This window comes from Rhinolophus hipposideros (assembly GCF_964194185.1).
Source record: "Rhinolophus hipposideros genome assembly, chromosome: 19".
NCBI classification, from domain to species: Eukaryota; Metazoa; Chordata; class Mammalia; order Chiroptera; family Rhinolophidae; genus Rhinolophus; species Rhinolophus hipposideros.
Window position 1 is genome coordinate 43,301,542 of NC_138065.1, and position 60,948 is coordinate 43,362,489.

Below are 60,948 nucleotides of genomic sequence, written 5' to 3' on the forward strand. Positions count from 1 at the left end.
AAGTTTTCCTCTCGACACAGCTTTCTCTTTCTTGCTCTCTCTCGCTTTTGTCTTCCCTGCCAAAGCTCCCCAGCCCAGGGCCCACGCCTCCAGCGCTTTCTTCCTTCCCTGCCCCCTTTCCCGGCTCAGGCTTGCTCTGTCCCTTCTGCCCGAGTCCTGAATGTCTCCACCTCAACCCGAGGCCCTGTGGCTCTCTATCTCAAGCTCCTCCTTCTCCTCAGTTCCAAAGAAAGCTGGCCAGAGAACTCTCTCTCCTCCCCCTCTTTCCCCACGCATACAAAAGGGCACAGAGGCACCAGATGGCCTGGTGCTAGCTGAGGGGTTCAGGGAGGCTGCCACCCCACAGAGGCCCCTGCTGGGCCTTCAAGCTAGTCCAAGCTGCTGCCAAGCCCAGCCGCCCAGCTGGCAGAGGAGTAGGGCACAGGGCCAGCCTCCTCAGAACGAGGCCAGCTCTCCCTGCCAGCTCCCCTTGCCCAGCCTGCCCCCGGCCAGCCTGGGGAGGGAGGCACGCTCGCCAGCTGAAAAGCAAAGCATCACTTCATGTCTAAGCCTCAAGCACTGGGGGCTGGGGCCCAAAAGGCCTGTGGGGACACTGGGCTTTCCCAGGAGGGAGGAAAAGTAGCTGGCAGTCTCCTTTTTCTGTGGGACATGCTGCGTCAAGGAAGGGCCTCAACAATGGGTGACAAAGAGCTAACTGTCCTCCAACTCCCCCCACAAACAGAAAGTTGGATGACGCAGCAAACGGTGTTCATCGCTTCCACTTATTCAGTGATGCGTGGGGCCAGGCATTCTGCTAAGTCGTTATGTAATATCCTTTATCCTTCAATAGTCCTGCAGGGTAAATATTTGGATCCCCATTTTACAGACAAGGAAACTGAGGCTCAGAGCAGTTCAGTGAGTCATGCCATCACAGCCAGAAAGCCAGCTAACACAGATTAAAGCTTCCTTCCCTGTTAGGATTCTGTAAGTCTTGCTAAGCTGATATTCCAAAAATGGGTGCCCACTCTCTTTTTGGTCTCCAAATGCCCCCACTAAGACATTCCAGGAAGCTGCACAATGCAGAGCAGAAGCCTCCTATCCTGCCTGGCACTGCAAGCGCCTGAGGGACTTGTTTCTATTAACAATCAGGATGCCACCACCCCTATTCTGGCGATTCTGGTGTACACCCCATCTCTCCTGGACAGCGGGGCCTGTGAAGCAGGCAGACTTGGGTTCCCAGGACCAGTCACATGACTTTAGGAAAAGATCCTTCTACCCCTCAGAGCCTCAGTTTCCTAGTATAAACAAAATGGAGATAATGTTTACTTCAGCAGCATGTCATGAGTATTGCACGGTGCTTGCCGTGCTACCGGGCACACCGTACGTAAACAAACAACATGAGTTCAACTTCACTTCCCTTCTGAGGTTCTAGAGTCCAGACTTCAGAGAGCTAAAGAGAAAGGGGTGTAGCCCATGCGTAGTGCTCACGTTACACTGACCTTTGATTCATGCCTTCATAAAAGCCATGCACCCTGCCCCAGAGTCAGCTGGCTTCCACAGGGCTGCAGGACGGACTTGACAAGCCAGCAGGGGCAGGTGATTTCCAGGGTGGGACCTCTGCTCAGAACTCCATGGAAAGATCTTGACAATGACCTACTCCACCCACAAAAGCTCAAAACCCAACCGCACTGAGAGTTTCTGGAAACCTGTGAGTCCATCAAAGTGTTCCCTGCTTTCCTTCCCTCATCCAGCAAAGCACACATGTCCAGAGCCATCGTTACCCGCTGCCCCTCTGGACGGTGACAGGCTCACTCCCAGGTCCAAGCCGTCGTCCATCAGCCCCTCGGGGCATTTCCAGTAGTGCTGGCATCTCCGAGGCCCTGGGCCAAACCCATTTCCCCGCTTTGCAAAGGGATGACCCCCAAACATATCCTTCACTGACTTGGCTTCGAATTCCCTAGTCCCAGCAGCCTGGGTGAGACTCTGTCTCTTTCACCTGTTAGGTGAGGAGAAGTGGGTGCCAGGAAACCCTCAGAACGTGGAGCCACCGCTCTAGCGTACAGTCAGCCATCATCACAACTTGAGGCTGGGTTCCCCAGGCATCCTGCTGGGCATAGGCAGCCTCCTCTCCCCACCTGAGAAAGGGCAGGGGCAGTGCCCTTATCCTCATTTTCTAGAGGAGAGGACTAGGAAGGAGGGTGGTCCTACAAACTGCCACAGCTGGTGGGCGGGGGAAGCAGGACTCAATCCCAGGACTGGGTCCCAGGGCATTTCCTGCCGTATGGGGGCTACCTCTCTACCCTGGATCTTGAATCTGTTTATGTCTCTCCCTCTCTGCTGCCCTCAACCAAATCCACCCTCACTGCTCCACCAGAGTCACTATACCAGACCCCGCAATTGGTCTCTTTGTTCTTATTCTTGGTCCCTAAAAGCTGTTTTCCACAATAGACAGAGTGGTCTTTTTCAAGAGCTGGTCCTGTGACTCCCCTGTTACTGTGTATAAAATAAAATGAACTCCTCACTATGGCGTATAAGACCCCACGCGACCCAGTCCCCACCTTGCTCTCTCCTCCCCGGGCACCTCAGTTCCCCTCAGCTACTACGTGTGGCCACGCCATCTCCTTTCCACTCCGCAAGCTTTTTCCTAGCCTGGGTTCTTTATACTGGATGTTTTTTCTCCTCTCCTCTTGTCACTTAGTGTATTCTCCAATTTTGTTTTCTTCTTAGCACTTATAACTATGTGAAAGTATATTATTTATATACAGCTTGGGGCTTTGGGGTTCTTGCTTTGGTTGTCTGTTTATGTTTGTCCAATCCCTCCCCACAATATAAGCTTCTCGAGAACTCTGTCACGTTTCCCAGAGCATTCCTCGTGACTGAAACAGCACCTGAGCAGAGCAGGTGCTCAATAATGATCTGTTGGGTGAACAAATGAATGCTAAGGAGACCTCAGAGATGATGGGCAGGCCACCAGATGAGAGGGCAGCTGGGGCAGGTTCCCCTACAGCCGAGAAATGGCCCTGCAGCATTTCCCAGCACGCCCCACGAGAAAGCACAGCAGGGCTGAGGCATAAAGAAGACAGGTAAGTGTTTGGTCAAGGAGGGAGAACTACTGGAAAATCGGGAGGTAAAGGAAGACTAGAAATGTTGGGTTTGTGCCAGTCACTGTGATTTTTTAAGGCCACTCAAGGGGGTTTCTGCAGTGGCTCAACATGAGCCAACATGAAAACTTCTGGAAAATAGACAAACTGGGGGGATGGGGAGATCTAAACATTGTAAGCTGACATAGAACAGGCTCTCAGGGCTGCCCTCATATGTGTGGGCTCACAAGACCTTCAGGGAGGACTCCTCTAGAAGAAAAAAGAAGAAGGAGGAGGAGGAAGAGCAGAAGAGGGGGGAGGGGGGCGCCAGGAGGAAGAGCAGCCACAAACAAGGCAGCCCGAGGACCTCAACGTGGGAGTAGCCAGTTTCCAGATGACTGTCATAGTGAAGGTCACGTGGGGAAGTCCCAGCATGCACCCTGAGTTGCCAGTGCAGACACGGTGAGAGGTGGAGGGTGGAACATGACGTAGCACCACTGTGAAATGCTCCTGTCCCGCCTGTGCAGCTCCTCCAGCTGGCCAAGCTCCTCCTGCTCTGAGACCTGCGCGTGGCTGTACCTCTCACCTCCCCATGATCCTGGGGGATACTCGCTGCCTTGGGATATATGGGCCATAAACAGCTCCAAGGGTATCTTCTTTCTCCTGCCATATGTACCTAATGCTGAGTCGCAGTGACCTTAGCCTTTAGGCCACTTTGTGACCATCCTACTATAGGAATTGTGCTTCAGGAGAGACATAGTGAGGTGTCATGAAAATACACCAGAAAAACCAGGAAGTTGAGGTGTGGCACCCTGGACATAACTGATCCTGTCATCCCTGGTCCCCTGTCCCTTAGCTCCTCCCTTGGGACAGTGCTGATAGGCCCCCCAAATGGCTGAAAGATAATCCCCACACTGGAAATGCTGCCTCCAAGTAGGAGAGGTCACAGGAGGCAGTGGAAGGAGCAGAGGATTTGCCCGGATTTGAACCCCAGGTGTGGCAGCTCACTGCTGAATGGCTGTGGTTGTGCTCTCGAGGCTCTGTGACACGGTCCCAGCATTACTGATTAGATGACATGACCTATCTGGCACAGTCCACAGCATACTTCAACAAAGGCTAACACGCTGTTCCTTTCGGTAAAGACCTATACAATTTAGCCATACAGCCTTGTCAAATTTCTTTTTGTAATTGGCATGTTGCAGTATCTCCCCCACTGAAAATAGAAAACTATTTTCTAAGGTTGTTCATTTGTCAAATCACCACTAGAGTTGTCAAGCACCAGATAATTCCACCTCTGGTCGGCAGAGACCCAGGCTCCACTCTGGGGGCAGGTAGGAGGGAAGGGCAACTCCACCCAGGACATCTGGAAACGCTAACACAAAGGGAGGAAGCCCGGGTTAGGTCAGAAGACATACATGCGAGCTGAGGCAATGAGTGGAGAGGGCTAAGATAAAAGTAGTCCAGAAAGAAAGACCACCCTGAGCAACATGGGGGGTGGTAAGGAAGGCCGCAAACAAGACCTGAGCCCGGGGGACAGGACAGTGTGTGAGAACGTGAGAGGAGACATGGCACACAAATAACCAAGGTCCAGTTCAAAAGGGCCTTTGATTTGAAATAACAGGTTTTCATTTACGCTAAAGGTCACAGAGCAGTATTCTCCAACAGCATGTTGGGTGGGAGAGGGTGGGGACGGCTCCAGGCAGAGGCCACTGGGCTGATGAGGCTGATAAATTACTGGAGCCTGGATTAGAGCAGTGGCCCAGAATGGAAAGAGGAAACAGACTCAAGAGATGTGTGCATGGTAAAAAAATAAAAATAAAAAAACCCACACAGAACGTAGGGATGAGAGACAGGGAGCCATCTAGGATAGCTTCCACATTTCCAGGAGCAAGACCAATGGCCATTTACTTAGGGAAGTGAGGAGTCAATAACAGTGAACTTGGTTTTAGATAAAATGGGTGTGACATTCTCGAGGGCCAGCGAAGTGGTGCCCGGTAGAACCTGCAAGCCGCGGAGCTCCGTTCTGAGTCTGTGACAGTCGCTGTGCACTCGGGCCCCCCAGGTTCTGTTTTCTCATCTGTACAGTGAGGCTGACACCCGCTTCACAGAATTATTGAGCGAATGGAGACGAAGCCAGACCGCCGTGGGAAAGCACCAAGCCCCAGAGCTGGCACACGGTGGGAACTCCATGAACATTTGTTGAACTGAAGGTGATCAGGACCATCGATATGTCTGAGTTTAAATCCCATGACCACGAGTGTGTGGGCCGCTGGTTCGTTTCATCATCATCCCCTCAGGGCCGTTCTGGAGCCTGGCTTACGGGGCCCTAGGTGGAGGGCACTGCGGTCAGGGCGGCCGGGAAGCCAGCCACTGAGAAGGCAGCGCTTGGCGTCCACCTCCTCAGCTCCCATGCCAGGTACGCGCCTTGCCTCTTCCCACTCCCCCACCGCCTCCCTGCCCAACGGGATTCCAGAGCCCAGCCTGACTCAGGCAAACTGAGAGCCTGTTCCTGACAAGCAGCCCCCAGGTAAGCCTTGCTCTGGGAACATAAACAGGTTTGTATTACCTCCTCCTTAGGACAAAGCCGCACACTCGGGGCTGTGGGAGGCTCCTTCCCAGCAAGGAAAATGGCCTCTGCTTGCTGTAGTGCAGGGCACCTCCCTGGCGAGGCTGTGAGCTCCTGGAGAGCAGGGACTGGGTCCCTTAGGCCCCCGTTTCCACCTGGCTCCTAGCACTGTGCCAAAGGCATGGTGAAGTACCTGATTCAGAAAGGTGTGTTGAATGCTGACTGTGTTTGGTGTCTGTTTCTGAGCGAGGGTATTCTACCAGGAAAGCAGAGTTAGACTCAAAACTCAACAGAGAAGTGTCACTCGTGCTGGGTCAAGGTTAACAATGTCCCAGGGCCAAAGGGCCTCCTCCTCCTTCCCAGCTCTGCATGTGCTCCAGCTTACGACGCTGAGGGTCTCGGGAATAGAGTCCCAAGTCATTCCTCAGACAGTGCATTGGGTTCTTTAATAGATAAAGTTCAGTTCGCCAGCCCCCAAATGACATCACTCTTGGCAAGACGGCAGCTCCCAGAGTTTTCTCCTCCCGCCATGGTCTCAAACACTGGTCTAGTGGAGCCAAAGACACTAGAACCTGCTCCCGAACACCGCCGTGGGGCTTGACACCAGAAACAAGCCAACTAGCACCAACCCACCTTCCTCCCCTCTGAATCTCTTGTTCTGCTGGGCCACCTGTGCGACTTCTCTGGCCAGTGCAAAGCAGACATCCCTGAGCTGCTTCTCACCCCAACCAGCTACAGCCATAAGACACACTAACTGAGCCCCGTGCCCTAAAGAGCCGCCATGGTATTTTAGCAAAACAGCTGCCCCCAGACCAGCCTTCCCACCCCCTCCCCCTCGGGCCCCTGGACTGCCTTGGCCCATCACTTGGTGACCAGCCCGGCCTCTCGTTGCACTTGGACCAGCCTCTGACCCTCCCAAGTGAGCTGTGTCCTCCAAGGTCTCCACTTACAGAACAATCAATTCAGGTTTCAGAGATTTGGGAGACCTGGGGAGATTTTCCTAAATGAGATCCCCACTTCCAGCACAAACTCCCAGTTGCCTAGCAACTGTAGGAAGAGATCTGGGCAATCCAGAGCTTACTCCACAGCCCCCTGTGCTGTGATGAGCTGGCTGGTGTGTCCCACCTAGGGGGTATTGTGCTGCAGATGGTAATTATCAGGGGGTGACAAGCACAATCCAGACCCGCTATTACGGTGTTTACAGAGGAGCAATTGCTACAGAAGCTCACACCACTGGCCTTTCCCAGGCCCTCACCCTTCCCGCCCTGTGCTGACTAAGGGAGTAGAAATAGCCTCTGGCTGTTCCCAGGAGTAGCAGCTATAGACTCAGAGTGCCCCAGGGCCCTGTGACACTGGTTCTGCCACTTAAACTGCTCCCCAAAACTGTGAGTGGCCCCCATAGAGGCAGAAGGAAGCATGAAAGCAGGGCTCAGGGAACATGCCCTTGACCTGGGTGGAGGCAGGGAGGGTCCAGGCCCAAGAGAAGCAGAGGTGCTAGTCCTATTGAGCGGATGCTATGTTCTTTTTCCTTCCCGAAGCCAATGACCTACTCTCTGCCTTGGGAGTGGCCCACTCAAGGTCAGGCTAAGGACGAGGAAGCCACGTGGAGCTGAGAAAGTTAAGCCCCACTCTCCACCCCCGGCCCCCAATCCCAGCCCCTTCTGATCTCTGTCTCTAGCTTTGTCAGTGTGACATTCCATCCAATGTTATAAAGCCAACAAGGAAAAAGGATAGAAGAAACTTATAAAGCCAGCCCACTTACTTCTCTCTTGGGAACTCCCTTCTTTATGAGCTGCCGCCCTAAGCTTCATGGGTGATTAAAAAAAAAAACAAAACACCCAGACTTTTAGCAAACTGTCTCTCTGAGAATGACTTGTCACCCTACCAGAAAGCCTTCCAGCTCTGCCTTCTGTCTGCAGCTTCCATGCCCTGGCTCCCGAATCCTGGCTCTAGCAACGATATCCTGATGTGCCCCATCTGTTTTCTTTGGTTTCCCTCCCTCCATGTGGCAAAGGCCAGACCATCATGGAGCGTACATGGGAATCCAGACCGTGAAGACCAACTTATCAAAGTCATGGACTCTTAGACTGTTAAATTTGAGCATGACATTAGTTATAATCTACTATAATGTTCCCATTTTACAGATGAGGAAACTGAGGCCCAGAGAAAGTGGCTGACCCACAACCACAGTGCTGGTTAATGGCAAAACTGAAACTGGGCCCAAGCTTCCTGACTTCGACAACTGTTTTTTTCTGACATACCACCAACCTGCCCTTTGATTCTCCTTGCACTTCCGGTTCAGATCACAGAAAAGCTTTAAAAAAAAAAAAACAAATTTGGCATTGCCGGGTTAGATACCAAACACTTTCAACTTTCTCAAAAATTTTTCACAAGGCTCTTATCCTAGCCTCAAAGCTTTGATTTCAGGTAAATGAGCTGATACTATACTCGTTATATAGGATGAGAAACTGAGGCCAGAAAGTTAACCTAAGTTACAACAAAGATGTGCCAAAAGTGGGAAGAAGAGTTCACGTTTCCTGACTCGTTGTCCAGTGCTCCTTCCACCGTACTCTATGCTTCCATAAATTAGACGTTGTCACCCAGAAGTACCCAACTAACTAAATGACACTGTCACTGGTGGTGCCCCTGCCCGGGAAGACAACCGGACACACAGCCAGAACCACAATGGCATTTTAATTCTGAGCGAACACGCTTCCTCAGGCAAGTGCTGGTTCCCTGAACTTCATCCGGAGGAGAAGCCCTCTCCCCTTCCTCACCGCACTGCCCCTATCTCCCAGCGTCTCTATGCACTTCTACTCCTGGGGAGCCCCACTTCTGGTGGGAGAAGAGTCCGTGAAAAGTGCCCACTGAGTGCTCCTGAACGTGTCTGGTGGGGGTGTCTGTGGTGGGGGCCTCCAGCACCTTTTGCGAGATACGGGGTGTTCACCAGGAGACATGGCTGGTTCTGGGCAAGGGTTCCTCTGCTCAGACTCTCGCAGATGCTCTGTTAAAACAGTAGTTCTCAAACTTCAGAGAACATCAAAACCACTTGGGTGGGGGGGCTTGATAAGCACAGACTGCTGAGCCCCCGAGTTTCTGATTCAGTAGGTCTGGGCAGCCTGTGAATCTGCATTTCAAATTCCCACCTGATAGCCATGTGGCTGGTCCGGGAACCACACTTTGAGAACCACTGTGATGGAGTCCCCAGTCCGCTACACGGGTCTGGAGTCCGGGAGGATCAGACAGTGTGGAGAGGAGGGCTGGGCTGGGCAGGAGTTTGACGGACGAGCAGCCACCTACACTGAAAGGAGGCTGCTCAAACGGTGTGCGCACGTGACTATTCACCCGCAGAAGGACGAGTGTGGCAATTTGGGAACTGGGATCCCAGAGATGAAAGGTCCTGACAACGTAGTCGATGATTCCCTCACTGTTTTCACTCTCCCTCTCCCCTGCACTCTCCATGACTTCCCTCCGGAGAATGTTCTCTGAGCTTTGGCTCCCCGGGCCGCAGGCGGTGGAGCGGCAGAGTGGGCTGAGCCACAGGTCTCCTAGCTCACCTGGCTGCAAGGCACAGAGACCTCAGGGAGGGCACAGTGAGGTGCTCAGAGGGCGCACACGCTGCGCTGGTGGGGCGCCGGCTGGGTGGGTGGGAGACGGATTGCTGAAAAGAGAGGCAGGAGGCGGGGGCTCTGCTGGCCCAGCTGCCGCTGTCTTCTGCTGGCAGCTGTCCCTCTCCCCTCCTGGGCTCCTTCAGAGGGCCCAGCCAGGCCAGATGTCTGCCAGATTTCCGGGAGGGCAGGAATCTAGCCCCTTTGGAGCTGGAGGGGAGTGGCTCTGAGAGAAGGGGCCACCTCTGTGGAGCGGGTGGTGTCCAGACATTTCACCCTGGCCCCAATATCCCCTCTGCTGGTCCCTTGGGGTCAGGAGGCCAAGAGGAGAGAGAAAAACAGACCCTCTGCAAATCAGTGAGCATGGGTCTTGGAAGTGCGACTGCCTGGGAGGGTGGGAAGCAGAGGCCTTCCAGCTCACAGAGATAATGACTTAATACCAAGAAAGCTGACCCAGCCCTCCTGAATCATTTCTCAAAGAGCTTCCCAGTGGCCAATGGGCTAATGTGCCCGGAACTCGCCTTACCTGTAGGCTGAGGAGGCGTACGGTGTGCACGGTAAGAGTAGCACCAGAAATGAGTTTTCATTGCTTTGGGAGTTAAGCTATTTTGGAGGGAAAGCATGATGGGAGGGAGGGAGGAGCATGAAAAACTCTGGGATTCTTCTCTGCAGCCAAAGGATGCCATCTGGGAGAGCAGGTGATGGTGAAAGGAAAGCAAGTGGGAGACAGAAAGAGAAGTTAAGAAGTCACTACCCCACGCGCCCAGTGAAGACGCCCGCACATGTGCCAGAGGGGTGTCTCAGACATGCTCCCCTGGCCCCCGAGGAACTTGCCCGGCCTCTTCCCTGCCTCCACCCCCTCACCTCTTTCTGCCGCCCACCTGTCAGGCATGTTGCAAGACTCCATTGACCCATGTTTACAGAACGCTCCAGAGAAGAATGCCTGAGTCATCTGGCCTAGTCACCCTTTGCTCCTCTGCTCGGACCTTCCCCCCAGAGCGGAGATCACGCTTGGCGACATTTCTTCACAAGGCCTCACCGGTTCGAAGGCAAAGCACAGTTCCTAGACCTGCCTTTTAACAGAAACCGGAGGGAGGGAAAGAAAGACACCCTAGCGAGTGCCTGACCTACGAGGGACTGAAACAGACACTCGCACACACTTTACATGAGGGCCTTAGGATACCCGATTTTCAGCGGAGGCCACAGGAGCAGAGGGGTTAAGTGGTTTGACCCAAAGACAGAGCTGGGAAGTAGCAGAGTCACAGTGGGTTTCACCTGGCATCCCCCAGAAGCGGAGCCTGAGACAAAGGCTGATTGATAAGGACTATATTTGGGAAAGTGACACATGGCGGCAGGAATAGGGAAGAAGTTGCCCACAGGTGTTAACTCCTCTGTATTTCTGAGTTGCCCATGCACGAAGCTGGGAATCTTGTACTGAGCGGGCCACAGCAGCAGAGACTGGAATAAGATTCCAGGCAGCAGAGACTTGAAGGGCGGGGGGCCTCAGGACAATGCTTTGGACTGGTCCCAGCACAGCTCCCCACCATGCCATCATACACGTGGTGAGTGACTGACAAACTGTCACCACGGCACTCAGGGGAAGAGTCCTAATGTGAATTCCAGTCCTTGACTTCCATCCATTCATTCAACAAATATTCATTGCAGTCCTACTATGTGCTAGACACTGGGGTTTGGCAGTGAACGAGGAAGGCAAGATCCTTCCTCTTATAGGGAGCTTCAATTCTAGTGGCTGGGTGGGGGGGCAGGAGGGGAGCGCCAAGTGGGAACACTGACAATTAGCAACTAACCAAATAAACAAGTGCTAATTGTATATCAGACACGGTGCTGAGCACTAGGAAAACCCAGAAGAAATTGTTTTCTTGTAGGGAAGACACAGGGAAAAAGTACCACGATTCTAATACGTACAGTAACTGCTGTGAATACACACCCTTCTCTGGAGCACAGAGCAAAGAAATCTTACTCCAGACTGAGACGTAGGGGGGGAAAGCGGGGCGGGGCAGGGTAATCAGGAAAGGCTCTCTGGAAAAGAAAAGACACGAGCTCTTTTGAAGACCAGGCATCTCTGGAGTGAGATGAAATACTTACCAGGGCTTTGTAGCTGAACCCACCACCAAGAGCTAAAACCACAAAAGCAACCAGCATCTGGCCGCACCCCTCACAGAGGCCCATCACATCCATCATCTGGGCAGGAGAGGAGCTTTCTGCAGCCCCCAATGCATCATGCAATTCCCCTGCAGAGCCCTTGTCAAACTGAGCCCCTCGCTTCCACACGTTCTTCAAAGCAAAGGACCCTGCGATGATCTGAATACAGGCAAGAGCAAAACTCCCAGCAGCAGCCTTCCTGTGCTCAAGTTCAAAGGAGAATGAAATCCCATTCCAGCATCCTCCTACCCCAGAGAGGGTTCTGAGATAACCTAGGCCGCTGCTGAGGGTCCACAGGCCCTAGGGTTCAGAGGTGGTTAAGCACCTCGAGCCTGCAGCCTGGACCTGGGGTCAGCTCAGAGTCCAAAGCTCACAGGCCTGGAGTGAAGACAGAGGAGGCCGCTCCTAACGCTAGCTCTGCTGTTTGGATTGTTTTTCTCCCTTGACCTGTCTCTACCCCCAGCAAAAGTTCCTGGTCCTAGATCCCACTCCTCGAGGCTCCTGGTCTGTGCTGGGGGGCCCTTTCCTGCGCCCACAGGCTGCTCCTTACAGCAGCTGGTGATCCGTGGCTGCATGATACCCACAGGCAGCATTTACATGCCAGTGAATGCTGAAGATTATGTCTCAAACTAGACCGAGGTCCCAACAGAAGCTGCAGGCTGGTGGGAGTCCTGGTTAGAGGCATGTGAGCCCCGCTGAACCCCCACCTCCACCCCACCCACCCTCTCCCCTCTCCCCCCCACACACATACACACAAGGCCCTTCAAATCGTACACTCAGGTCCTTCCAGCGCTACAAGACACGACTCTGTGAAGGACGCTGGACCTGAGATTCTTAGAGGCTATTCCAGGACAAACACAAACATAGCCAACCAAGCAGTGGTTTTCACCCCGAGAATGCCAAGGACTCTAAACTGACTCCTGGGTTACCCTCCTGAATAGATAAGCCAATCAGAATCCTTGTGAGGGACCCTCCTGTCCCCCAGACATTCACTGTCCTGCAGTGATCACCTCCACCCCCAGCCCACCGCTCTCCCTGGCTCACAGGTCCTGAGTGTCCCTACGCAGGCCTGGACGCTTCCCGAGGAGGCCGAATTGGGGTGGGGGTGGGGTGCTCAGCACTGACCAGGGAAGGAGTTCTTGGGGCTTAGCAGGACTCCTTTTGCCAAAGATGGGGAAAGAAAGAGGGGCCCCAGAGCTGATTCCAGGCTGCCCAAGTGCTGGGCTGTCATCGTCTTTCACGGCAGCCATGGGAAGCCACCACCGGCTCCATCCCAGGCTCCTGATAGGAGCCAACAAAACAGATCTGTCTTCATAAGTCCAGGCCACTAACAGACTCATCTCATCTTTTAAAAAGACCAAGAGAGCTTAAACCTCCTGCTCTCCTCTTGGATCTCAGTGACAGATTTTCCGGATTCACCTCATTACCTCCTCCTGCAGGGGCCCATTCATTGCCACCGCCTTTTCCTCCCAGGTCTCACTCCTGTCCCTATCCCAGGGTATCCTGAAGGGGTGGGTGCTCTCCTCACTCAGCCTTCACCCTTGCAGACACAACCCCACTCCCTCAGTACTGCTCTCTGGATCCTTACGGTTTCTCTTTTCTGCCCCACTCCTCCAGATCAAAGCCCTGGAAATCTTTCAATCCAGCATCTCAGGAAGAAACAAATCACCAGGCAATGATGCAAGAGGATGCTGACCTCTGTGCTTTGATGAAGAAGGGATGGGGAGCAGGACCTCTCACCCTGGCCTGGAACCCTTCTGGCCTCCGTTTGCTCTGAGCATCAGCGGCCTCCGCGAAGACCTTAGGCACCACCACTCACATCTCTGAACCTTCCACAGACTCTCGTAGGGCAACAGTACAACGTACACACTCAAGACACAATCAATGAATGGCATCCCGATAGAGCTGAGCCATTCACTGATCGCTGCCTAGGATCATTAGTGTATTTCAAAATTGCGGGCTCTTGGGGTTAGAAGGGAGTGTGGGGGTCACCCGTTGGCCTCCACCCAGCACGGGAACATGCAGTGCAGGGTTTCTGACATCCTAGACTCCTTGACCATCTCCACGACCATGAACTCGAGGAGTCTGGGCTCCTCGAGCTCAGGTTACGAGAAAATGCTTTTTTACTCTTTACCAGAATACTCCTCTCCCCTTTCCTGGATCCAAGACCCCTCCACACAATGACCACAGCACTGTTGGCAGGGCTAGTGTTTGCTCTGAGAAAGGAAGCTCCCTGAAGCACCCTAACTCAGTAAGTTCCCAGGGCCAACTGGCTGGCAGATTGGTTTGCTAATTGGAGGTTGTAGCAAATTCCCTCTAGAGTACGGGGTAAGTAGGGCAGAAGGAAGGCAAGACCCACCCATGGCTCTGCCCGTACTTGTCCCAGCTCCATATACAGGTGTCTGCCCCTTCATACTTTCTTCCCCGCACCAGACAGCAAAGGAAAACCAAAAGGAGCACAGAAAGATCCCCGAATTGCTGGGCTGCTTCCCTGACCCTCACACACATCCCAGGCCATCAGAAAGGTGTTGGTACCAGGTCACCACCAGGAGGACATGCTTACAGAGAGAACAGGGATGAGCCCTCCTCTCCCTCGGCCCTCCCCTCAGTGTTCAGGACACACTGTTCATGAGTCCAGAAACGGGAAGACAGACAACAGCGGGCTCACATTAGACAAGGTTCAGACAAGCTCTTCCAAAGTAGTAATCAATTTTTTTTTTCCATTCTGAGGCTTTCAAAGAACAAGATGCTGCCTGTAGAGCCTGGCTGGCAGTTTTCTAGGCATTTGGATATTAAGTGAATAGCCACACAAAGATACACTATGTAAATAACAGTCACACAACAACCCTTTTCGTCTACAACTAAGCACCTTCGGTACTAGACCGTGGGCGTAGCACAGACCAAAACACTTCCTTGCCTGTATTCCTGGAGCCTGCAATTTGGGCCTGGGCCAGGAAGAGTAGAGAGAATATCAAAGAGCATTACTGATGACTATTCCCTGAAAGGCTGAGTATTAAAGTTAGTGGGGCAAAGGGATCAAGCTGAGATGAGGTAGTGTTAAGTGGCAGACCTTTATAAACTAGACCGCCCCATGTAAATGTCAAATATCATACACCAAAAGAGTTGATTCACAGAGATCCTCAGGAAATGTTTAGATTCATTTTTCTTACCTGAGGCATAGTTCTACCCTGGGGCTTTTTATGGGGAGAAAAAAAGGCAAAATAAAAGCTGACTTTGTTGGACAGAAAAGAAACAAAAGGAAGTGGAAACATTAAAAATGTAAGTGCTTACAGGCCGCAGCACACTTTGAACTCTGCCCACCTCCCTGAAATATGTCCATCGCACCTCTGACTGTCCCCTCCAGGCTCAGGCAGGCGTCCCAGCATGGGTTCTGGGATATGGCAGCAGAACCTGGGTTCTGGGATGGCCTTGGGCTTGACTTTGCAGAGCTAAAAAGAAGTTGAAACAATGCAAAGCCCTCCCACCGGATTCCACCTTCTTCTGTGGGCCACTTCCTTCCTTCCCTCCTTTTTCCTTCCCTTCCTGCAGGAGCTGCTCTGCCCCACCTTCCTTCCTGGGGCAGTGGACCTGCCCTTTCCTCTTGTAGGGCCGGTGCCAAAAGGATGAACAATGTGATATTGGGGGGCGGGGGCAGGGGTGAAGGGAGTCCAGAGGTGGGAAGAGACACGCGGTGTGTGAGCAAAGCAAAGAGTGGCCACGCAGGGCTGGAATAAGAGAGATGGTGACTCTTCAAGGTGCATCAGGGGTATCTGGCCTCCCAGGAGTTTCCTTCAGTCAAGCTTGCAAGTAAAGGGACTGCGAAGGGCACAGCAGAACCCCCACACTCCCACATACAGCCCCACCCACGGTACCCAAGTAATGTGATCTCAGGGTCGCAGAAAACAGGGTGGTGGCAGCGAGATACGAAGGGGGCTCCATCTAGGTAGCCATTTGTAATCTCCCTGCTGCTGTCCCCTGAGAGAGAAAAAGTGGAAAGGAAACCAGGAAAGAGGCAGAGATGTCAAGAGAGTTTCTGAAAATCTTGAAAGGCTTAGGACAGAAAGTAGGTTCTGATAGGCAGGGGAGCGGACAATAGAAAAGGTAATGGGAGCTGAAACACATAAGAAGAGGGGGAGCAGTCGCCTTTATAATAAATGTATTAAGCTACCCAAGGCGATGACAGCGTGGGGGAGGGGCGCGGTCCACAGAAGTCGTGTTTTAAGGCAGCTTGGGAGTGAGGGCCAAATCGGAGGTGGCAACACAAAAGAGAAGGCTCTCCAGGAGGCAGGTGAGGGGTGGAACGAGGGAGCAATGAAGACCAAGAGTGGGAAGAAATCAAAGGGTCCGTGGGGTGAAGGGGGCGCCAAGGCGACGCGCCTGGGAGAGCCCTCCCCACCCCCGCTCTGTCTGTTGAGGACGACGGTGGCGGGGGCAGCACGCGCAGCCGGGGGCGCCCAGCACCGCAGGGTCCCCGCCGAGGCTCGAAGCGCGGGGGCTGCCGCGACCTCTCTGATTAGCGGGGCCTCTTGCCCGCGAGCCCCGCGCTGCAGAAGAGGCGCATTGTTAGGTCCCGGCCGCAGCAGATTGCCGCTGTCCTGCAATACCCTCGCACCCTGGCACCGCGCCACTGGCACCGCCTGGGGCTTGGAAATAGCTGCACCGTTCCCATGGTGACAAGGCAGCGACTCCTGCCCCCGCCCCGCCCGCCAAGTGGGCCGCTGGCCCCAGCCTCCGGGCCTCCTCCCCCACCTGAGCGCCCCCCCCCCCCGTTACCCTGGCAACGGTGGCCGTGGCGCTCAGGAGGCGACTCAAGAGGTGGCCGCCCCCACCCCCGCCCCGCCAGGGCCCGCTCTCGGGCGGGCGCGCAGCTGCCAGCCCGGAAAGGCGGGAGCAGCGAGGACGCGCCGCGTGTCTCCTCCGAGCCTGGCTCGGCCCCGCCTGACCTCCCGGCCCCTCGGAATCTGCCCCTGGATGGGAGGACACCTTGGTGGAGGGTCCCAGCCCGCACGGCCAGATGAAAGAGGGGACCCAGAAAATAAAGCCCTCTTCCTTACCCAGGGCGGGAGGGAGAAACCCGAAAGTGTGGGTCGAGGGGGCACTGGGCTAGAGGAAAGGGCTGGCGGGGGACTCGCCCTGAGGAGCTGGGGTCATGCCTTCCAGGAAGCCCCCCCCACCCCAAGAACACTGCACCCGGTGACCAAAAGTCCCTATTGGCCCATGCTGGTACTACTGCCCACCCCAACCCCGAGAGGAAGATTTCGAAGGTGCGTGACCCTGGCGCGTTTTGTTTCCTGGTGTGGCCAGGAGGGAGTACTGCAGCTCCCCAAAAGAAGGTCTCCAGCTCCCAGGGTGATTCGCAAAGAATTGAGACTTTCTGCCCAACCACTTTCTGCCATCCCTCTTCAGGGGCTGAGTCTACCCTTGTCTTACTTGGAATGTGAACTCCTGCAGGACCCCGACCCCCTGGCACATAGAAGGTTCTGAACGAAATTAAGGCTGTGAACGGATTGCTTAAAACCAGATAATGCCTCCCACATTCACTTGTCCCGGGTGGGCAGGGCATCCCAAGGAAATACACGAAGAAAGTATTCAGGGCCCGTTGAAATTTGGTCCCAAGTCAAACGAACATAATAAAATAATACCGTGCACTGGTAAAGGTCTTTCCTCTAAGAACATCACCTCATTTCATATATATTTTCTACGTCAAATTGCATAAAACTCCAGAGCCCAAAGAAAGGACTCATATAGGGCAATAAAACTAGAGCCTCATCTATCATCATAGGGGAACAGCACAGAATTGACTCAGCTAGTTGTTAGAAACCCCTGTTTTCTTTGAAGCAGTCTAGTGGGATTACCTTGGAATGGCAGAAAGAGTTTGGGGGTACACAGTCAGGGAACCTAGGCATGAGACTTGCCGGGCCATTTAGGCCTAAATTCCCTCCTCTGTGAAATGGTTGTTGTGAAGACGAGATAATGTATGAAACATTATTCATGAGCCATAGGCTACCCCTCACAAACGATTTTGTTCCTGGGACAGCTATAAATTGGTATACAATTTCATGTACTCCCACTGCAAAATGCTTTCTTAAAACTTTGCCAGTTCTATCTCCAGCTCTCCTTGTAAGATACAGACAACCTCTTCCAGTCTTCTCAGAATGGGGCAACAGATTCCATCAGAGAAAAATTGTTTTTCCAGGGCCACTCCTGTGTCCTTGACTCTGTTCGGCTTTAAACACCAGAAGACTTCCTTTTTACTTCCTAGCCTAAAGGACAGCTTACACTACTACACAGTCCAAGTGTTGGCACCGAAACCCAAGCCCAGAAGAGCAGTCCCAGTAAGAGACGGGGGGTTATAAAATAATAAACGTTGCAGAGGATCAGAAAGACAATCTGTTATCCAGAGAGCAAGGACGGGGGACATGGGGGGGTGGGGTGCCAGATCTGCAAGTTGGAGGGCATGGGGGCAGTACTGACAGGTTCTATGTGCTGTTGAGTCTCATTTACTATTACTATGGACTGGGTTGTATCCCCCCCTGCACCCCAATTCATGCCAAAGCCCTAACTCTCAATGTGACTGTATCTAGAGATACGGTCTTTAGGAGGTGAAGTTAAATGAGGGCATAGGGACTGTGGCTTCATAAGAAGGGAAAGAGAAATCTCCCCACCACCACCTCCAGGTGAGGACATAATAAGAAGACAGCCATCTGCAAGCCAGGAAGAGACCCCTCACTCGAACCCAATCAGCCTAGGACCCAGATCTCAGAATTCCGTCATCCAAAACAGAGAAAATAAATTTCTGTTGTTTAAGCCACCCAGTCTGTGGTATTTTGTTATGGCAGCCCGAACAGACTAAGACAAATGTGTCTTTGCTTGGAGCCCAGCGCCCCTCCTACCACCTCCACCACCTGGCGTTTTTTGTTCAGTACTTCCACAGTTGTCTCGTTTTTAATTCGTAACCATGTCAGTTGGAATCGGCAGGATTTATTCTAAAATGAAGTTAAAACTCAGAACGATTCGGTGACTTGCTCAAAGTCACACTGATTGCTAATGGCCTGTAGTCTGCCCAGAAAACACCTCGTCAACGAATGCTAAGTACGTATCACATGCTAGGTTCCGACCTAGATTATGGGGCTAGAAAGATGAACGTGATTTAGAGGTGGGGAGAGCACGGCCTGGTCAGGAAAAGAAACAGGTGAACAAATAATTACAAGGAGAAATGTCTGCAAGGAGTAACGGGCCATGCAGGTATGTGGGGAAAGCGGTGTAGGCAGAGGAATCCTGGGACAACCTGGCTGTCGAGAGACTCACAGGTCATGCTGAGAGCAGGTGACAGTGGGGCAGAGCCGCTCCTGATGCCACTGGCCACGCTGCTCTTCTTCCTCCTGCCTAAGGGCCGATCGCCTCCCCAGGGCCCTGAGCAAATAGAAGAACTGAACTTGAAGAGAGATCAAGGCTAAGAGTCCCCCAGGACTTAATCTCCCAAAGGAGAAGCAACAGTGAACTCTTCCATGAGTCTCCTATTGAAATTCTGTAGTACATTATCTTTGTTTGTTTGACCTGGGGGTCCCCTAAGAGTTAGTGCAACCCTAACCATTTGTAAATAAGTATAATGTGCGTTAATTAGGAGAAGATTGCATACCTCTGGCTTTTACCAGCAAGGTGTTAATGATGCTTTCACAGAAGGCCTCCAGAGGCACAAAGTATTTAAGTCTCACTTGAATACTTGACCATCTCTCACAATAGAAATGCAGAGCAGATAAGGACCTTGGTTAATGAAGGGACTAGCCTTTATCTGTTCCCTTTTGGGAGCATTAGTCAGATGCGAGGATTCACGTATCTCCCACTGTTTTCTTTATGAGTTCAAGTTGCATATTTGTGTGGATCACATCTTCAATCCACCCTGACTTTAGGAGTTCATTACACATGCCGTTCTCACGTGCTCTCCCTGGGGGGAGGGCTGTGGGTTGGGGAGGAAATGAGCCCTCTAGGGCTACCTGCACTTCAAGCCCCTCTCCAGTAACCAGCTCAGGGGCCTGCCCACCCCCGCACACCCCCACCCCACAGGAGCACTCATTCTGAGCACCAGGCCAGCCCATAGCCAATTTAAAGGCTGGTTCTGGGATTTCAACATCTCTCTGGGACGAATGAAGACTATCACCTCTACCTCACTGGAGACCTCATTAGAACTTGAACTCTGGTCTTTGTTCCTTCCCAGCGGGTTCAATACATGGAGAAGGTGAAGGGAGAAGGGGGGGTCAGTAAGCCCACAACTCCCAGAGCAGCAGGAGTCCAACCGCCTCTGCAAACTGGAAATGAGTAAACAGGCAATTACCTATAAGACAGCCCGGTAACCAGAGAAGTGACTTAAATGATTAGATTCTACTCAGTGCTGGAGAGGCAGCTGCCTTCCCTCGGGCCCCCTCCCACCTAGCTTCTCAAGGCGAATTTCCCCACCCTCTGCCCGCTTTCCAAGTGCAGTTCCACCCTCAATGGCAACGAGGTCCCAGGGCTGAGAGGCAGACGACGGCCTCTCAGAGTTCTACTCCATTCTTCTTGGCTTGGCCACTGTCAGCACCACTGTTCTTTGTCTATATTGTGAGACGGGGGAAGAATCAGACAGTGCTGCTACCCTCCCTACCCCAGTACCTCTACAACCTTCAAAAGCTTTTGGGGAAGAGAATTTAGGAAGAAAGAGGTGACTCAGAATTTGCTTCTCAGAAACTGGAGTGGGAGCCCAGCTGGGCTGCAGGAAGTATGGGGTTAGAGTAAAAGAAGCAGTACATTCCTTTCTCTCTTTTGGCTGTGGGCGTCCTCCTGCCTTGGGCTTCTAGGCTACTCCCCTCCCCACTCCCAGCCCCACCCCGCCTTTTTTTTTTCACTCTCTCTGGCTTAATTGATATCAATGCAGATCCTGGCACGAAAGACCTCTACATAGATAAGATTAAGGTCCAGCACTTATCTTCAAAGAATTTATAATCCGGTAGGGAAGGGAGAGGTAAGGAATTTCAGGAAATTAAAAAAAAATGTACATAATAACAATACAAAGCATGTACACTAGGGGCCTGAGGAGAAGTGTTGCTGCTGCTATTAAGCCCAGTAACTTCTAACTGGGATCACTGCACAACCTCTGACTGGTCCCTGCCCCACTCTGCCTCTAGTCTTCCACTCCGAATCTGGTCCCCACACTATAGCAAGTGATGGATCTGAACGCAACTCTGATTGGGTCCCGCCCCTGCTTAGAAGCCTTCCTTGGCTTCCCCACATCTTGCAACATGAAACCAACCCCCCCGTAGCATAACATGCCTGATGTTTCCTAATCCTTGGAGTCATGTTCCTCTCTGTACCCATGTTTCAACCAGAATGAAGCATTTGAGATGTCCTACCAGCTCTCTGGCCCCAGGGCCTTTGCACGTGCAGCTCTAGCTTTTTGGAATGTCTTTCCTCTACAAATTGCCTTTTGGGGCTCAGTATAGAAATAACCTCCTTTTCCCAGGAACCCTTTCCTGACACTCTATCTGGGTTAAGCACCCTTCACCAATATTCCTTTATCACCATAGTATTATATGAATTGAAATGAATTTTCTATCCCTCCACACACACACACCCCACCCCCAGGCATCAAGTTCCTTACTCATCTTTGTACCCAGTGCCTCACACAGAGCAGACAGAAAATGATGGTTGAATGAAAGGCTGAATGGCAGGCAGAGGAGTTCAGAGGAGAATATGGGGAGTCATTAGAGGCTTTTGAGTCGGAGACTGATAACATCACCAAAACCATATTGTAAGATGAGTAAGCTAAGGTAAGTTTAGGGGAAAGAGAGGCTTGAGGGAGAGGGGAGAACAGACGAAAAGTAGTAAGAGCTTGAAGTAAAGACGAAAGAAGGTGACAGTGGGATCTGGAGAGCAGGAATGGAAATGGGCTTCACTGTGAAGGTAATACTATAAGCTTTAGCAAGTGTTTGGGTGTGATGGCAAGATGGAGAGGGTGGGGACAGGTCTGCAGCCCTGGTGCCTGAGAAGGAACTTAAGTAGAAGAAGCAGACAGATGTCAGTGGAAGGTACTGGATACAGGTAGCAGTGGGGAAAGGGCTGCGCTGGAATCCGTGAGAGGAGAGGATCTGTTTTTAGAAATAGCTTCAGCTAATTAGGACAGAAAGCAAACAGACTGGAGGAATTTTGAGCTCTGGGTTGAATTTTGTCTCTGGGTGGTCTAGGCATGCAAAGAGTAACGAGTTAGGGCCTCATCTTATCCTTTCAGAAAATTGTGATGAAGGTCCAGTAATGGTGTGGCTTTGTAAAATCTCTTCGAGCTTTAGCTTCAAATGGTCCCACTCCCGAACAGAGCTGTTGGTTTTTTTGCATTCCCCACCCCCATGTTCCAAAGGACTTTGCTGGGGGGTGATGCTAGTTCTCCATCTGAACAGGTTTATGTTGTATCAAATACACTGTACTACCTTTTCCTTTTTCTCACATTCTTCCTGTTTTCTGACTCTGAGTTTATTTTAGTCTGTGTTTCTCTTGAAATCATCACAGACATCTGTCTCTCTTGCCTTCCCCATCCGTCCACGCCTCTTCTCCCCTCTCCCACGCTGACTCTCATCTCCTTAACCCTCTCATCAGTTGCCTGAAGAGACCTAAAGCTGCTCAGCTTCTCTCCTCTCCTCTCAGCATCGGAGCCTCTTTGTTGGACACGTCTCCACCGGTCCTGAGCCTTAGACTAATCCTGCATAACAGTGAAAATGACAGATGAGGTCAGGCTTGGTTGGGAGGGAAGGAAGAGAGAATTTCTTACCCAGGAAATCACACTCATTCATAACTGGCTGTCCATATGAGAACAGACAAGTGTGTGTGTACATGTTTTCTGCTGAGAACCCCAAATCCTGCTTTCTTCATATCACGCGCTTGCAGTCCAATACATTTTAAACTCCTAATGTATAAAAGGGATGAAGCATCAGAAATATACATGTTGTTTAGATGAGTAGCTGGCGGCACTAGGGATGGGGAGTGGTCCTTTTTCCTCCGGGAACCTCTGCCTTACCTTGCCAAGTGGGATGCCGGAGTTTAAGCTGTAAGAGTGTTGCCGGGCTGGGAGGAAGAGAACACAGATTGCTGATACTAACAAGGTCCCTGGAGTGAGTTATTAGTGTCTCCAGTCTCCTTTTATTTGACAGGAGAAGGAAAAGAAAGTGTTGATTCCTTCTGATAAGAGATCCATACTTAGCAGTTTATATATTCAAGCCCCATCCACCTCAATAGAGCTGTTTTCTGCACGCACTGCTTCTGCCTTGAGACATTCACAGGGCCTTTCATTGGACCCAGTGTCCTCTCTAACCATCATCCTGGTTCTCTTTTGCCTTTTGACAAATTTCTGGCGGGGGGGGGGGGGGAAGGGGGAGTTACAGCTAGAACCTCCACATCCTTCCCTCCAGACTCTTTATAATAGGGTTTTCTCTCCCATCTTCTACCAGAACCTCTCCAAACTCATGGATGACAATCTTTAGTTCGATGACATTTTCTTTGTTTTTATTTTCTTTGACTTTTCTGTTGGCCATCGCCTCTGGCTCTACGCCCACCTCTCCACAAACTGTGTTCTGCTGACAGTGTCCTCATCCTACTCCAGCCCCTACGTTTAGGCCCCCCTTTCACCAGGTCCTTAGCTTGGGCCCTTCTCTCTTGCCTGGAGTTTATACTCTGAGCTTTAAGGACCACCTCTGAACTTGGCTATGCCCCCACCCCACCCCCAGCAGCGTTTGAAAAGGCCCAGAAGCCTGTAGATAGTATCGTTTGGCGGGAGGCAGCCTGTGAGGGAAGGAATGGCAAGAGGGAAGTAGGCCTCGAGTGACCTCAAGCTGAGAGGTTCACTCTTGACCCTGGGATCAGTGGAAATATCTGCTTTTTAAACTGTAGTGTGCATACAAATCACTTGGGGATCTCGTTAACATGCAGATTCACTCTGGTCTGGGGTGGGCCTGAGAGTCTGTATTTCTGGTAAACTGCAACTGTCACCCTGAGACCCGTGCTGCTGGCCCACGGACCACACTTTGAGAAGCAAGGGGCTGGATCACACTTCCTTATCTACTGTCAGATTTTCTTGGGGGTTTTCTGGGTTGTTTTTGCATCTCATCTGGAATGTTATCTGACTTGAAGGCCAGGATCCTGTTATCCGCATTTTTGTTTTCCCCATTGATGAAACCCTTCTGAAGGTTCCTATAAATACTTAATTGATGGGACCCAGGGCTGAGTTGTTTATATCTTCTAGCTTTGCTTTACAAACACTGATTTCTCTTCAAATCATAACTATGAGGCAAGTGGGTGCTTTTTTCTTTTTTACTATAAATAGAAACAAAAAGAGATGAATGACTCTCCAAGTAGTGAGTCATATGTTCAGATTCGGGTCCAGGAGTCCCTTGCTCTGCGTGGTCTCAAGGAACGGAGTCCACAGTGAATTCTAACACTGCCTCTGCCTGCTCCTCACTTGACCATTCCAGACAACCTGCTTGCTCTCTGGGCCGCATTTACTCTTTCCTGACTGATAAGTAGTAGACTCGCCCTCTCTGTCCCCTTCTCTCCTAGGGGAGTTCAAGAGCCGTTAAGTTGCTGTTCAGTGCTAGGAGGCCAGATGCCTAATGCCCAGGTGCCTGGAAGGTTGGGAAGCAGACAGCTGGGCCGGCCCCCACGCCACAATCGCCCACGCAAGGCGTCTTTACAGCTGCTCTCAGCAGTGCAGAGGAAGAGCGCCTTTTCAAAGACATTTTGAAGAGGGAGTGGGGTGGGGGGGAGAAAAAAATCAGAAAACTCACAGAAATCCTAGCGTAATAACAACCTCAGCACGGTGTCCCATGTACCTGAAGTTCAGCTTCTGAAACTGAATCTTTGCTTTCAGGGATTTCTCCCATGGCCATAGAAATGAAAGCAACTCCAGTCTCTAAAGTAGGTCACACAGTGAGAGTGAGAGAGAGAGAGAGAGAGAGAGAGACAGAGGCTGCTAAATGCAGATGCCAAGGCACTTTCACCCTTTTCCAAACCCAAAATAAAACTGGGAAATTGTCAGCAGAAAACGGGAGGTTGGGGTGCGGCTTGAGACAAGCCAGGGACATAGAAGAGGACGGGGCTCCTGCTGTGGTTTCGGCCCACAGCAGACCTTCTGGAACAGAGCCTGACTCAGTGGCAATTCCTCCTGATGACGACCCCCTGTATCTCTCTCTTCACACCCTCTAGTTCACTTCCTACGGGCCACCTCTGTTTCATGAGTGCAGTGGGTTATCCTTCTCCCCCACCCCCACTTCCGGTAACGCACAGTAAAGAGTTTCTGTTAAGTGAATCAAAGCCTGGAGAGGGGAGACAAGGCAAAGAGGCTTTTGGATTTTCTTCATGAGAGCAGCTCTGTGATTCATTATCTGTCCTAGAGAGTGGCACATGGAATTCCAGCAAAGGGAAGGGGGATCAGAAATGCTGTGTAGCCCCCGTTTGGGCGGCCCTGGCTCTGCCTCTCCTTTCCTCCATCTGGCCACAAGCCAAGCTAGTTTTCAGCGGCTGCTTCTAGGATGGATACTACCGGACCCACCCCCAGCTATAATGAAGGCTCCGGGATTGGATGACCAGCTCTCACAGCTGTGGCTTGAGCTCTGAGGCACAGTCTCTGGAGACTAAGTCTCAAGGTCAAGAGATCCAACTCTGCTCTTTCTTAATGGGTGGTAGCATTCCCACTCACTCTTCCACAGGCAAACAATGCATGTGTCTTCAAGAGGGCATGGAGGGAGGGGCGGCTTAGAAAGACCCAGACAGACAGTGACAGCAAAACAAGACAGCGAGGGCACTGCAGGTGTATCTGTGCCCCATTGGACAGGAGGACACCAGCTGGAAAGAAATAGCCAAGCAGAACAGATGTGGATCAACTTGGAACAAAACTCTAATGGGTGGTATCCTGGATTCAGGAAAGGGATCAAGTGTGGGGAGCAGCCAAGGGAAATCCTGAACGTTAGAGACAAGTTCAGCGCCTTGAGCAGGGAATAGAATGGTTTTCTTTTACTGCAGAGGAAGCAAGTTTCCAGCAGCTTCCGTGCCCTGAAGCTTGAGAGGTAGAGTGGGTCGAAGACCAAACAGGTGAAACACATGGCTTTTGGCACATCCCTGAGTCCTAGAAAAACTGAGAGGATGATTGGGCTGCCTGGCAGAGGCCTGGCTCATAGGGAAAAGCAGAGGGCTGGGGTCAGGGCTGATTTGGTACTAAGGTAAATGGGTAAAAGAGGGGAAGCTGAGTCTCACCTTCATGCTAAGTTAGGGATGTGGCTTATCACAGACATAGGAGTCTCTTGTGACCAGATCCCGGACAACTTTATTATATAAAATAAGTAAATTTACCACCAACTATCACAGGCCTACTTTATGTCAATCCCAAGAGAATCATGGCTAGACATGCTCATCAGTAGTGCTAGGGAACAACTTCTCTTCTTGCAGCTTTCAAAAGCTGATAACCAGCACTCTTTCTCCACTGCCCTGAAGTGAGAGCATCCAAAGGTGGAGGCTGTAGCTAAGGGGTGGGGGGGAGACGAAGAGGGAGGGAGAGGGGGACAGGGAGGGGAGGGGGAGGGAGACAGGGAGGGGAAGGAGAGAGGGAGACACACACACACACACACACACACACACGCACATGGAGACCCTTTCAGGAATGCAGTCCCTGAGGCTTCTCCCGCCCTGCTTACAGGATTCCAAAGGTCTGAGATAAACCCCAGGATATAGTCCAGCAAAGATGCTTTGGGCTATATTCCTCTGGGAGAGAGCAATTGCTAGAGAGGAATTTTATTTTTAAAACCCTCATTCCCGCTGAGGGAAGATGGTGGTGGCAGGCACTGGGAAAACCTGTTGGGATCAGGAGGTAACCATTCTTCTACCGTATTTCCCAAAAGTAAGACCTAGCCGGACAATCAGCTGGAATGTGTATTTTGGAGCAAAAATTAATATAAGACCCAGTCTTATTTTACTATACTATAAGACCAGGTCTTTATAATAACATAATATAATACCAGGTCTTATATTAATTTTTGCTCCGAAAGACACGTTAGAGCTGATTGTCGGGCTAGGTTTTATTTTCGGGGAAACACAGTAGATGTGGGTATCCTTTTACACTTTCTCCTCTGCTATACCCCCTTCTCTACTGTACCTTCAAGGATGGTCTGCAAAACTCTGAGGGCATAAGATCACGGTGCTCCCTAACATCAACTCTGCTTCCACCATATTTTTCATCTCAAGGCTTTCCACTGGGTAGAATTTTAAATGTGAACAATGGTTCAAAGGCTGAGAGACAAACTGCTCATTACTGGAAAGAGTGCCAGGGATCCTGGGAAGCAGACCTCACTCCCCACCAGAGTTCTGCACCTAATAGTAATGGCTTCTTTCATAGTCATGGGAGGGTTGGATCAGTGTTTCTTTTCATTCTCGTTTGCTTTCAGTGACTGCTGGGATAAAAGCAAGCCTAGGAGAATAAAAATTTCACAAACAGGACAAGAATAAAATATTTAGGGCAAGAGATCAGAAGTTCTTTGGTTATTCAGTGAACTGAACTAACTCGACTTAAAAAAAAAAGTATAAGGAAACAAATGTCCGTCAAACTGCATGTCACAGTGGGTAGTAGCCTTTCGACCTCATCTCACAGGCTCTAAGCTGCGCTGCCATGCCTAGCCAGTTGCAGTAAGAGACTCAGACTAATCCAGTGATGACATGGAGCAGTCTTGTCATTATCAATTCACTTCCTGATATTTAGCCCATCTTTACTTGGAGAAGCATTCTACTAACGTTGTTAAGTGGCCCATTCCCTTCCACTTCTCATCCCCAAATCCAACCAGTGATGAATGGCAGGAATGGAAGGGTTAATAGTACTCCATGAGGTGTCTTAGAGCAAACCCAGTCACTTCAGAGGAGCAGTTCAGGCTTTCCATCATGAGTTCCTTTCCCCGAGCACAACCTCTGGTTTCTGAGCGGGAAGACAGGGTTAAAGAGACCTGGTTGAGAAGCACTGTACTAAAACTTATCGCCTGTATCCATTATTGAAGTGATCTTCTTAGATTACTTGTCGAAAAGCACTTTAAACATCTGGTTTTTACATGGCAGTCAAAAGTGCATTTTTTTCCAGACCAGAGCTAAGGTTAATTTGCTCAAGAGAAGAGGTCCTTCCCAGAGCGGACTAGAAGTAGTTAGTACTAAAACTATGGCTTCATTTCTAGTCACACTGAATCTGATTTAGGAGTGTCTGATCACCCCATCCTGGCATTGGGAAGGCTCCTTCCCCGACCTATCAATTAACACGGCTTAAGAAACATTCTATGCCCAAGCAATTCAGGCTAAAAATAACCCTGTGGGCTATTTTTTTTTCTTTCCTCATCCACAGAAAGCATTTGTATGTCAACAAGATCTTTGCTCCTTGAGTGTTTTCACTCCTGCTTGCTCCTCCCTGAAAATAGAGTTGTTTGACACAATCAGGAAAGTTGCAGGGTTGGTGTGAGACGTACAAAACAGCAAAAGTAGGCTGATGGAACGAAGCTTTGTGACTGCCAAGTGTCCAGAGAAAAACAGAACAATCAAAGAACCCAGCATTCACTGGATCATTTAAAAGTAGATTCTCCTTTCCCCTCCTTTCTTCCAAATATACACAATTCTTTGACCATAATGAATCTGATTTATACATAGAACTCACTTGTGCATTAACAATACTGAGTGCTTATTAAGTATGAGGTACTTTTCTAAGAACTTTAGGGGCATTAACTCATTAATTTGCACAACCCTAGGAAGTAGGTATGTTTCTCTCAATCTCACATTTGAAAATGTGCCGAGAGATGAACTGATTTGTCCAGGGTCCCTCAGCTAATAAGTGGCAGAGCCAAGATACAAGCCCAGTAAGTCTAGCTCCAGAGCCCATGCTCTAACCATTACATAAATAGTGCTTCTGCAACAATTCTGCAAGAAGATAATGACCTTTTCTGATTTCCTACTATGCCGTATCTCCCAATCAAATATGTCCATTTACATTCTCTAAATTAAGCAGACACATGGTCCCATGGTCTTCTTAACGTGAACACAAGGATCAACAGAAACTTTTGTCTCATCCACAACATATCAACTCTTCTACACACCAAATGTTACCCGCTTTCAAATATAAAAATGCACTGAGATAGCCGCTCAAGCATCATAATTACTTTCTAGCAACAGGAAGTGTTCACAGAATTAAAGCCCTAGACACTTGCTTCAGGTTAAGCAGTCAGCACTCAATGAATCTCTCATGGCTGTAACAGAACTTCAGTAGCTAATCTCTGAAAGAAAAGAAAAACAAGTCAATTTTAACAAAACCCTGATTAGAGAACGTTTAATTCTATGAAGATATTATTATGGCGATAGAGCGTATAGCACAAAGTTCCTTATGCTTAATGAATCACTTATAGATTTGCAGAAATAACAAAGCACTGGCCTACTCAGCGGTGACAAGTCCATACAATCAGGATGTTAGGAAGGCCAGAGCACCGTTCCTGTGATCCTTTTTGCTCAAGGGCCCTAACCTTACTTAAAACTTTATCTCACCTCTCCTCAACTTCTCCCACCTTTCAAACACTCTATTTATTCATAAGCTTTATAGGCCAATACCATCAACCGTATTTTAAGACACCATTCTCTTAATTGATTTGCTTCTGAAAATGACTTTCCAATACTGAGTATCAATTACCTTAGACAAGAAGCTCTCTTAAATGCAGTAATTGGATTGAAATAAACCGACGATTTGGCTGTCATCACCCAAGTGTCCACCATGGCCAAAACACTGATGTCATCATGCGCATGACAGAAGCAAATCAGGAAGTTTTGCTAAATAAGTTTGCCTAAGCCTCCCGGGCCTCCTTCCTTATCTGGTTTGACACAAGCGATTTCCTTTCACTGATGCATTTACTTTCTACAGATATAATAACAGAAGAAAAAAAGAAACATTGAAAAGTCTATCCTGACAGTCAACTGGAAGGCAGAGGTGGACCCGACCAGCTGGGCGAGTCCGTCAGTCCGTCTCATTGGTTTCCCTCATGCCTGTTTTTTTTTTTTTTTCAATAACAAAGCTGAAAGAGGACCCACGTTATGTAGTTTAGCAGGAGACAAAAAGTTTCAGTGAAAACCTTTTTGAGGATGGGAAGGGCTTCAAAAGTCGGCGCGTCAGCTATTTAATATTAAGTAAGACACCAACAGATTGAGCTGCTAAAAAAATCAAATTGGCCTAATATGACTTGAGAAAAGGCGGCTGGAGTGGCAAGTTTCAAGAAACAGGCAGGCCACTGACATTAGTACCTAGCAGCAGTCCTCTGATCGGGGGAGAAACCTTAAGTGTGTCTCTCTCGGTACTCACTGAAGTCAGCAAACAATGTCCCCAGTCTGTGCTTGACTGATATTGACATCCACACCTTCAATGTCCCAGCCTGGACCGCAGCCTCCCTCCTCCCAGGCCCCTCCCAACCCGGACAGGTGACGGACCAACAGGCAAGGAGGCAGTGAACTTGCTTCAAAATATTTAATACGTGTCAGACACGTAGGGTTACATTTGTATACAAAAATCAATACAACGAAGGAGAAAATACTGTACAAAAACCTTGTCAGCTCCCCCAACCTTTATACAACAAAGACTGGAGTCACCATGTCTACAAAACCATAAGGTCTTTCCACTTAAGGGTTCCGTCTGTAAACTTTGTTTCATTAAACGTTTTTTTAAAAGCACTGTGTAGTAGTTCTGAACTAGAGCTTTTAAAAATATATCTTTTCTCTATAAACTCCGTATTTCCAAGCTTGAACTCTTCTGTGAAGTTCGTCAAGCTTTTTTCCCTCTGGGGAAGACAAGGGCCGCTAAGATTCCCCTTTCCCAGAGTCATCACAGGGTATAAACGGTGCTTCAGTGAGAGAGAAAGGTGGGGAGGGAGCGAAATAATACAAGTCTCTACTGCAGGCTAAATCCCTCTAGTCTTAGGAAACCCTGCGAGGAAACGCCACTCGTGGCCCCGGTACCGTTCTAGCTTTCACGTGAGGGGTGTGTGTGAAGTCCCTTCCTGCCCCAAGGACGCGTGGGGAACTCCCCGGCCTTTTCGCCGCTTCCTTCTTGGGGCCGCGGGCAGAGGAAAGTCCCTGTCGGCCCCCAGTCTCCCAAGCCCTGGGGAAGGGGTGATGCATTCCCGAAGGACAGAATAGTCTTAAATCACAAAACAAACTTACAACACAGACAGACACAGACACAAGTGAACGAGCGTCCTCTTCCGATAAGCCTCACACGCCCAAGTCTCAAGAAGGGCCCCCGAGAGAGAGAGAGGCCGGCACAGCGGGGGCCCAAGGCCACGGCGGCGCGGCCGGGCGGCAGCCACAGTGTCCCCCAGGCGCTGGCCCCCACGGCCCCCTCGTCCTCGCCGCGGGGAGAGGCCCAGCCTCGCGTCGGCACGCCAGCTGCTCACGCTCCTGCCCGCACGGAGACGCAGGGCTCAGAAGGCCACGATGGCCGTGCTCCAGGGGCTCATGTCTCTCAGCACCGGCTTATCGCAGCAGATCTGCCCGGGCTCCGCGGCTTCCGGGCCGCTCTCCTCCCCGTCGGCTTCCTCCCGGCCGCCCCCGGGGCTTTTCCGCAGGAGTCCCGAGAAGCTGGACCCGAAGATGCTAATAAGGCTAGCCACGTTCCCGGTCTCCATCTCCTCCTCCTCGGCCGCCGCCCCGCCCGACGGCTCCTCCGAGTCCCGGCGGGGCTTCTTCAGCGGGGTCGAGCCGGGCGCGGGGCATCCCGCCGGGCCGCCGACGCCCCCCGCCCCCGCCGCGCCGCGCTTCCTGGGGCCCCCGGGGGGCGGCGCGGGGGCCTCTGCCTTCGCCCCGCGGGGGGTGGCGCCCTGCGCGCCCCGCTGGTCCTCCCCTCCCGGGGGGCGGCCGCAGTGGTGGCTCGCCGCCCGGGCCACCTCGGGGAAGACTTCCGAGCCCCCGGCGGGGGTCCCGGGGCCTCCGGCCGCTGCCTCTCGCGGGCCCTCCACGCGGCGCCAGGCGGGTCCCGCCGCCGCTGGCCCGCCCAGGACAGCGTCCCCGGCGTGGATCCCGGGAGCCGCGGGCTCCGCGTCAACCGCCCGCCGAGCGTCTGGGACGGCGGAGCGTTCCGGGTGCGGCTCGGTCCCCTGCCAGGCGGCCGGGACGGCGGGCGCCGGCGACTGTCCCCATCCCGCGGCGGGGCCGGCCGCAGGCTCCCCGGGCAGCTGCGGCAGCGCCATCGGGGTCCCCGAGGGGCCGGCCAGGTAGAGGCCGGGGCACGGGTCGCTCAGGTAGACCTGGCGGGCGCTGCGCAACACCAGCGAGACCAGCAGGTTCTTGTGCAGCTTGATGCCGCCGCGCTGCACCCGCGAGTTGTAGATCTTGCCCAGGGAGATACTGACGATGCGGTGCGCCTCCAGCTTGAACTCCATCCTGCCTGCCGCCCCTGCACCGGCGGCCGCGGAGAGGAGGGCTGAGCCCCGGCTAGGGTCCAAACACAGGGAGAGAAGTTGGAGGCGCCGACAAATCCTCCCCAAGACTCCGGGGAGACACGATTCCTGTGACGCGCTTATTGACCTCCGCGTCCCCTCCACAACAGGTAACTACCCAGGCTCGTGTCCGGTCAGGTGCCCGGTCGCTAACTGAGGGCAGTCCCACTCCCCCGGCACCTTATATATGCTCCTCGCCCGCCAATCGCGAAGGGCCGCCAACCGTTCCGGGGCGGGCCAACGCGCCCTCGTGCTCTACGCGCGGCCAATCGGAGCCCGAGGAGGGGCGCCAGAGCCATTCGAACGTTAGTCCCGCGGAGCAGGCTCTTAAAGGGGACCACGCGTGCGGCGAGGGGGCGGCGGGTCGTGCGGCGTCTGGGCTCCTAGGGCGGGAGATGGGGAGGAGGCACAGCCACCGTGGTGTCTGTAGGTAAAGAATCTGGTTTGTGCGCCGGTGTGCCAGAACCGAAGCGAGCTGAGCCATTCGAACTTTCCTCCGAGTATGGTGGTGGACCTTGCTCTGCAATAAAGTCCGGATCTGGCCTGGTTCACCCCCCCCCCCGCCCCCACGCTTCCATTGTCAAGGCTGCACACACCTGGAAGCTCCTGGCCAACCCTGACAGAAATGAAGATAACAGCGTAATGCGGCAAGGGACACCCCCCGGATCACAATGGCATCACTACAAGATGTCGAGCAGATATGAATGTTGGATGAGTCCCTTGCCCCCGAGAGTCACATACACTCTTAGCAGCCGTCAATTCTCACGCGGAATAAAGAAAACGGTGGTTCTACAAGTTTCTCAGTTTGGGTTGCTTATCAAGGAATTGTGTCGAGGTACAAAGTTACTGGTGTTCCACGAAAGCCAGCATCTATTACTGTGTGTTCTCTAGATTTCAGAACAAACCGTTGTCACACAGGTTATGAGGAAAGGTGGTGCATGTTCTCCACAATGATTTTCTCTTCACCACAAGGACTGACCAGCCACCCTTGAAAAAAATCGGGCAAGTTCTAAAACTACAAATAGAGAAGTCCTGTGTTCTCATCATGATGTCATAATTTTATTTGGTGTCAAGGTAAAAATACAGGGGAAGAGTGTTCCAGAATTTTCCGGTCAGTCAACAACTTAGCCCTTCTGCTGACCCTTCGCACATGGCCTTGGGGCAGAATCACCACGGGGTTGGCCAGGGTCCTAGACTGGGTTCCTAGAGGGTCAGTTTCAGCTAGTCCCACCTACGCTCCACCACAGACCTGCCTGACAACTGAGCGAACAACCTCGGAACACCTTAGTTTCTCCAGCTCTAAAAGGGAGAAATCACACACACACACACACACACACACACACACACACACCTGCTCTATTATGCAGAAGGGAAATGACCACTCAGCCACACTCTGAATCATAAAACGAAGTACAGCTTTCTCGGAGTCCATGTGGAACTGTTGGCCCGACCAGAGTGTGGCCAAGTAGTCTACAGACACGCCACGGAACACAACCGGTTTTACCACAGGCTAACTGATAGAAGCAAAAGCTCCCATGGCATCTCATCAACCTTATAACGAAACAATGTTGAAGAAAATGACATTGGAGGGTGTGCTGTATTTAGTTAGAAGAAATACTAGTGAAAAGTGGGCTTGATTATGGCCAATTCACAATCAGAGGCCTCCAAAGGATGCGATGGCTCAGAAATGTCACCTAGGCCCACAACTTATTGAAGGTAACTGACACACCGGTCCATGAGACCCAGAGTTCCTTCCCGCCAGGAATTTGCAGCTCACATAAAGAAGGAGAGGAAATAATAACACAAATAATTACAAAAGCAAGCCTTGTAGTTTGAGTAATAACATGAGAGAAATGTTTCCATTTTCTCTTTCTTTGAGAGCTATTAGTTACTAAAAAAACACTGATGAAGAGTACAGGCTCGGAAGACAAGCTTCTTGCGTTGCAATCCCAGCTCCACGTTTTACTTGCAGTGTGACCTCTGGAAAGTTATTTCACCTTTCTGTGCCTTGGTCTTTTTCAGCTTAAAATAGAGATAATAATAGTGGCTACCTCTTAAAGAGTTTTTGTGAGGCTAAAACAAGGTAACACATGCAAAGCTCTTAGAACAGCCTGGCATATAATAAGCTACCAATGTATTTCAATTATCAGAACACATCACCCCCCAACACCACTTTGGGGTGGGAGAAGAGGCATGGGGTGGGAGGAGGAACGGAGAGGGGAGAAAGAAGTTGTATTTGAGGAGGGCACAGAAAAACCCTGAAGTAGGACCCACAAGTTCCAAGCAGCAGGAGCAACAGAGCCCTGGTGGGGACCATCTCATTTGGCAGGTGTGCCAGACACCTACAGGAGGTGGAAAAGGATGGAAACAGAGGCTGGTACCACATGATAGTGGGTCGTGGATGCCTCCTCAATAAAGAGACGGGGGCCACAGGAATCTACTAAAGGTTATTGAGTAAGGAACCAAAGAATGGATTCTAGAATGGTACACTTACTTATAAAGAGGACCACTTAATCATAAAGCACCTGTGGAAGTTTAGGCAAAGGGTCATGAAGGCCTGAACTCGGTGGAGGTGGTAAGACTGAAAAAAACGGAGAGACAAAAGGAGCTTTAGTGATGATCTGGGATGGCTCCACCCACCTAAACAGTCACTGATAAAACCGTCCTGACCAATCTGGGCGGGGCGTATCATCATCCTGCACCACGCGAAACACTCTTTCATCACTGACCTCCCCACTTTCCCCTGTCATGCCCAGGGCCCCTCCCAAACTGTGCTCTCAACAGAGGCAGGAGTCCATCTCATATTGGTAGCCAGGCGATAGTGAAAATACTTAACAACTGGGCAACACAGGCACTAAGCATCAGAGCGGAGTCCTGGAGACCCTTAGAGGGCCAGGGGTTATGGGAGGATCCTACAGGAGGGGCAAGATGGTCAGGGCACTCAAGGGGTCTGCCAACTGGCATGGAAGCCTTTCAATGTTTTAACAACAGAGGTGGGTGGCCATACCACTATATACCGAGTGATTATGCATTTGGATTTATGAATCCCTAATAATATTGTCAGCCAGGCACTGCGCTAGTCACTTTACAGGCGTTATTTACCATCTGTAGAAAGTTCTGAAAATATTCCATATCATTATATCCATTTACAGATGAGGAAACTAAGATTTTAAAAGTTTAAGTAATTTTCCTATAGTCATACAGCTATAGGCAGAGAGGGTGGGTTTCAACTCTGAACCTGTTTAAAGCTTGAGGGAAGGGCTGTGAGGTGCCACTACCTTATTCTACCTCTTACTTGCTATATGACTTTTGGAAAGTGATTTCACATCTCGGTGAAATAAGAAAATCCAGTCTGAGTTTTGCAACTTTTCTGTGCCTAATCACCTATAGTGTAAAATGGGAATAATAAACATACGTACAGTCTCTAGCACCATACAAGCACTTACTAAGTCTAGTTATTTTTATACCAGTGCCTAGCTCAGTACCAAGCACACAGTAGGTACACTGTTAGTCCCAGTTGAATTTTGAATGCGTTTTCTATTATACCACATACTAGGTGCTCTATAAATATCTGCTGACTTGAAATTGAGCGTGACCACAATTATTATCCTCTAATCCTGAGACAACAAAGTACAACCTTGAGAACTCTCATCTTTGGAGGGCCCAGGCTCTTAGGATCAGCAAGCTTCACCTCCACCTACCAGGAAAAGTGGGAAGCTAATAGAACACAGTCTTCTAAACTTTAGGAAGCAGGTAATTGAGAGAGTTTGCTGTCAGCAATCTTTGAGATTTTCTCAGTTAAAAAGAAGAAAAACTGGTAGCACTATGAGAAACACTAGGGGTGTCCGAAGGACAGAGGAAGCAAGTGCTCTGTGCTCTGGAAGAAGTAGCCAAGCATGTCCATTGGGTCTGGTCTGTCCGTCCATCCCCCATCTTCTCCACTGGGCACAAGGAGATGAACACACTGGGCGTTGGCGACAGCTGTTCCCAATCAGGCACTGTGGGTCTCTGGCCTGGGGATTCCTCTCAGGAAAGCGCTGTCTACCCACTGCTATTGACTTTGTCTTGTTTGCATGACTAGTCGAAGGCTCAGTATTATCATCAGATGGTTGCAGAGCTAGTATTGCCTTAAATTGAGTCTAGTCTATATAAGAACAAGGCAAACCCACTATGGAGTATGCACACAATAGCTCCATGAGAAGAAATGAGTGCGAAGGGGGTGGGTGAAATTAAAACATCTGCACTGTGCCTACCTCTCAATGTTAGAACATTTGGAATTTTTTTTTTTTTTTTAGTCAAAGTTGCTCATGTGAGTGAATAATGATTTGTATGACATCCTGAATTGTTTAGGGGGGAAAGCGCTATAAAAATACATTGTTAGCATTCTACCTAAGCAATATTCCTCTTGCTCCTCTGAGAACACACAAAATCCACTTTTTCATTCAACTTTTTCTCTCTCACAGTTCTGGCATATTTTACATCCTTTCCTTCCTCTTGACTGCTCAGCAACTTTAGAATTTCTTTATCTCCAATAGCATTTGACTAGGGGTGGGCACGGAAACCTCGCTTCTTTCCTCCTCCCCATTTCCTTTCCTAAATTATTACAGGCCCACCCTCTTTCTTGTCCTAAATGTTGTGTCTTGGTTCAGAAAGCTTTAGGTGGTTCTTATGATCATTTTTGCCATACTTTGCCTTCTTTAATACTGCGAAGGAAAACAAATTCCTCAATAAGTAGAACACTTGGATTCATTCACATGGACCTAGTACCCTCTCAAGCCAGAAAATGAGAAAACACCACCATGTACAATCCCAGGTCTGCACTGTTCGATGCGGTAGCCCTTAGGCCCTGTGGCTCGTGCACCTGAGGAACTGAATTTTAAATTTCCATTAAGTCACACCTAAAAGCTAAAACAGGATATATAGACTCCTTTTCCTGAAACCCAACTTTACTGCCATATTTTTGAAGTTTGAAAATTTAGCATTGGGATTAACACTGTAATTGTAAAATCCATAGCAGGTTTCAGACTTAGTATCAAAAAGAGAGCATAAAGTATCTCATGAATATTTTTAGAATGGTTACATGTTGAAATAATAAAATTTCAGATCTACTGGGTTAACTAAAATATATCATTAAAATTAATTTTAACCTTTTTTTAACATATGTGGCTCAAATTATATTTCGATTGGACAACACTGCCCTAGGGACATAAAGGGATAGGGAGGTGTAGACATATAAATATGCATGAGCATATTGTGAGCAATTAACAAATGTCCTTGATTAGAGAAGAGGGAAAAGGAAGTTAAAAAAAACAAGGAAACATAAAACACTTAGATAGTTGTGGAGTTGAGGAGAAAATCAAAGAAAAATATAAAAAAACAGAGCTAACTAGCCAGCAGAAAGTCCCTTGTAGAACTGAAAAGTCGCCACAAAAGTAGAGAAACACAATTCTACTTATCTGAATATGATGACACAGAAAGTATCACAATCTTACTTTTAAATTCAAAATATAAACATGTAAACTTAAATTTCAAAGAGGCGGCACTCACTTGGATGGCATTATTCTCGTGCATTGCTAGGGTGCATTCATTCTTTTCAATTCGGATGTCCATCTGGAAGTTGCAGGACCATTTGTTTTCAGTGTGCCGTTTTCCTGCACAAAAACCTTCTGTGGTTCTCTACGACCTTCATGGCAAAAATCCAACCCTCCTTCCCGGTCTTCTGCGTAGTATACAGTACACAGTCAGAGACAAATAGCCTCAAATGTTGAACAGAGCCTGGCTCCTCACCAGCTACGTGTGGGCAGATTTGCAGGTGGTCCGTACCTTGTAAAATCAGGGAATAGGACTAAATCCGTGATCCTCAAACTAGGGCTGCACATTAGAATCACCTGGAGAGCTTTTAAATATGGAGCTACCTGGGCCTCACCCCAGATGACTTAAATCAGAATCTCTGGGGTGAGACTCAGGCATTGGACTTCTTTAAAGCTCCATAGGTGGTTACAATGTGCAGCTACGTTGCAGAACCAGTGGACTAGGACTGATTGTTTTAGGATCGTTTCAGGTCTGAAATTCTATGCTTCTCCGAGTCAAGGGAAATCTTTCCAACCTTTCTCCCACTCTGAACAAAATAAATGCCCCAACTCTGCCCCATAGGTCTACGCAAGTGTGTATGTTTCATCTCCTACTTCCTCATCAGAATGCCCTCTCCCTCCTGCCCAAATTCTGTACCACCACTTCCTCCAGGAAGCCATTGGTATTTACAGCACTCACTTGGACACACACACTCTCTTTCATAACCTAACAGTCCTTTGTTACTTAAAACCACAATATCACTCATTATCTTCTGATAACCCTTATTTTTGTTTTGGATTTTATTTAGTCGCATGTTATTTAACTTCTCTGTAGATATAGTTCTCATTTTCCAGGAACAATATAAAGTTGTCGGAGAGCTACATTACACTTTTTTTGCACCCTGCCTCCTCTACACCCAGAACCCTAAATATTGCTAGGTATATAAAAAGGGATCAGTAACTATTTGATAAATAAATTAACTAATGGGTTTCTTGAGGCTAAAATATTCAAACCCAGCCAACTTGAGCGTAAAAAAGAGAGTACTCAACATAAGCTATTCCAGTGGCATATTCACCAAACTGCCACTGCAAATACATTTCATCTTACCCTAGATCATAATTATTCATGACCCTAAGCTCTACCATTACCCTATAAAAGCTATTTTTCACATAAAACAAGTTGATTTTCGATAGTTTGCTTTTTCTGCTATTCTGTTTACACATGTATGATTCTAATAGTGAGTAATTGCTCGCCTACTCGGTTCTGATTCAACATGTATTTCAGGTAGGTTAGTGATGCCCTGAGAATCCCATTGGGTGTCAGCACCTCATTTGGGGGAAACATGTATCATTTGGTCAATCGGAAATTCTTGCCTTGTCTCCCCACTTCCCTTCTAATTGCTGTAGCTACTAGAACAAGTTCTAATTCATCAGTCAAATCCATTTTAGATCCACATAGCTCATCTAAATTCTAACATGAATGCTCATTCAGTTTGAAAACCAAAAAATCACTAACCCATTTCATGCTCATTTTGACTAAGCAAATTCTGAGTATTTATACAGACACATTTTCCAGTGTAAAAGGAAGTTTAAGACCTGCTGTCTAACCAGGAGCTAGGATGTGGATTAGCAGATTTATGTTTAGAAGGCAGTCTGAGCTCTTTTGAGGAAAAAATGACTGTAAACTAGGCAGCACGCTTATGTCCTTCCCTGCATTGCTATCATTTATAAAGTTCTCCAAGTCCAATTCCGCTTAGAATAAGGGATAATTCCTCTTGGTATTCCCTGAAAATACCAAAAGATCATTTTTTGGGGAAAAAAGTATCCTTTAAAAGTGAGGGTGTCAAATATATGGTGATGGAAGGAGAACTGACTCCGGGTGGTGAACACACAATTGATTTATAGATGATGTAATACAGAATTGTACACCTGAAATCTATGTAATTTACTAACAATTGTCATCCCAATAAATTAAAAAAAGAAGTGAGGGTGGACTAGACATCCTTCCATATGAGAATCAGTCAAGGGAGAAAAACTAACTACAGGTAGTTAACTATAAAATGTTCTTTGGCCATTGTCCTATCCTGTCTTTAAAGATTTTGGTTCTAAGAAGCCTAAGATTTTGGTTCTCAGTTTTTTCCCATCCCCAGCCAAGGCCGACCTAATGCTTAGGAAGTTTCAGATGTGGTGGGGCAGAGTCCCAAGGAGGCTTTTTTCAGTTTGGCCCTTTCTCTGTTTGATTTTGAATTTGTCCACGCCGTGATGGTGTGAGCGCGTGTCACCGTGGGTGTTCCTAGTGGTGAGTCTCGGTAGAATTGTTTTCCAGTGTGTCAGTGGGAGTGTGTCAGTGGGTGTTGGTGGGGAGGGGCTTAGTCATTTGGGCTGCATTGAATAAAGGCAATGATCCAAATGGACCGCAGAGCCCCTGAGGTGTCTTTTCTGTTATGAGGGGGAGTTTGGATTTGTTTGTTTTGAGGCTTATATATGATTTTTAAATTATTGTACTTTGCTAGGTTTGGGGGCCAATATTATTATGTTTGTCATGTGTTTCCAATTGCGTAGAAGAATTAGATTTATTTTTTAAAAAAACATTAGTTTGTGTGCCTGTGCTTGAGGACCAGCAGCAACCCTTTACCCCCTTCACCTCTCATGGATGGGAGAGTAAAATAGAATGAAGGAAAGGGTACGGCTTTGCGCCTTTTTTTTTTTTTTTTTTTGCCATGAGATCTAACTAAACTGGAAGGGTTTGATAATTAACAATCCTTCCCACTCAGCTGCTGTTTCCCAAAATAGCATCTCCTTTGCTGCCAGGGTAGATGGGGGACCTTCAGGGGAGGAAGACACAAAGGTGCCCCCTTTATGAAGCCTGCATCTATGTGAGATCTTGAAGGCAGAGGGGAAAACCCAGGGGATTAAATTAGCAGGCAGCCCAGGCTCCACCTGGAAGGGAAATAGATAATAGGCTTTAAAGACAGGAAACAGCTTCGTGCTCCAAAATAATAATTTTCAAAAGTAACACATGATAGATGCTGGGAAGGCATTTTTCCCCCTCAGTTCATAATTTGGAAGCAAAATCGCTCTTTAAGATGCAGCTCAGTGAATGAGTCAGGTCTTCTGGTATTCCTGCAATTCTGCTCACCTCACCCCATGTTTGGAAGGACTGTTGCAGCCAGCCCTTTCAACCTGATTCCTACGTAGGTACAGAAATTGCTCAACACCAGGTCTGGAGAGATCTGATTAGGGCTGGTGTCACGTTTTCTTTATCTTCTTTTTTTCTTCTTCTTCTCTGCCTTGTCCTCTTTCGTTCTTGCTTCCCTTCCCCCTTTTCTGCTCTTTTGGCCTGCCATTTTTACCTGTTCCTCTTCCTTTTCTCTAAATGACTGCCTTCACACACCCCCATGTCAATTTGCTCTGCCAGTCCAGGCTCTCTAGGGTCCTGAAATGTCTCCTGTCATGAATGGAGATGTGGATGGGAAGGAAAAGCACACAAGGCGCTAAACAAAGGGAACACACCAGCAACCCGGCCTTGGAGAAGCTCAGGAGCCTGAAGATAAAGGAGGAAGGCAGAGAAATGGAAGGACTGAACATGTTCCCAGAGGAGTCAAAGATGACACATCTCAAGTTGGAGTCTAGATTTTGCTGTTTTTAAATTTCCCTGAAAATATACCCAGAGGGTATTAAAAGAGCTATCCAAACCAGAAATCTGTTCTGTGAATTAATTCAGTCAAGCTCAGCTGCTAGACACTGTGGGCTGGGCTCCTTTTGCCCTGTGTACCTGCTTCCACTCTACGAGTCACATTCTAGATGGTGGTCTGATCATACTCCCATGTCCCTCTGGGTGGGGACTTCCCCAGGGCAGCAGCAGGTCTCCTGTGTGTATCCTCAGTGCCCAGTACAGCCCTTGGTCCAAAGGAGGCACTCAAATGCTGGAAGGACTCTTTAAGTGTTGGATGGATGGAGATGGATAGATGGATGGATAAATATTAGAGGAAGACACTTGGAATACTTATACATTCTCTCTTTTTCTCCTGATATTCTAGAAAAGGGAATAGACAGTTGACAAATTTTTTCTGACAGAGAGGCAAAACAGAGAAGTGTTATGATTGACTTTGATTTTCCAACGAGACTTCTCCTCACATATCCTCTTCAGCACCTAGCACTGTACATGGCATGCATGAGGTTACAGTCGGCACACGTTTGCTGAATTCATGATTTAGAGAGAAGAAAAACAGCTATTTTCCCTTAGGAAGAAGTTTCCAGGAAAGAGGTTGGAGGAGCAGTATACAGTGATACAAATATAAAGCATTTTACGACATTACCTTTCCCACCCTTGACTCTGTGAAACACCTTAAAGAAGCAAAAACCTCGTGATGAAAGGAGATAGTTTGTAGACTATGGAAGGGCTATTAAAGTAAAGAGAGAAGAATGGGAGTATATACGTGGTGCCATATTTCCAAAGGACCCTCCTTCAAGGCATTTGTGGCTGACTCACATGTTGGACTTTCGGTACCAGGGATGCTGACATTCTTTTTACTTTGGCAACAACTCTGCATGATAGAGGGGTATTAATTAGGGAGCAATGCTAGTGCCAGAACAGTAGGCAAACTAGAACACTTGCAGCCCAGAGAGCACAGCTTCTGCTCTGCCCCAAATTGGAGTGGGAGAAAGGCTGTGTGTATCCAGAAAGGACTGGCATGATGCTAAGCAAATACGTGACCATGCAGGTATGGAACACGAGTACAATGACAAGATAGCTCAATCTGAGATTTTGCATTCAGCTAGCTTTAAGGCCATTCATTTATCCAACTTCTCCCCCACTCCGCATGCCCTGCAAAACCAACAGAGAGCATAGGAGAGCTGAGATTTACTTAGGCCAGCAGCTTTACCAAATTCTGAACACAGAATATGCCAGAGAGGTGTGAGAAAGGGCAGTTAATAGGTTGGCTCCTTAACACATTAAAGGCAGTTAATGTGTTAATCCTGAGCAAAGCTGTGCTACTGCCTCATTAGCACATTAATTCTACTGACAATTCTGTGCAGTCCAGTATCACTTAATAACCTAGGCATTTCTGGAGCGTGTTTTACAAAATCAAGTTGTATTGACTAGAATTGCAAACGAAGACTCTTAGTATGAAGTGGTAGCCCCCCTGCTTGTGCAAAAAGAGACTGAAATTCAACTCACCTTGAGGGGCTACCACCAAGCAATGAAAACTTTCAGTCACACAGGTAGATGATACTCACCTTAGGTGGAGGCATCTTCAAATTGTGAAAGACGGCAGCAAGATCCAGGCACCAGATACCTTGCATTTTTCTTCTATGGGATTTTGAAACCGTGAAAATGCTCGCCCCTCCTCCACCCCAATACTCCCCAAACAAATTACTTGTAATGTTATAACATGAGGTCATCAAATTCTCATAATAGACTTTTCAGATTATTCCACTGTTAATGGGTCCCCTTAAGTGTCGTAAGTTACAAACTACTGATTGCAAATGAAATGGGATTTTTCTAAAAAAGAGTTTTTGGGTGTCTCTAACAGGCACAGATCATTTTAACAAGCTGGAACTGTCAGTCGATTTTATTGTTTGGCCAATTTCTATGTGGAACTAGTTTCATGGAAGCCAAATAATTACAAGTTATCATAACAGAAATGAGTTGCTGCATTGTCCTTCAATGTTTTTTGAAATGTATTTTGAAATAATTATAGAGTAACAGGAAAGCACTAAGATAGTACAGAGAGGTGCCATGTCCCCTTCACCAAGTTTCCTTCATGGTTACAGCTTACGTAATTATGGTACAATATCAAAATCAAAAAACTGAAACTGGTATGTGTATAGTTCTATGTCATTTTATCACGGGTAGATTCATGTGACCCCCCACTGCAATCGAGATAGAGGGCTCTCTCATGTCACCTCTTTATAGTCATATTTGCCCCCTCCTCCCCAAACCATCTCTAACCCTGGCAACCATTAATCTGTTTTCCATCTCTATAATTTTATTATTTTGAGAATGCTATAGAAATAGAATTTTATATAGTATGTGACCTTTTGAGATTGGCTTTTTGTTTTTTTTTAAAGGAGAGCACAGCTCACAGTGGCCCATATGGGGATAAACCGTCAACCTTAGTGTTATTAGCACCACACTCTAACCAACTGAGCTTACCAGCCACCTCAAGACTGGCTTTTTCAATCTCAAATGCTCTTGAGATTCATCCAAATTGTTGCATAAATAGTTTATTCCATTTTATTTCTGAGCAGTATTCCATAGCTGGGGTGTATTATTGTTTGACCATTCATCTACCATGGTTCCCCGAAAATAAGATCTAGCCGGACAATCAGCTCTAATGCGTCTTTTGGAGCAAAAATTAATATGACTTGGTATTATATTATATTATATTATGTCCGGTATTTACATTATATTATTATTATATTATACCCAGTCTTGTATTATATTATATTATATTATATAAGACCGGGTCTTATAGTGAAATAAGACCCGGTCTTATATTAATTTTTGCTCCAAAAGATGCATTAGAGCTGATTGTCCGGTTAGGTCTTACTTTCGGGGAAACATAGTGTGAAGGGACATCTTGGTTGTTTCCAGTTTTGGACTATTACAGATAAAGCTGCTATGAATAATTGTGTACAGATTTTATATGAACATACTTTTCATTTCTCTGTGGTAAATTGCTAGGAGTATAATTGCTGGGTAAATATATAGTTTTTGAAGAAATGCCCAAACTCTTTTCCAGAATGCCTGTACCATTCTCTGTTCCCACCAACAATGGATGAGAGATCCAGTTTCTCCACATCCTCGCCAGCATTTAGTGTTGTCACTATTTTTTATTTTAGCAATTCTGATAGGTGTGTACTGATATCTCACTGTGGTCTTAACTTGCATTCTCCTAATGACTAGTGATGTTGAACATATTTATGTAAAGACATGAAGTTTATAATTGGTTTCTTTTGGCAAATCATTTTACTCTTTCCAAGCCTCAATTTTCTAATCTGTAAAATGAGAGAATTTAACTATATGACCTCTAAATAATCCTCCAGCTCTAAAATCCTACCCCTGGATCTACCTTGGGTGAGTTTGTTTGCAAGGTGAGGTGCTTTTAATTTTCCTGTTGTGCACCAGCTATTCTCATCTGACAAGAATTAACATGCAATGAATCTCCTCTATGGCCTTCACTGACATTTCCAGAAATGTGTGACAACTCCCTATGGCTTCATCTGGCCCTCCAGGCCTTCCTTATTCAGCATGAAAGTTACACGGTCAAAGGCTGAACAAAAACCACTCAGACTTTCACAGATTTATAAGGGACTTTATCGCTCTTCTGATTCACTGTCAGGTTGTTTTTATTCCTTTGTTACCAAGGTTCACTATAGACCATAGTTTTGAGATGATACCGTACAGTTTTCATCAAGCAGCAACCGAGTGCCTACTGTGTGCAGAAAGGGTGGCGTACTGGAAAGAGCACATGCTGTATATGGAGAAGGACGTGGGTTTGAATCATGTCTCTACCACTGATTAACTGTGACCTTGTCAAAAAACATAACTTATCTGAACTTCAGCGAAATGGAGATAAGAACACCTGCTGATAAAGTGTTATGAGGAACAGAGATAATATATGTAAAGTGCTCAGTTCATAGTAAGCACTCAATAAATGGGAGCTGTGATAATGTGGGACACGAAGAATAAGTCCTTGGAAACACACACACACACACACATACACACACACGCCTCTCATTTAATTCCTACATTAGCTCTAGGAGACAGGTAGTTACAAACCTGTTTTTATAAAACCGAGGCTAAGAAGTTAAATAACTTAAGATCACCCTGATACTAAGTGAAGAAGATGGAATTCAAACTGTGTCCTTACAGCGTTTACAGTCGAGCCAGAGAGATAAGCTGTGCAGAAACAGATACACACCAACACAGTAGCCAAGTGGCAATTGAACAGCAGAGCCAAAAAGCATTTACAAGTTTAGAGAGGGAGTTCATTCTGAGTATAGGCCGGCTGGGGAAGGCAAAAGGAAAAAAGAGGACTAGAACTTACTCTGTCTCGCTGAATATCCTTAAGTCCCTAGATGTCACCATCAGTTTGTTGGGGGCGATCGGATGGCTCAGTTGGTTAGAGTGAGCTCTGAACAACAAGGTGGCAGGTTCGATTCCCACGTGGGCCAGGGAGCTGTGCCCTCCACAACTAGACTGAAGACAACGAGCTGCCGCTGAGCTTCCTGAGGGGCGGCCGGATGGCTCAGTTGGTTAGAGCATGAGCTCTCAACAACAAGGTTGCTGGTTCAATTCTCACATGGGATGGTGGGCTGTGCCCCCTGCAACTAAAGATTGAAAACAGCAACTGGACTTGGAGCTGAGCTGCGCCCTCCACAACTAGATTGAAAGACAATGACTTGGAGCTTCTGAGCCCTGGAGAAACACACTCACTATTCCCCAATATTCCCCAATAAAATTTATAAAACAGACAAACCAAATAAAAAAAAATCCAAATGCTTGTTGGTCCTGGAAGCCCAGCCCAGCCACTGTGGGGATAGAGGCAGCACTCAGCTCTCGCACTCCTCCCTCGCACTCCGTCCTTCCATTAATCGGATATTTATATGCAGGTCCTCCCATTTCATTCTAACGTTTTATCCAACCTGTGTTGTTCAGCATTATCACAAAAGGTCACTGTCAGCGTTGTATTTCGTCTGTTAACACAAAACCCCAGGTCTAGTTTATAGAAATACATTCTAAATTACCTGCCTTAAAATCATGTTCTACAATGGGAGCTTGGTAGGCTTACAGGCATATGTCTGGGCCATTTCTGCACTTGGTAATTTTCAAAATATCTCTTGGGCTCTCTTGCCTCTATAGTCTGGCTCACAGTAGGTTATTTATTACTAAAAGTCACTCTGTCAATATGTGTGAGTATTGAGTGCCTCCTATATGCCAGGCACCAGAGTCTTAGGCTCTCATGGAACATTCTATGAATGGCTGATTAACTAAAGAAGGACGTAAGAATTTCATGTGAATACCACTACCCATGGCAGATTATTAGCAAACTCTGTGTCTTTAATGACAATACAGTATATACAGTGACACATTCCTTGTGGCAGGGGACAGTCCTTGAACATTCCATCATTGGGCCTACACACACACGTCATCGTGTAGACTGATTTCAAGTCCAAGACACTGGACACTTGGTAATTTTCAAAATATCAATCTTTTTATCAAAATATCAATCTATTTATCAATCTTTCAAATTCGATCTGAATTTCCGTTGCAAAGGTCTCCACGGGGTTAGAGGAGCTTCGTCTTGTCTTCAACCCCCCTTGATCTCAGAGATCGATAACTAATTCGGTAAGGTGGAGGGCCGCCCAAATACTCAGCCTCAGGAGGTCACGTCTGGGTGGGCAACTTCCTGTTCTGTGTAATCCACACATCATGTATTTGTGAGTAAGAGACAGAGTACAGGCTTTCAGATCTTTTAAAGTACCTCAAGGGATTGTATTCAGCCGCTGATGAGACTCCAAATTCTTTACTTTTTATTATCCCAGCCCTCCAAATTTCCCCAGAATTGTCACCTATTAAGAGTTTGTGTCTTCTTGTTGTGTTCCCAGAATTCTTTATTTATGCTACTGTCATGTTGCTCAGAAAAAAACAACAGAGCTTTCACTCAGTTCAGGTAACAGATTCACCTTAGAGCCACACCGACACCTTGAAAAGTTCAAAAAAAAAAAAAAAAAAAAGCAAAGACGCTTTAGCTTGAGGTCGAACGTCTCATTTCTTTCTTGGTTTCACTTCCTTTTCCATTCTGGTGGCTTCCCATTTTGGTCTGTAGCCTCCTGTTCCCTGCACTTATTTTCCATTTGAGAAGCTGTTTTCTCAGAAGTTGTTTTTCTCCTCCGTTGTTCCCACTCTCTGGACCTGCTTTGCTTCTTCAGAGGTCTGGCTGCTGCCACGGCACTTGCCTCAGCCCCGGTCTCGGCTTGCCAGGGCTTCAGGCCAACCCAGCCTTCCAGCTGCCGCTCGGTCCTTCAGCTCCAACTGTCCAGCTCCAAGCCGCTCAGAACCTTCTGGTCCCAAACATTCTCTCACACCCAATCCCTGCCAAGGGACAAATGTAGAAGCTCCTGCCTGATGGGTTCAGCTAACACTGAATTCAGGGAAGAAGGAAGGAGGAAGGGGGTGGCTATGAAACACATACAGAATCAGGGCTCTTTAGAAGCAGCAGTCTCACATATTTCCTAGGTCATTAACAAGAATTGATGAAATTTGTATTTCAAGACCTTTCATGAACGAAATACCCAAAGGACGACGGAAAGGAAAAATCAGATTATATAACAGCGCCATAAGCCTTAAGAATAAAAAGACAGATACTAGGTTTCAGATATTTGGGCCCCCAACATGACTGAGAACTCATTTCTCAGCACGTCTTCCCATAGCCTTCAAGAAAAATAGTGCCTCTTGTAAGGATCTCTGAATTTTGTCCCTGTCCCTCGTGTGTGTGTGTGTGGCGGGGGGGAGGAGTGTACTTAGAAAGTTTGGGATCCCTAATTTCACAAGCATGGCAATGACAAGATAAAGCATGAAATAAAGAATGTTAATGCTATAGAAACCTTTGAAAAATTCAGACAAGTCCTTGGGATGTTCATCCTGGGCCGCCGGAATGTCATATGATCCTGAATGGGACATTTCCCCTCTATGATTTCAGCTGTAAGATGACACTGTTCTTTTGCACCAGTCCGTGAGCAGTAGCTAATTAAAATACTGTACTGGTTCATTCAAGAAGTATTTACCGGGTTCCTACTACATACAAGGCATTGTGCAAACAGACTGTGTAATATGACATAAAAATTTAAAAATAGATCGCCATAAATAAACTCCATGATAGGATTATGTAAAACCTTTCAGATAATTTTAGCTGTTTGGATATACAAACAGGGCGTCTAGTTCTATCGTTTTGAATGAGTTGTCCTGTTTTTTCTCCACTATCACCCCACCCTTCCAAATCAGTTCATTCATCTTAGTCTATAGCCAATTTCCATCTATGTTCTAATGGTATGACCAGACCCACCATGGAATGTTGTGCCCTGCACACCAAGGGGGCAAACGGGGCAGCAATCTACTCTGTGGTTTGCTGGCTAAGTCATGTGACCTGACCTAAGTCAGTGGCCACCTAGAAGAAGGAAACAATTTTCTAATTTTCACAAATGTCCCATCTTGGTGAGCTGTGGCCCTGCTCATGTCCTAAGTTGGTTCACAAGCCAGAAATAGAATACATGGACAGAGATTATTGTAATCAAACAAGATTTACAACAAAGGTACATTTAATGCCATATATGGTGTTTCTTGCTATGTGGTAAGTCATTCCTGGAAGTGGCCATATTTGGTGTTCATTTAACTCAGCCAAGCCAACTGTGGGGAAGCAAAAAGGAATCTTGTTGGGGAAGGAGACCACAGTGAAAGCCTTGTTGAGTTGCCCTGGAATCACAATATGGACTCCCCTCGGTCTGAGTGTTTCCAGAAATCTTATGTCCAGGAGAGTCTAGGGTCCTGGGTCTGAACTCATATTTAACTTAGGGAAGACATCAGCACGTGCCCTCTGGCACGATGTGACCTTCTTATAGAGAATCAAAAATGGCAGGCAAACAAGAGGTAAATGACAGCAAAAATTTTAGGGGGAGGAGAGTGAGGAGGATAGAGGGGGTGTTAACTCTCACAGGGGGGCTTTTATTTACTCCTAGTGCAAACTTGCAGAGAATAAGCATAGGTATAAGTGTCCATCTACAAAAGCAGTAGAGGAAGAACAGAAATTAGAATTGAACCCTCTTCTGAGCCATAAACATACTATCATTCTTATATTAAAAGATTGCACTTGGGTCTAGATTTCTCTAGTTCCATTGGAGGTAATAATATGCCTGGTACTTATTGTTCTTACTTTCCCACAAAAGACAGAAAGAATGAGATCACTTCCACAGATCCAACCAGGCATATTTCCAAGATTCCAAGCTACAGGCAGAGATGCCCTTAGAAGAGGGCACTCAGGCTTTCTCTCAGGCCAGAAAATATGTAAAATAATCTGGCCATTCACAGGCCATGAGAGATGGCTACTCTCATGGGTGGTCCTACCCTGTTTGTAGGGTCACCGTCATGGCACCCACAATCGTCAAAGCTCTTGCATAATAAACATTCTCATGAGAGGCGCAAAAGGCCATTTTATGATGTAGTGAGGTGCCCTTCACAGGTAGAACTCACGTGGAGGCTGGGTGCTCAAGTCAAAGGTACTGGAGAAGACATTTCCTGCACTTGGTTGGAAGCTTCCTTCCAGCTCGGAGATTATCTATTTATTTGTAAGCCATCATTGAGGATAGGAGGGTAGTTATGTCATGAGACAAGCTATACTTAGAGCCAAATGTGGTACAGGAGTCCATCAAATGAGCTTGACAGCCAACAGTCTTTTTGAAACCAGAGAACAAAGAAAACTTTGTGGCTCTATCTTCTGCCATAAATGCTCAATCCTGTAACATCCAGGTCTGTTGCAGGTGTGGCACAACTTTGAGCCCTGAACTGGAGTCCACAGGGGCCAGAGGAGACCACAGTTCCCAGCCAGAGGAATGACAACTGGACAAGAGCTATCTCCAATCATTGATCTGGGGTAGGAAGGTAGATGACTCCATTTTGCTCTGAAAGGAAGACTTTTCAGTCAGATACGTGCATTTTTCCTTATAGCTCAAAAAAAAAAAAAGATTACGAAATGTTCAGCAAAATCTAAGAAGCTGGCACTGACACTTTTAGTCTGCTTTGTCAAGATTCTCTCAGTACCCAACAAATTTTAATTCAAATGCACAAACTCCACAAGATAAAAAGCAGAAACTCACAGTGTGTATCGTTCTTGAGAGAGGAGTGGCAGCAGCTCTCATTTATTGCCTTGGGATTAGCGCTGTACTTTATAAAGAAAACATCAGAATGACCTACTAACTCGCTGAGTTGATGTTCTATGAAAGGGGTTGGTTTTACCTTGATCTAATAACATGCTTTATACCCTATCACTTCAATTGGGGTTGAAGTCTGTGGTAATGAAGCACCAAGCCCCCGGCCCCCACTGGGTTCACACCCGTGTTCTAGGTCCCATCAATATTAGGCTGTGATCAACTTGAGCACCTCCTGAATCCAGCGGGGGAATGACCGCACAAGACAGCAGGGATCACATCTGCCTTTTGCATTGCTACATCCCGGGGTCCAGTACAGAGCCTGGAACATAGTAGGGACTTCATACATATTTAGAGAATGAATGAATTTTCCCCCCAAGGTATGAAGACCCTATATCTCTCCCATTTCTCCTTCCCCTGAGTCTTATTTTCCATGTCGACTCTTCAACATTTCACGTATTAAAAGATGAATTTAGAAGGAAACGTTCTTTCATATGATTGGGGCAGAAAAATGTTTGTCAAATGGGAAAACTTACTGCCATCTCAAAACAAAGGGCAAAACAAAAAGTCAATAGTAATGAAAAATAAAGATCTAGTTTGGAAAGAGACAAATCAAGATCACTCTGTCTTCTCTGACCCAGCTTCTGGGAGGACAGTTCACCTGGACAGGAGTTGAACTCCTCTCTTGACGTCAAGCGTCACGGCACCTATGAAACAGACCACTCTCCTTGCAAGCGTTACCCCTGCTGTGTGGCCGCAGAGGTGTTCCAAGTCCTTTTGTGATCACAGAGTGTGGCCCACCCCGTTCCCAAATGGAGCTTGGAGTGGCAGGTGCAGAAAAGAAAGCTTGTGGAGCTGCAGGAGTGACAGTCTGTGGCCCCCTCGGAGCCTTCCACGTGCCTCTCACCTTGGGGCCTTCTTCTCCAGGCGAGGATGCCGACTCCAGCCAGGGCAATCACAAGGACAATGGACCCAAGGACAGCTTTCATCAGCAGAGGGACAGCTCCTGACTCTGAAAGCAAGCACATGAGGGAAAACCCACAGGTCCTCCTCCTCTTCTACATTAACTTTTGGGGGCTTTCATCACTTTTTCAGATCATCAGGAAGCCAATACCATTTTCTTCCTCTTGTTTCTCACTTCACAGCCCCATTAGGGCAATAATCTAAAACAGGGACAGCAGTTCTCAAAGTGGAGCCTGAATGCCCCCGGGGTCCTCAAGACTCTCAGAGGGTCCTTGAGGTTTAAGTCACGATCCCCCTCCCCCGCCTTTTCTTAGAAAATCTCAACCTCTCACATGTGCACAGGGGAGATTTCTAGAGGCTACACGACGACATCATTGCTCTGATGGTGACTGGAATCAGTGCTTGTGTTTTCTTAACTTTCAAAAATTAAAAAGAAATTTTTAATTTGTAATTCAGTAAATAGCAACAGATATAACCAACATAAACAAAAGCTCTTTGGCGTCTTCAATAATTTTTATGAGCATAAAAGTTTTTATGAATATAAAGGAGTCCCAAGACCAAAAAGGGACAGAACCTCTGATTTCAAAGACTGGTTCTAACACACACCGTGATCCCTGCCTGCCGCTTACCCCCCTTCCTCAACCTCAGCTCCCAGACAGCCCCAACCTGGTTCTTACAATGCGGGACTTGAAGAACCATCTGGACGTCACAGTGCTCCACGTGACAGGAGTAAAGGTCACTGCTTTGAGTCTCCAGCTCACCTGATCCCCATGTCTGATAGGTCCCGTCCCCACTGGGAAGAATGTCTCCATAATCCATTTCTTGGAGGACTGCTTCACCGTTTCTCATCCAGATCATGGAAATTTCGGGGGGCGGATAAAAGCCATAAACTCTGCAGAAAGGAGTTGTAATCCCTGGAAAAGTTTCTTTGCGACTTACTCTGACCAGTGGGGGCTCTAGGAAGCAGAATATAAAGTTAAATAGAAACATCTTCTGTACTGAGCATACAAATATTAGAACTTGATGACTGGGTTCCCAGTTAATTTTCTTCATTGCGGGAAACATCTGAAACCAAGAATGGCCCAGCACCCAGGCTCACCAACAACAAACTTATTTATTATGTACTTTCTGCTAGGGCAGTGTGCTGGAGAATAATGAATGTGGAGTGGAGCCATGTAACTGAGCTACATAACGTGTAAGTGACTCTTTATGAGAAGTAATTCAGCAAAAGATTGGAGATCAGAGCTCAACACTCCCTTTTCCAATTCTGTGCTAGTGCAAACAGATATCAAGCCATTTCAGCTCAGCTTTGGTTCTGAATGGCCTTGTGTACTCAGGCTGGTACTTTGGTGATTGCTGTTTGTCTGAATGATTTTGTCTCCTTCCTCCCCCCCACCGCTCATCCGAACCCCCAAGGGCAATGACATTAGGAGGTGGGGCCTTTGGGAAGTGCTTAACTCATGAGGGCAGAACCCTCAAAAATGGGATTAACGCCTTAGAAACGAGGATCCCTGTGAGGACACAGCAAGAAGTCCGCAGTCTGCAATCTGGTCTGCAATCTGGAACAGAGCCTGCATCTGACCAGCCCTCATGCTGGTACCCCGATCCTGGAGTTTTAGCCTCCAGAACTATAAGAAACAAGTTTCTGTTGTTTGTTCGTACCCAGTCTGTGGTATTTTGTTGTAGCGCCTGAAGGGACTGAGGTAGCGATTGTCATCAGACAAAAATATACGTGATGGTTACGCCCTTGAAAGGGCTCTAGAGATTCGTATCAGAGATGGGCACGCACAGTGATGATAAGGAATTGTCCACCGTGGCCTTGCTCCCACGTGGCCATTCTGCGCAATTCCCCACGTGGTGCTGTCCTTAATGTTTCCCGCTGATACGGGGTCATATCCAAACGTGAGCCACACAGAGCCCAATGTCATGCCCGGGGGGCTGCTTCCTGCAGCCCTTTCCCCCACTGTGCTGTCTGCCACCCCAATACAGGGAATAACCTACACCTCAACAATACCTTTCTTTTCTGTTTCCTGAGACATGACATTGAGTAGGAGAAAAAGGTGTTCCAACGTTAAAAAGCACGTATAAACGCTACCAGGAGAGAGCGTCTGCCTATTGACAGATCCTTCCCTAGGAGGGGGTTTTGACCATGGGGTGGAGACCCCATTAGGACACTCATGGGAGAGAGAGAGGAGGCTTGGAAGGGGAAGTCACACTTCCCATACTCTTCTCACACACCCCAGGTGCCCAGGCGTCCCTCTTCCCCTTTTTTCCAAAGAGCTCCGCACCCCAGAGAGCATCAACAGGATTACTATTAACCCTCAAATCCCAATTCATCCCAATTGATCGCATCTTTTTCCTAGTTCCCTATCTTCTCCCTAGTTCTGGATTTCCCAAGAACAGCAGGCCAGGCAACTAGGGCTTCTCCATTTGCAGCCAAAGACTATGCCACTCATCCAGATGAGAAGTGGAGACTCCACGGCCCTTCTGCAGGCCTGACTGTCTCATGATGAAGGGTCCCATGCAACCCCAAGTTGGCCATAGACTTCACCTAGATCCTGAGCTGCCAGACATTCTTCAGTCTGGCAACAACAATAACATTAACTGTGTGAGCAGAGACCTACAGTATACACGGAGCTTGCATGTACAGAAGCAACTTCTTATTTCACAGAAGTTTCTGTGAGATAGTCATATCACGCCTGTTTATTTTACTCAAGGTCATTGTTTTGTTGGTCTAGCATGTGTTTGGCCCATTTTTTTTTTCTGATAACAAGAACCCATTCTCCTGACAAACACAGGCCACGTATTGGAAAATTAGTCGACCCCACCCCAACAGGTGCTTCTGTTAAGATGGACCAATCTTCATCCTGCCACCCAAACATAACCCAACTGTGTGCCCTGGTTATTCTCTCTTCGCTAACCCCCAGATATAGCCTCTGCCCTTCTGAGCCGTGCTCTGTGCCCCAGGAGGCTGTGCTCTTCGGACCACCTCCAGGGCTCCCTTGCCCCCAGCTTCTGGCTGGGCCTGGCCTGTGGGTGGAGTATCCTCAGCAGAAACTCGTACAACTCGGGGAGAGAATGGTTGGGGTCTTGTCCCCCAGTCCCCCAGCCACTGCGGTCTGCCAGCGATGGTGTTTCCCCCAGGCCACAGCTCGCTAGTAGCTTCTTCCTGGGCACCTTGCTGGGCTCTGGTAATAGCAGTGCCTTCAGATCTGGGGGTGTAATGGCTTCCTTCTGTTGCAAACCTCTAGGTATTTCACTATCCCTTACTGGTTTCCTCAACCCTTACTGTATCTCTGTAAATAACCTCGTTATTGAATTCTCCTCAGTTAAACCATTTTGAGTATGCCATTTAGTTCTTGCCAGGACTCTGTTACCCATGGACAATGTTAGAAACTTATCCTGATGGTCACAACGATTAGTGCAAGAGGTGGCACATGATCCAATGGAGTCCTCCTGTGATAAACACATTTTTTGTAACTAGAGCCGGGAGAGAGAAGCCCATTCTTCTAGAATGGTGATGCTAGGCGGATTTGAGATTTGTGTTGGCTGCCACGTCCTCACCTGGGAGAAAGCCATTCAAATCTTGGTTTTAATTCCTCAGGTCCCCACACTGCCCTGATTCTTGCCTTTTAAACAGCTCCCCTCTTTGTGTTTAAGCCAGTTTGAGTAGGTTTCTGTTACCCGCAACATTACAATTAAGATGGTTATTCAGCTAGGGAGTAGGAGAGTGAAGCTCAAACTCCAGTTACTGCCCCCAGAGCTGACGCTCTTAGAGAGACACTCCATATTTATGACCATGGGCCTCCCAAGAGCCCCACAGCTTTGCAAAGTCCCGCCATTAAAGACCACTGCTGTGGGAAAAGGCTCACTGGTCTAGCAGGTTCCCATGGCACGATATACACATCATTCATTTTGAATAAGATTATAAGTAAAAAACTCTGTATTAACTAAAAGTTGACCGATTGAATCCTATCTTTACTGTGTAACAGGAGCTTTTTACTGAGAGAAATCTTATCATAATTCCTTTAGCAAAGACCTTCTGTTTGTTCTTTGTTAGGTGCAGATATTTACGCATACTGGTGTTGCAGGAGCCCTTACTTAGTAAACAATTTGTAAGAATTGTTCCACCACCCAAAGTATTTCCCAACCTATCACTGACAGGAGATAGAAGGATTTGTGTCACTGGCTCCCCCAAAAGGAGGGGGCCCTGGAGGTAGTTCACTCTATCAAGACAAGTGGAATTCTTGAATCTTGTCAAGACACTGATAAAAAGTAGCGAGGGAAAGTTTTCACAGGAGCTGATAGACCACGATAGTCCAACGAACAAGGATTTCAGAATAGGGTGACCATAACCTAGAGTAGAGGAAGGTGTATAAAACCAAGGGTGCTGAGGGTGCGAGGATACGGTATTCTCCCTTCCCCTTACCTGTCCTTTGTAGGGTATCTTTCCCGCACTCCAGGAATCTCCTCAATCACGCGATGCAGTCATTTTCCAGCCAGTTCTGATACTGTAACTCATGCCGACTGGCCTCTCACGCCCTCTTGGTGATGTACGCCATGGTATCCACAGCCATCCAGGCGAGTGTATCTTTATTGAAGATAATGAAATCCTGTCAGTCATATGCATATTGTAGAAATCCCGTGCTGTTTCCATCCTTCAGCAACTCACAGCCAATCACCCTCTGATAAGTGTGAAACCCTGGAACACACACACCGACCAGGGGCGTGGAGATGGGTGCCCAAGTGATGTGACTGGAGGCGTGACTCTGCCCCAGCACAGAGCACCCCACAGGCCCACCAGTCATCACCGTCTCCAGCAGCTTCCTGTGACGTCATCCCCTATCCACAAGCATTTGTGGCACACCTACTGCATGCCAAGGAACATAATTCCTGCCTTGGGGAGCTTTCCGATAATGGGAATGATTCATTGATAAACTTTATAGCACAGTGGAGGAGGGGGAGCTATGCAGGAGCCAGAACTATCCCTGAAAAAGTCAGTGTGATCAATCATTATGCATAAGTGAGCATCTCACCAAGGCTGGCCCCCAGGAAGAGAGGCCCAGGGCGGCCACATTAGATGGGACAGGAGAAGATCCAGTTCAGAGCTTGAATGAATGAGAGCCCGATAGGGGTATGGGGAGCACAGGACAAAGGGCTCCTGGGGACAACACACAATTTGGAAGCTGCACAGGGCAGATGGCAGGCACTGAACCCCATCCACCAGATTGTCTGGGCTTTGCCAACGCCACCGAGAGCAACTGCTCCCATGTACTGTCGCCCAGGGACCGCTCTCTGGGGTGGGGATGAGGCGGGGGAAAGCCTGCTGCTGCGTTCCTCACCTGAGTGATTGTAGTGCCTCTGCACCTGCAACGTGTGCTGCCAGCCCCGCAGCAGCTGAGGGTACCTCTCCCAGCGGTCAGGGCGAGGTGCTCCGCCATCCACGGGGCCCGGGGCTCCTTCAGCCGAGAGACGCTGTCGTATGTGGTGATGGGAGGAGAGTCCACATACCCCATGGAAATAAATTCAGGGATCCCATGGCCAGGATCTGAAATGCCCCGGTGAAAATATGTCAGAGAGTGAGTCCCTGGGAGGGAGGCAAAGAAGGAGGATCAGAGTCACAGACCATCTTCACCTCTGTGCTGCCCTCCATTTCATCCCCGCATCGGTGCTCGGCTACGTCCATCCCTCCTGGGCCCCAGCTGCTGCTTCCTCTTACAGAATTGGAACCTTAGGAGGTAGGGGCTGGAAAGGACTGGAGAGCTCTAGCCTAAGGCGTGGAGCCTTTTTTGTTAAGGTTTGAAAACCTTAGGATGAAATTTTACAGGTAACCTCAACTTGTACGTGAAGAAGGGAGCGCTGGCCTGGTCTGCAAGGGAAGGGCCCAGAACCACTCACTGGGCCCCCGGGTTTGCAAACACTGATAACCCAACTCCCTGTTTTACCAGTGAGGGGTCTGGGTGGATAAATAAGGGCCCCCCTCTTCACCCCGTGTGTGTGTGCGCGCGCACACACACACACACACACACACCCCAGGTCAGTCAGAGGGAGAATCCACATAAGAATTCAGCCTTCTGAGAAAACCATCTTTTCGAAGCGCAGTTCTTTTCCTATTATGCCAAACCTCCTCTGCCCCCTGGCTTCCTATGCTTTTCTCTACCTTTATTCCGGCCAGTTATCACTATGAGGATGGTCGTGGTTACTAAGTGTCAGAAGGAAGCTAACGTGAAACAAGCTTGTTTGGCCCTCCCTGCCACTTCCACATTGAACTGCTCTCAGCTCATCCAAGAAGCTGACGGTCTGGGAGACAGACAGGGCAGGTTCAAAACCATGTGATGGGTGTCCTGATGGGGGTGAGTGCGGGGCGTGCGCCCTCGGGAAGACTTTCCAGAGAAGAGATGTCTTAGGGGAGATCTCAGGGACAGGTAGGAGGTGAGCAGACCAAGGGGCTGGGTGGGGACATAGGAAGGGGAGTGGTGGCAGCCAAACAGAAACCATGTGTGCGGCAGGAGGCATGAGAGAGCGTGGCATGCTGGGAACCAGTGGCCTAGGAAAGCGGGAGCACACTGAGTGTCACAGAGAAGACGGGGAGACGTGACACCCGAGAGGGAAGCAGAGCCCAGCTGAGAAGGTCAGGCCCCACACTGTGCCAAAGGGCTGGCGGGGAGACGTCGTGCTGCAGCACCGGCTTCCTGCCCGACTGCTCAATGCGGTCGGCAAATGCCCGTCCTGCGCTTTCTGTCCTGTTACCTGCTGCCATCCTGACCCATCGAAGTCCTTCCCAGTCATCAAACCTCGTCTCCAAAGACACTCCCAGGACCAGCCCTGACATGCGCGTGGCCAGTCAAGAAGACAAAGGATTCAAACATGTAAAAGGAATAAACCGAGCTAACAAACTGTCACCTGTGTTCTATCCTTTTACCTTGACAGACAGTCCTTCACACGACCTCGAAGGCCAAGTTCAAATGTACAGATCTCAGACTTTGTGACATGCTGAACGTGAATTGGGTGGCACAGATAGCACTGTCCCCCGCTGTTCATCCCCCGGCTCTGGGCCGAAGACCCACCCCCTTCTTTGCCCACCCCTGGCTCCATCCAGTCCTGCCAAGGGCCTTGTGCCCACATGTGACACCCCTGGTCTCTCATTCAAGCTCCACAAACACTGCCCCTTGCCGCCGCGCCTCGCCCCCACTTCCTCGGGCCTCGCAGAGCATGGTTCATCCTTAGGAAGGTGGACCAAAGGAAGAGGCCTTTGTAAACCCAAGCAGCCCCAAGTTATCTGGGCAGCGAGTTCCAGTCTCAGGGCGAGCACGTCCCCCGGCCCCATGGACTCCTCACTCAGTGAAGGATGTGGGTAAGAGGGTCAGAGCAGGACCCTGTAAAGTGAAGGTCCACGTCCATGTCCGCGGCTCCTCGGGCCGGTCTAAAGGCTGTACTAGACACCACAGCCCCAAAGCCGTGCCAGACTGCCCAGCCCAATGCCCTGTCCCAGCTGTGAGCTCCCCAGCCCTTGATCTTCCCACGTGGCCCGTGTCACTGCAGAGAACCCTGGACGGATGTCGGGCTCCCATTCCCCAGGCTGAATACCACTTACTGATGTTCCCTCCTTCCTCTGCATTTATAAATACATTTATCACCCTTGTAAAAATCAGCTCACAAAATAGTTGGTTCAGCTTTTGTGCAGACAAGTCTATTTCTTTTCTCGGGACCCATCTCTGAAAGAACTTGTAACGTGCAGACACTGTCTGTTAGAACGGACCACCCCAAGTCCAGGTACCCTCACCCTGACCACTAAGGGGAGACAGGATCCTCTGAGACCGAACCAGGCCTGCGGAGCCCCCTTTCACCTGATCCCACCAGTTCTGTGAAAGCAGAACTTTTCTCCCTTTGCTCCCCGCTCCTCTAGCTGGGGTGGGAGCAGCTTGGCAGGGTTCAGAGGAGGCGCCCCAGCCTCCTGGGCCCCTCCCGGAGGTGGTATCCTGCACGTCAGCTGCAGCTCTGAGCAAGATGGAGGCTGGTCTTCCCCAGGCCTGGGCAGAGGATCAGGTCCCCAAGGCGCTTCTGCACTGCTTTGGCCTTTACCTCCCCATTTCCCTTCCTGGGGGGGTGGGGCCAGGGGTGAGGAGGCGACACAGTGGAAGCTTCTGAGATCGGGCATCTCACCACACACGTGCTGGGTCTTCTGACTGGAGCCAGGACTGACGCACAAGCACAAGTTCTAGCCCCATGGCTTAAAGACTTAAATGTAAGATCTGAAACCATAAAATATCTTGAAGAAAATATAGGAAGAAACTTCATGGACATTACCCGGAGTAAGGTTTCACTGATATATCCCCTCGCGCGAGGGAAGTAAGAGAAAAAATAAACATGTGGGATTACATCAAACTAAAAAGTTTTTTCACAGCAAAGGAAACCATCAATAAAACAAAAAGGGATCCTACTGTATGGGAAAAGATATTTGCCAATGATATATCTGATAAGGGATTAATATCACAAATCTATAAAAACTTACTCAACTCTACTCCAAAAAAACAAACAACCCAATTAAAAAATGGGCAGAGGACTTGAGGAGACATTTTTCTAAAAAGGACATACAGAAGGCAAGAAGACATATGAAGAAATGCTCAACCTCACTAACCATCAGAGAAATGCAAATAAAAACCACAATGAGATACCACCTCACCCCAGTCAAAATGGCTATCATCAATAAATCAACAAACAACAAATGCTGGCGCGGATGTGGAGAAAAGGGAACGCTAGTGCACTGTTGGTGGGATTGCAGATTAGTGCAGCCACTATGGAAAACAGTATGGAGGTATCTCAGGAATCTGAAGATAGAACTACCCTATGATCCAGTAATTCCACTCCTAGGCATCTACCCGGAGAAATCCAAAACTCCAATTCAAAAATCAGTATGCACTCCTATGTTTATTGCAGCACTTCACACAATAGCCAAGATATGGAAACAACCGAAATGCCCATCGGTTGATGACTGGATTAAGAAGCTGTGGTACATTTATACAATGGAGTATTACGCAGCCATAAAGAAGAAAGAAATCTTATCATTTGCAACAACATGGATGGATCTAGAGAACATTATGTCGAGTGAAATAAGTCAGAAAGAGAAAGACAAGTACCATATGATCTCACTTATATGCGGAATCTAAAGAAAAGAATATGTGTATGAACTAATCAGAAACAGTTTTGGGGACACAAAAAACCGAGTTGTTAGATGGGCGTGGGGGAGGGGTTGGGGATGGGGGAAGGGTGAAGGGATTGGGGGGCGGCTGGTGACCACAGGATGGCCTCAGGGTTTTTTGAGAATTACTTTGGGGAACTTATTCAATAGTGTTTGGGGATTTTGTTGGGTGTCCGATGGACATGTGTCCTGTTTGGGAGACCACCTCAGGGATGCTGTGGATGCCTGATCATGGCATTGTACACCAGAGGCTGAACATTAATGAATGCCAACTATAATTTTATGTGTATAATGTGATGGCTCGGTGTGAGGTTGGGGTGGTGGTGGATGGGGGAAGGAGGGTTCACGGTGTGAGGGATGTAAAAATAAAATAAAATAAAATAAAACTA

General features: G+C 48.5%; 2 protein-coding genes across 2 annotated transcripts; both read right to left on the reverse strand.

Annotated features, from left to right (window-relative positions):
• Positions 1–29,923: 29,923 nt before the first annotated feature.
• Positions 29,924–32,037, reverse strand: IER5 (immediate early response 5). Its single transcript, XM_081025213.1, has one exon. It carries the CDS (start codon positions 31,838–31,840, stop codon positions 30,884–30,886), a length of 957 nt encoding a protein of 318 aa, XP_080881339.1. The 5' UTR covers positions 31,841–32,037; the 3' UTR covers positions 29,924–30,883.
• Positions 32,038–46,527: 14,490 nt separating this feature from the next.
• LOC308487747 (major histocompatibility complex class I-related gene protein) lies at positions 46,528–56,801 on the reverse strand (the record flags this gene model as incomplete). Its single annotated transcript, XM_081026397.1, is given in 7 exon segments — positions 46,528–51,409; positions 55,790–55,835; positions 55,839–55,895; positions 55,899–55,976; positions 55,980–56,062; positions 56,703–56,786; positions 56,789–56,801. Coding segments are annotated over 7 exon segments (636 nt in total). The 3' UTR covers positions 46,528–51,134.
• Between the last annotated feature and the right edge of the window lie 4,147 nt (positions 56,802–60,948).

What these genes read in the sequence shown, in the direction of transcription:
- IER5 (XM_081025213.1), bottom strand. Translation starts at nt 31,840, where the DNA reads ATGGAGTTCAAGCTGGAGGCGCACCGCATCGTCAGTATCTCCCTGGGC.